Raw genomic sequence first — 70023 nt, 5'->3', positions numbered from 1 at the left:
AGGTTGGACAGAGGCACACTGACTCTCTCCAGCTCGGGGCCTGACAGAAGGAAAAGCCCTGGTATTCCTGCATGCTGCTGCCTCTGTGTCAGATGGTTGATAGCAAACAAATTGTTATTACCTGGCAGTTGGTTGGAAAGAGAAACTCATTCACTCCAGCTTTTTAAGGACATAGCAAAGCTCATTGAAGTGGTGCCATTCCCTGAGAGCCAGGGGCTGTGTCCTGCATGGCTGTGACCTCATTGCTGCTCCTGGCCAGCCTGTTTATCCTTATTTTGGACACTTCTCCCTCGACCTTGTGGCAACCTCCTCTCACTGCTGTGGTGTTGACAAATGCATTTCATGTCTCCAACTTCTGTGCTCCAGTGAGGCCCCTCCCCATCTCTGCTGTGTGAACCAGAGGCGTTTGCAGGGTCACACAGGGTCACAACGGTGACACCAAAGCCAAGAGCTGAGCTGGCTGTCCTGCTGAAGGCAAGGATTCCATGGCTTTATTTTCTTGGGTGTAATTTGTGATGGAAACTGTTTCTGCTGGCTGTGAGGAAGGGGCTGGCTGGCTGTCCACTGGTGTGGGAGGTGGGTGCTCAGCCAGCAGGGCAGGAGCAAACCCAAACATCCTGACAGATCCTGGGAGAACACAACTCCTGTAAACCATGGACAAAAGCACTGCTGCCTCCTGAAAAGATATAAAGTTTGAATGAGAAGAGAGTAGAGATGAGCCCAAAGGTGCAGGGCTTTGTGTTTTGGGGATGTGCACACACCCACCTCCTTGTCAGGGGTTAAAACACATCTCAGTGGTCGACAAGAATCATCCAAGTTGCATAAAAGCATTGCTAATTTCCAAATGAAGGAAGAACTGAAGAATTCCACTGAAACCACCTGGGTTATCCACCAGGATTTCCTCACTTTTCAGCTCCTGCCCCTCTGCTTCACCTGCACGACTTCCATTCCCATGGATTCCTTTTTTCATTGACACCAAGCAGGTCACTGGAAAGTCTTATTGAATAATATAGAAATGTCTACGGGAAAATACGTTGCTAAAGAGTTTTCTGCAAGCAAATAATTTCAAGCCAATCCAATTTATTTCTGAGATGGAGCTACATATGCATAGATCTGTGTTTATCCTCACAGGACTTCAGATGTTGTGCCTGTGCCATTCCTTTAAACCAGTGGAGGAAATACAGGCTAAAAAAAAAATTTACAACAAAGTGGATGTATTAAACTGGGAAGGATGAGAAGAACTCTCATGATCTCAGCTCTGCATCCCTGAAAGCTATCCAGGGAAAACATGGATGTTTTGTCCAGGTGCTCAGGCTGATTGTACTGGAAGAAGCCAGTCCTCACTTGGATAAAGGATAAGATGATTAAACTAAGGATAAAATGATTAAGTGTATTTGAAGTTTCTGTGGTCATGGGCAGCAGGGTCTAAATCACACCAACAATTGCTATTAAGTCCTGCCAACATGAAGAATTTCTTGTTTAATCTGATTCCACTTTTCACATTAATTTAGCTAAATGAATGCAAGTCACAGTGTATTGAGAGAGTGGCTTACTTTAATTAATCTTAAACCAGTTCCAGGTCAAATGCAATAACTAAGAAGAAGTCACTAAAACTGATATAAGTGTGTCTGTATAGGGATTTCTCTGTTTAATTAAATGGGGTTTAAGTCTTGCTTTTATATAAAATGATGCAACTTTCATGTGCAAAGGTTTGGATCAGTTAATCGACCTTAAAAATTTAACTCTAAAAAGTTACAAAATAATAAAATAATCAGGGATGCCAGCAGGAAAAACATATGAAAGAGATCTAGGACATAATTTTCATTATTCTGTTGGTTGAGTCATTGGATTTCCCTGTCCCTGTTGCCCCTGCAAGCTGTGGCGCTGTGCAGCTGCATGAGGTAGGTGTGAAGCAGCTGAAATCTGCTCTTCATCTTCTCCTTTCCTCCACATTCCTGACACATAATGAATTTCCCTTGCTTTTTCAGCAGTGTGAGGAAAGCAGAGGCACTGCAGGCACTTGGGGGAGGAGGCTGAGGTAAGTGTGAAGCACTGATGGATCATTTGCTGATTCAGGGTGGGTGCCTTGTGCCACAAGGGTGCAATTCCCAAATGAGTGGATCCCAGACCTTGTTCCCACACAGCCAATTATACAGCTCTTATCAATTTTATGCTCTGTTGGGTTTTTTTAAACCAGCCCAAAGGAACTGTGTGTGTATGGAAAATAATTGCTAACAGCACCGTTCATAACTCTTCCTCTGCTCCCAGTTTATGCCTCCACACTTGATGTTACCCATTATGCAGAGATCAATGTGTCAAAATGAGGTAGATTTACAGTGAAGATAATTCTGCTTCTGAGTTTGAAAAAAAAGGAGTGTGATATTTTCACTGAGTTAATCAAAGGAATTCAAAGGGGGTTTAAATCTTTCAATTTTCCATGGCTCATGGAGGAGATGAAAAGGGTTTGACCTCTAGTAAGGCAGCTGAATTCGTGTGGTGGCTCTGTAGATAAATAAAATGTCCACCCAGACAGAATATTGATTACTTAGGTGCCATTTGCTGAATCCCAAATAGGACCATCAAACACAACAGCATGGAAGTATCATAAAATACATCAGGGCATCCAAAGTGTTGGGCTTAATGCAAAAAGACAAGTTAAATAAGTGGTATTAAAGTAACAGGGCTGAGAAGTGGCAAGATGCATTGTTCCAGTGCATTATTCATGGCAGGGCAGCTCCCCTGCTCCAGCCCCCTCTCACACTGTCCTGCTTTAGGGGCCAGCTTGGTAAAGGCACTGAGGATGTCATGGCAAATTTGGCCTCCAAATGCTCTCACCTGGCACTGAGACAGGAGGCTTGGCCAGGTGATTTACCACAGAAGGAATTCCCCATCTGGGCCACTTGCAGCTGTGTTTTTAAAAAAGTGTTGGTTGTGGATCAGAGCTCACAGATTGCTGGGGTGAGCAACTCCTGGGGCTTCTGGGGACACTGGAGGTGTCACTGCTTGGGACAGTGGCCACTCTCACACAGTGGTGGCATCAGCTCACAGGGAGGATCCATCACTCTTTGTTAGACATTAGCAATGAAAGAGTTGGGTTTTTTCACCTCCTAAGAGACCATAGCCCTGAATGGCTATATCTGCCTGGTTTAAACAACAACAACAACAACAAAACATCAAAAAAGAAAACAAAACAAATAAACAACAACAACAAAAAATCAAAACCCACAAAAAAAACAAGCAAAAAAAAAAAATCAAAACCCACAAAAAGACCAGGTTAAAAAAAAAAAAATCCAAAACCCAAACCCCAAAAAATAAAAGAAGAGGATGATGGAAAATGTGGCGTGAAAGATGCACTTCTCCTTGCCTTCCTTATGGAAGTGAGCTCTGGTCAGTCCTTCTGGGTGTTACATAGGTTTTACTATCAGAAAAAACTGAAAAAGTAGCAGGGTGCAAAGAGACAAAATTACAGATATTCTCACATGAAATAAATAAATATAAGTAACTTTTGCTCTTTTATATATTTGTGCAAGAAATCACGACAAAACACATATCCTGTTTCTCCTTCTTTTTGCAGAAAATACAAAAACTGCAATTAATTCCAAGTGTAGCAGCACTGCTGGAAGAAGTGCTCATAAGCCAAACCTCAGACTAACAATCTGGTAAGTAATATTTCCAAGTTGAGATAATTTTGGACTTGTCATCTTTGGCCGAAGTTCCAAGCCAGGCATATTTTCTTTTGTATTAAATATTTTATGTGTCATGAGGCAAAAATGAAAATAAACCTGGACTTATCTCACAGAGCTGTCTTCAGACAGAGCTGTAAGGGCTGTTTGGCTGTTCTTGCATGACAGTGGACTTCAGATTGAAAGAATATGTGCTGTGGGAAGCCCAGAGTGATCCTTCCAGCAGATGTGGGCATCTCCAGTAATTCCTGTAGCAGGGTATAAACCTCTGGGTCTGAGCAGAGAAATGAGGTGGATCTGGGTCTGATGGACACTTTCACCCAGCTATGGAAATCCTGAAGGGAATGAATGCAGAGAGAGTCCTATTTACAGCAATTTATGCCTTTCAGGGCTCATCCCAAGCCAGTCTCCCAGGGATCTGCTGCATTACTTCAGGAGGGACCTGGCAGGGTTTGCACACACCCCTTGCTCTGTGCATCCTGCATTTGAGCACATATCTGGGGAGCTTTCCTGCATTTTAACTGGCACAGGTTTGGAATTTGGGGCACTGGAAGAGGCTCCAGTGCCCACTGAGCTGGTGCTGGATTGCCAAAATGCCACCTCTGCCTGGGGCTGACTTTATGTGATTTTGTGCCTGTGAGGTGAGAGATAAAGTGGATTTTCCTGGTGTTATGAGCACAATATCTAATCTCTGTCCCCTGGATTTTGAATGGTGTGATTTCAGGCTAATAATTAACAGCGCAGGTTAATGGAAATAAATGTGTCAGCTGCACTGATTGCTGGGGCCCTTTGTTTTCTTATGGCTGCACACCTTTTGGAAATGGAGGAACTGCAGGCTTTGCTGGTTTGTACAAATGTGGAGCCATTTGGTCCATCTCATCCCCAAATCTCCCCTTGCCCACTTTAATGCCCAGGTGGTGCTGCTCTCCCTTAACTGCTTCTTTCCAGGCAGGAATACCAAACAGGGGGGGTGTAATTTCACAGATAAAAAGGCTGGATAATTAAACAGAGCTTCTATAAGTGCATTAAGGTTTAGCCTGATACCTGGTTGGAGAAACTTGATTTTTAAGATACCAAACCTCCTGTCACACCTCCTCCTGCCATAAAATGACAAAAGTCATATCCATCCCAGAGATGGGAGACACAAAAGCAGGATTCTGGGTCACTTCTCTCTTCTCTGAGCTCAGTGTTCATTGTAACAGGGGGATAATTTTTTATTATTGATGATTACTTATTTTCCTCTTATTTTCTTATGGTCCTGGCTGGGCAGAGATTACCAAGGAAGTAAAATCCTGGTGACATCTAGTGGCTGCTGGGGCTTCTCTGAGGCATTAGAGGTGAGAGTGCCTCTGCTCTGGGCATTTCAGCAGGCTGTGCACAGAGCAGACATGGAAATGAGCCTTTTGAGACCAACACACTCCCACAACCTGAATTTAGAGACCTGCCCATCTTGCTCAAGGACAATATTGCTGGAATTGCTTTGATTTGTGCAGCAGTCTAAGCAGTCCTGTTCCACCTTCCTGGTCACAGCCAGCACCTGTGATGTTTTGGAGACACCAGCAATGGGTGATGTCACCAAAGTGGCCTTTTGTACCATAAATCCTGCTTTCCTTTAGAACAGTCCCTGATGTCCCACTGCCTGGCTGCGTGCTCAAATGTGTCACAGGAAGATTGGTTTGCAGATGCCTGGCGAGAGAAATTTGGGCCAATTACAGAAATATTTTGAAAAGCCAATTTGCAAGGAACATAACATGGTACTACATGTTAATTAGCAAATCCAAAAGGAAATAATGAGTGAAGCTGGGAGATTTTGGGTGGGTGGTAGAACACAGGCTGCTTTCATGCCAAGTAAAGCTGGTGCTTAGACAAGGAACGTTGATGTGATTTGAGTTTGGACACGAAGTTTGGGCAGCCTGCAAGAACAGGCTACTGCCAGTGTGCATCAGCAATTGGAGGTAAGTGTGGCTGAGGAGAGGCTTGAAAAACAACTGCAGAAAGGAAGCAACACCTGTGTGCTGCAGGGCTCCTGGCAGCTGTTTCCCCCAGGGCAGCCTCAGGGAAGGGTTACCCTCATTAAGGCTGAGCACAGATGCCAGCTTGGTCTTTTCCCATTGCTCTGTGCCTGGAATGGGGAAACAGGCTTTGATTTTGTGATGAATGAGTGAAATTGTATTTGGGTTGTGCTCGAACAAATCAGCAGTAATTTCAGAGTGCCTGAGCCAGGGACAAGGCTGGCACGTGGGGCAGCACTGTGTTTCTGCTGTTTCTGTGTGTTTCTGCTCTCTCAGGCAGCCACAGCCTGGCATGAGCTGGGCACTGCCTCACCCAGCCAGGACTCCTCAGATCCAAACACAGAATCAGCACACACACACACACACACACAGACCCAGTTTCAAGGAAATAAAAAATACCAGAGGGGTACAGCCAGGCAGTTCATCCCCTCCCACTCACCATCTGTGACCCTGCAGCCCCACATCTCCCCTGGTCATCCAGCTGGCCTGGCTGGTGCTGTGGGCAGCTGGGCAGAAGCTTGCACATGTCCTGCACTCATGGCTTGCTGGGGAAGTTTGAAAGAGAGAAATTATAAGGGAAACTGAGGCTCATGACGTGCAGTTGACAGGTTTCAGCATGGCCGGTGAACACAGCACGTGTCCAGCCAGGAATGGGGGTGGCCCATCATGTATAATTCATCAGGAAATGAGAGCTGCAATTATCATGTGTTTGCACAGCAATATGCCTGGAATTACTGGATATATTTACACCCATTACAGCTCAGTACAGAGAGAAATGAGCCCCTTCCCCTTTTGTGCTGTAGTGCTTCCAAGCACAGCATGAATCCTCGGAGTAGTCAGGGCTCAGACCACCAGCACCCTTCTGGGAGGAAAAAGCAAGCAGTCTCCTTTTTAACAGGAACCCAGGTTAAAAATGATGATTGGGTGCCAATCAGGCAGCAGGTAAGCTATGTGGGAAGACAAGAACCCTACAAATAAAGAGGCAAAAAGAAAACCCCTGGAGGGAGCAGGCTGCAGAGGTGGGAATGCAGCACATCCCAGGCTCCAGGTGTGGCTGGAGAAGGCTCTTGCCTGCCTTCCCCTGGCTCTGTGCAGCAGGGCAGGAGTGGCACCTCCCATGGGAACCTGTCTTCTTCCTCTGCTGCTCACCAAGTGAGAGCTGAACCCAGTGCAGGTGAGCCTGGGCTGCACAGAACACTTCAGTAAGCCAGATCTGTTAGTGGGGACTCTCTTCACTCAAGGCCACGTGCATAAAGCGCCAGTCAGAGTGAATTGTGGAGGCAAGATCTGACCATGAATAAATGTTTCAAGACTGGGGATTCACTTTTGTTTATAAACACCTAATGCTATTTTTGCATTCAAGTCCAATTTTCAAAATGGAGTTGAGAGCAGGGCTGCCTGGAAGCCCTAACCTCAGGGCTTGTCTGCAGGAGGAACTCTACCTGCATTTCTCCTGTAGTCAAACTGTAAGTGAATTAAAATAAATCCAATTATGGCCACGGTGTCTCTGATGGAGCACATCCACACAGGCTCACCATCTGCTTTAACTAATCTCTGCTATGAATTCATAGCCCTGTGTTGTTCAAGTTAGTCTTCTGGGGAATTTTTGGGTAAACAAAGATTAAATCTGTTCAAAAAAATGATTTACAGCAATGTTTATGTAAGGGTGTTCTACATAACTTCAGTCTTGTTTTGAACTGTTTTCCATGCAATATTAATCTGTTTTCCAACTGATGAAATGAAATGTGTGCTAACTCTTAATATGCAATCCCTCACCTTGGACTGACAGTGGTTTATGCTGGCTTTTGTTGAAAGGGTTCCTGATTGAGTTGAATTATGTTGAAGTAAGTCAATGACCTGGAGTGACATTCTATGTTTAGGGAGTTGCCTGTATTTAAATGGGGCTTAAAGTTGTCACACCTGTAATTGAACTGTTCCAATGCATTTTATGTATGCACAATCAGGTTCCAGGTAATCTATGGTCCTTCAAGGCAGGTAAGAAAATGCATGCAATTCCTTAAGAGGAGCCTGCTGTATACATGAAAGCAGATTAAAGATGTTATTTGCATTACTTACTTCCTTTAGACCTTTGTTTTCTCTCTCCCCCCTTACATTTTTTACCAGTTTTCTCCAGGAAAGACCTTCCAGTGCTGTTCCTGGCAGAGGGATACCATGAGAGCTGGATGATTTCATGTGCCCACCACAGACATGGACCCTGGGGACCCTGAGTGTGACAAGAGTTGTGTGCAAAGCCCAGGTGCTGCATCAACATACCCCAAACCCACTCCTCCTGCCCCAGGTAATCCACCAGTGGCTCTATATCAGCTTTTTCCCAGGGCTAATGAGTCTCCAATTAACAATTTCTTCTGTCTGTTGGGCACTAATCTAACAGAGATGTGGTTGTAATGATATAACGAGGCTCCAAGTCATCTTGATAAGTGAAATCTGTTTATGGGTACTATAATTTCATTCAAGGACTCTTGCATAAAGTGCCAGTCAGAATTAATTAAGCAGCAAGATCCTAATGCTTGCCTAAATTTAGTGGCAAAACTTTAAATAGTCTCTTTACCTTTGAATTTGTCTGTTGCTGTTACTCATCAAAATGTGGTTGTGTGCTGTTGAGTGAAGGAGAGTTTCTAAAGAGGGGACTGGGTCACTTCAACTAATTAACAGAATCCAAAGGAAATTTAGGACTTTTTAGGCTGTGGCTGACACAGAAGACAAAAGGTGTTTGACAAATCTCCTCTGGTGGCTCCAGAGAAAAATAAAATGCCAGTCCAGAAGCATTATTGCATTTAGGCTTTCTTTAATGAGTCCTGAATGGCTCATCAAAACTGAGGTGGTGCTGGTCCCAGGGCTATCAGAGCAGCCAGGATTTGGGGTTACTGGAGATGGGCAGGCCATGTAATTTGGGTGCAAGTAGCAAGCCAGAAGGTGCCTTTATTTGTGGCATTTCCCCCTGCCCAGGCAGCCCACCCCTGGCTGGTAGAAGTGGCAGCACCCAGGAGCCTTTAAAATCCTGTTGTCACCCTGGCAGAAGGTGACAAAGTCAAGGTGGGTGGGTTCAAAGGGCAAGAAGTTGTTCCAGGGATCTAAGCTGGTTTGAACCCAGCACACATCCCCCAGCAGCTCTCACACCATCCTGACTCCCTGTCCCTGCTCCACAGAAAATTCATTTTCCTGGCTCTGAAGCTCTCCTGGAGGTGTCCAGGCCCTGCCACTCTGTCCCTGGGCACTGCAGGGACAAGGCACCCCTTGGTCCTTTCTCCCTGCTCACCAAAAGGTGCCAGCAAAGAGCTTTGGTTCCTCGGGCTCAGCTGCCAGTGCTGCACACCCGGGAGCTGATTTTCCTTGAAAGGTCTGATTTTGGCACATTCCCCAGTGGGACTGGAGAGCAGAGTGAAGCCTTATTCTGCTGATCTGGATAATGTCATCAGATGGAGAAAAATGATTTTTAAGCAGGCATTTTCACTAATTTTAATGGTGGATTTTTTCCAATTAAAGAAAAAAAAAAAAAAAAAGAAGACTTAATCCCATGTGTGCCCATGCAGGAGTGTGGTCTATAATATTTAAATTGCCATATCCCAAGGGCTGAGTACAATGGAGAAATGAACAATTCAGGAGTGTGGATTTGCATTGGCCTTGAAGAAATGTATTCTGTAACATCTTTTAAGATAAGGAAAAGAGGCAAGATGCTTCAATAGAGTTTTCTGAGTCTAAAACCTTTGGTTTTAACTGAAGTTGCAGTAGGAATGGGATGATTGGATGGAAAAAGGAGATGGAAGTGCTTAGATGATGGTGATGGAACCTGGGCTCTGTGTTTGGGAGAGAAGTGAGGTGATTATTAAGGAAAAACAACAAAATTTTAAGGGCATTTGGTCATTAAAGCTACAGGGAAATCTGCAGAAGAGCCTTACAAATGTCCCAGCCCCAGTGACCCGCACACAGCCAGAGCTCTGCAGGGCTGCACACACCTGAGGGATTCAATAACTCTCACAAAATTAACAGGAATTTCAGGTGTGGAGCAGAAAGTGTGAGTGCAGCCACACATGACACATGCACTCACACATGTGTGTGAGTGTTTGGCCCCAAAGTTGTCTGGTTTTGCATAATGCACACACCAGAGCCAATAAAAAACTCAAAAAACTGCCCCAAAACCTCAGGCAAAGCTGGTTCGCCCCTCCCAGCCCAGGAAACTCTCTGTCAGGACAGCAGCTGGGTAATTTTCTGATCACTAAAAAAATTCTCCAGAAGCATTTTAAAGCAAGCTCTCTAGAGCCCAGGGATCACAAAGGTTCAGTAGGGCTGGACTGGAGACAGAATAAAATCACAGTGACATCTAGTGATCACTAACGTTTCACAAAGGGGTTACCAGTGGAAACAATAAACATTCATTAAAAAAAAAAATCAGCATTTTAAGCACTTGGCACAAAAAATCATAAGCAAGAAAGAGGTGGGCTAGAAGTGAGGGTAGGTTATGTGAATTAAAGTGCTGCAGGGCTGACAGAGAGCACAGTGCCACAGCTGTGGAAGGGCTGGGGGATGATTTCTGCAGGGATCTTTCCTGGGTCTGCATTTCTCCCTGTTTCAGCAGAGTTTGCTGATGGTACTAAACTGCAGCACGTTCATATAAAAGAATGTTGACGTTTTGGAGACTGGGAATAGAACTAATAAAATGATGTGCAGCTTTGGAAGTGTGAGCAGGTCCCCAGGGAGGGGAGAGCAAAATGAACCCTGTTCTGTGGTTGGAATATGTGGTGTGGCAGCAGCTCTGCCTCAGTGCCAGACAGACACAGGGAAAAGGCAAATAAAGAGGGAATGCCAGCTGGGCAGCAGAGCTACAATTCAGGTTTGCATCTTGAAGCAGAGAGGGATTTGGGTTTGTGCTTTGGCAGAAGGAACTAACTGGTTTTGTGATGTTGATTGAGTGTTTTCCACTCTGGGTTACTGATTGACTGATGGCAGTTTAAAAAAAAAAAAAAAGGTTTTTTCTTTAGGTTGTATCAGCCAGGCAATCTGGGCACAGCCATGGCCACTTGGCCAGGATGGACTCCAGTTCTGCTGTCCTGCCCAAGCACCCTGCTGGGCTGAACCCTATCAGTGGTGCATTAATGAGCAAAGGATTAAGAGAAACTCTCTCCCAGGAGGATGGGGCAGGACATTGCTCGTTTATCTCTTCATTGTGCAGAGTGATGAAAGCCCAATCAGATAGGTTAGCTGGAGTTACAGTGGGCATGGAGAACTGATGCAGTGGGTGAAATGATTTTGCAGCTTTAACCCAGGAATCTTTGTGGCCATATAAATATGCAGGCAAATTTTCATGTGATGAAACATTCAGGAGCTGCTTTGACGACAGTTGAGAAGGAAGCTCTCAGCCAATTTCCAAGCCCTTCCCTTGAGTCCCCAGCAGCCAGGCAGGTTTAGTCTCTCAATTATTAGCTGAAAGCAGAATATACATTCTCACTGTCTGATTGTGGATGCCGCTGGAGGATAACCCTCAGATAGATGCATAAAGGGAGAGACAGATTCAGGCACATCAGGTGCTGTGGCTGCCTCTGACTGTTGTGAGCAATAGCCACAGAATGGGAGTTTATTAAAAATGGTAGCACAAATTAACTGCTGGGTTTCTATGATTAGGTATGAGATTTTCTAGGAGGAAGAAATGTGTAGTGGGACTTCAGGTGCTGAATTTCAGTAAAGATTTTGATACAATTCTGTCTGGAAAGTCATTAGCTATGGTGACATAGACAGGAATTGGAGGAATAATTGCAAATTGGGTAAGGACCTGGCAAAAAACAGATTTGGTGAGGTTGCTTAGTGCTTTCATGGGAATGAAGGGGAAGGGTTTCACTTGCTGAAGGATTTACAGACCTGCTCACCCCATCTTCCCTGCAGAGCTGGGGAGCACCTGGTGCTACTGATGGAAGCTGGAAAATGAGGAAAAAGGACACTGCAGCTGCTTTGCTGGCCTGGCTGGCTGCTGCATCTTGGAAATTTCCCAAAGGGTTTGCACAGCTCGGATATTTTAGCAGAAAGCTATCCTGACTTGGAGGCACTTTATTCCATCACCACCCTGGGTTCAGGGTCTCAGCCTCCAGCCCCAGAGCCAACAATGGATTTGTCAACATCATGTTTGAGTCTGTTTGTGTGGCCCAGGGGATGGCAGGGGCTGCACCGCAGCACAAGGTGCAGCGCCTGGCGCCGGGCAGGTCCCAGCACAACTGCTGAGAAAGCAATTAAAAATAGCATTGGTGTGAACTGACAAATCTAGTGCTTGGTTTGGTCTCAGGGGGATGTGGCTGAACCACAGGCTTTTCTCCATGACAGCTCTATTTATTTTAAATAGAGGAGCAGAAGAGATGTGCCTCCAGATGCTTAAAAAGCAGGTGGTTACTTTTCAAGGACTATTTGACCAGAATTTCACAGCACAGCTCCCATTAAATAAGGGTTTGGGAGGTGGATGACAATCTTCCCTCATGACAGAATCCTCAGCATCTGCCTCTGAGGAGACACTGCCCTGGGTGTAGCATCAATTTGCAATGGTGTGATGAGGAAAAGGAAATACCGTGACCAGTGCAAGGAAATTGGTTGCCTTTTACCTTATGGAATGAAAATGCCCAGGGATGATGTCAAATTAATCAGGTTCATCATCTCACAGCAAAGGCCATTCTGCAGTTTGTATGATCAAAGATCAAAGTGCTCCTTGCTAAAAAAAAAATAATATTATTATGGGTAATGTGTGGGTCATCACAGCAGGTGGGGAGCTTTTTTTTTGGGAAAGGGATGATTCCTGGCATAGCTGGATTCCTGGATTCTGGATTTCTGACTACATTCAGCAACCTGAATTTATTTTTTTTTACAGGATTCACTCAACTCCCAGGGCAGAAGCGGATGTGATTTTAGATCCCACCAGCTATGAAAATTTACATGGAATTTCTTTCCTTACCCTGCACTCCAGAAGAGGACTCCCCGCAGTGACCTCATCCAAAATCTGCTTCCCATCTCTCAGCCCCTCCCAATCTCCTGGAGGACTCACTCCTCCTCCCACCCCTGCTCAGGTACCTCACTGCAGGGTGACAGTCAGCAAATCCATGGGCAATTCATCCCGAGTGGGGAGTGATGCCTTAAGCTTTAGCTTTCATATTTTTCAGATTCTGTACTGCCTTAGTGTGTAACTCTGAACTTCATATAAAGTGTTAGTAAGTTCTCTTCACAGCTTAGTCAGACAAAACAATCCTTTTCCAGCCTGAGAACCTTTGGGCCCAAAAAGTATAAAAACCAGGGAATAGAGGAGAGCAAACTGGGAGGATGGGACTTCATAACCTGAAGGTGTAAATGGACAATTAACCACGATATGTAAATGGACCATAACTTAAAACAGTGTGAAAACTCGTGACCTGTCATCCCTCTTGGGTCTGTCTTGGGTCCATCTTGGGCAGAGCCATGGCCAGGCTCTTGTGCTGCCCAAGGTGTATCCTTTGAAGGCCTTTTAATAAATCCCTACTTTATTCCCTTAACTCTGTCCAGCCTCTGCTCCAGGTCAGCCTCTTTAAGCATCAGGAGGAATTTGCTCCCCTCCTGCTCCAGGTGTGAAAATGTCACCTCTCTTCTGTCCCATGCATGGTGCACATGGCTTTGTGCTGTTCATATCAGCTGTAAACATACAGGGCAGGCAGAAAAAAACTGTGAAAAAGGCATTTAAATGTGCACCAGTCCCTGCAGTGCCACTTGGGAGTCACACCAGTGTGTCCCCCCGAGCACATTGCAGGGCAGAAAGCCAATAAAATCCCACTAAAGGTAAGTCTGGGAGAGCATTTTCAATCCAGAGCATCTCTCCTTTCTTTTCCCTACTTGTATACCAAATTCAGCAGTGGAGTGATGGGAATACTTTGTCATCACAAACATATATTATTTCTATGATGTGTGTTAGTACATTGTAATGAAAATGTGTTTTCCAAAGGCACAGTTGCTTTTTTCCCCCTTTGCTGTCACTGTAACACTCTTTGCCAAGATAAAAGGTTTCCTTCCCACCCACCTCAAAAAAAAAAAAAAAATACAAAGCTTGAGTAATGGGAATGACAGAACTTGTGTAATTGTTCCTGCTTTGCATCCTTCCAGGCTGATTGTCTGAACTGTGACTGATCCAGATTCCCACTGAAATCCAGGAGGGTTTTTGCACTGAAACAGGAGTTTGGATTTTGAGGAGCAGACCAAAGCCAGGGAGTGGAAGCAGCATTGCCACATGGCTGTGGTGGAATGAGGACAATGTAACCCTGCTGAGCATAATTCTTGGTAGTTTCATGGCTCATAAATGGTGACTGCTGCTGCATTTGGGCATATTTATGCCCAAAAGTAAGATTTTTTTTTTCTTTAGAGGTTAAAAAAAAAAATCCATGTCTATATCTATCTATATATCTATATCTACCTATATATCAATATAATATAATATATCAATCTATATATAATATAATATAATATAATATAATATAATATAATATAATATAATATAATATAATATAATATAATATAATATAATATAATATAATATAATATAATATAATATAATATAATATAATATAATATAATATAATATAAACCTTCATTTCTTATACATTGTGCCAGAGAGCTGAATACAGAAGGGAGCAGACACTTGGCTTTTACCTCAAATAGGGCACCCAATGCTTTTATTTCCCCAAGCAAATATTGCAGCATTGAAGGCTCCATTAAAGCAGGGAGGGAGAGATATTTGATGAGGCCTCTCAGGAGAGTTAGGATGAGAGAAGGATTTCAGTATTAAATTTAATGCTGTCAGCAGTTTAAATTTATATAAAAGTGAGTGCAATTACATTGAGGAACTTCTGGAAAAATCTCAGCCAGCTCCAGCTCCTGCCAAGGCTGGGAAATGGCATTTCAGTGCCCAGGAGGACAGCAGTGTCCTTTCCAAGGACATTCTTGTGTCCTGTTCCCCATCCCAGCTGGCCCAAGCTGGGCTCTGCCCTCTGTGGCTCTTGGGGGCAGGTGATTGCAGTTTATTGCCCCACCTGGAATTTGCCCTGTTGATCTGAGCAAGGCACTGAGCAGACTCCAGCAAGGCTTGGGGCTCAAGATCAGCCTTTCCTTACCTACAGCACTCCCTGACTGAGCTTTGCCCTGTGCTGGCCTTGGACCTACCTGGGGAGGGTGGGAGCTCGTGGTTTCAATGGCTTGGCTGTAAAATGCGCCTGGAGAAAAAGGAGAGGGATTCTGGAGCTGCAGGCTCATCCTCTGGCCAGTGGGAAGGACAACACCCAAATGCACATGGTTGATGTTGAGGATATAAATCCAGAAAGACACGTAGCCACAGCTGGAATTCCATAAGGAAAATAATAGATGTAGTGAGCTGGGATGAGAATTTGAAAGACATGGAAGAAAATGCTCAATAGCAGAGAGGTTTTAGGGAGAGGAGTTGAGAAATGCTGAGTATCAGAGTACAAGGGAAAATGGGTTTGGCTCCTTGACCCCACATTTCCCTGGAACCGACCCTGAGCCAGTTCACATAATGGAATGTGGCAAGGGAATCTGGCCCCCTTTTGGTCCAATAACTCTGGACAAGGAGCATGGATGGGTCTCATCATACCTTATACAGAGATGGGTCCATGGAATTTCAGGATGCTTTCCATCAGGACTGGGATCTGCCTGCTTGACTTTTGGCTTCTCCCTGTCAGAATGAGGGTGTGTGGGAAGAGAAGATCAGCAAGATCCAGATGGGAGTATGAACTTTCTCTTTGTACTGATTTGGATCTGCCCAGATGAGCCAGATGAGGGCAGGTTCTCCTTTCCCTTCAGCATCTTGTGGCTTGAGCATGGGTTCTCTCTTGTGGGGTCACAGACAGGCCACTGATGGGATGATAAAGAGCCAAATTTGGATATGGGAGTGGAGCTGAGTAATGGGTTATCACAGACATCTTAGTTTCATCTGATTTATTAGCTCTGCTAATTATCCCAATAAATCAGTGTTTGAATGGAACTTGGCATTGACACTGCATGTGAAGGACTGGAACTGCTGGTGGGGAGCTAACAGGGAAGATCCAGCTGCAGATGTCAGGCAATGAATGAGACTTGACAAAATGCAATCACAATTGGGAGATACAAAAGCAATATGAAATAGTCTGAGAGGATGGAGCTCCCTGTGTGTCAATACTTCATCTCTGTGCCAAGAGCATCTTCACCATCAACAACATCTGCAGGTGGGCAAAGAGCAAAGGAGACACACACTGCTGGCCCAGTGCTTGCTTACATTCTATGAAATTTGCTGTAATAAAAACTACATGGAGATTACATAGAGCAAAGGAAGCAAAGGCAGCAGGGAAGTTCCTGTGGTGCAGACTGGGGTAAGCAGGTTGCAGGTGCAGGTTACTGTGGTGAAATCTTGCTGTTCTTCGGAAACAGTGCAAAAAACCTTTTTGTACTGAATGCATGCAGGCTTTCCTTCCCCACATTTAGAAAGAAATAGTAATCTAATGGCTGGGAGTAAAAACCGACATCACCTGAGCAGATCCAGCAAGCTACTGAAACAAAAACATTTTGGTGACAGCCTGAGCAGGCCCCAGCAGACAGCATCAAACAAGTGAAAATGAAAAACAAGAGCCTCCTCTCTGACAGCAGCCAGGTTTGCACTGCTGCTGGCTCGGCTGGCTCACTCCAGCTCTCATGCTCCACCCTTCGGGGTTTGCCCTTTTTTTTTTTTTTTCAGCTTTTGCAATCTGACAGAGGCGGGTGAAAGCAAGTTGAGAGAAAGGACATTCCCCTGAAGAGCAGCTGGAGAGCAGTCCTCAAGCCCTGTGTGCCTGTCTGTGCTAAGTAGAGGACAGCCACAAACCTTCTAGGCTTTAGCCTAGAACCAACCCAAGCCCCGGAGCACACTGGCACTTGAACTGAATTTCCAGGTAAGCCTGTTTTTTTAACCCCTGGATCCTGGTAGCTGAGTGCTCTCTAAGCAGGAAGTTAAATCTGTCTGGGGACAAAAAACAGCACAAATGGTGTAAGGGCAGAGCAGGGAGCTCAGCTGCTCGGTGTTGTAGCTACGCTGCTTTATTTACTCAGTGGTGAGCCTCAAGCCACTCGGGCATTTGTGCCATCTGCCTCATTTCAGCAATCCCCATAAAAACAGCCCTGTAAACACCCTCAAGAGATGGACAGACAGACAAACCCACACCAACATTTTCCCTGTGAGTAAAAAGTTACTGCACATGTTCTGCTTGCTGTGGTGGAGGGAAAGGAAGGAAGAAAAGGGGAGAAACTGTTTTAACTGGGATGCTGGTTTAAAATTGACACAAGAAGAACTAAGCTTGTGCCAAGTTTTCAGAAATGAATGGAACTGTAGTTCTGGGAAAATCCTGGGAACAGCCAAAAGCTGAACAAAGAGAACCTCCTGACTCTGATGCTCTTAACCCAATCATGGATCACTCAGGCCTGCCTGGATGTCGAGACAGTGGTGGCCATGGTCAATAGTCAGAGTTCTGTAAATCCTCTGTCCTAAAGGGGATGTGGGGACCTAAACTGTGGCACCCTCTGCTTCTGCCAGGATATTACATCAAATGGGAATTTTTCATTGTCTTTGTTTTATGTACTGAAAGCATCTTTCCAGAATTCCCATACAATATTAAGGTTGCCAATTTTCATGAGATTGGGAATATAATCCTGTTGAACAGTTGGATATTTTTCCTATGATTTTACCTAGGGAGTTTCATACGGGAACTTGAGAGCATTTTTGGACCTCTTGTGTCAATAATGGGAACAAGATTGCTCCATATTTACAGATGTCTGAAATTTAGCAGTGCCTGGGGAGAAATAACATAAATACTTGGCTCCATCAAAATCCCATTACATCCATCAAGGGCTGGGAGGGCTTGAGCTGCTTTCCACCCTAGTGTTTTTGAAACAGCCTTGCACTGAGCCCTCTACCATCCCAAAGTAGGGCAATGCCTGCTCCCTCACCCATGGGCAGCCACCCACCAGTGGGAAGATCATGAACAGAAAGAGGAACTTTATCCCAAAACATGATTTCAGAAAATGTGAGGTTTTTGAACCTTGTGGTTGAGGCCCAAACCTTGGTTTCCTCCTGCTGCTGGAGAAGGGCTGTGATTAGCAGGATTGGGGAGTTACGCTGTGCTGTGGGGAGGCAGCTCCCAGCAGATGAGCAAAAACCCTCCCACAACCTTTTCTGCCCCAAAAAACTCTTCTGCACTCCAGGACATGTCTGTTACTGCTGGCACAAAGAGCAGGAGCAGGTGAGACCAGCTCGTGCCTGGCTGCCGAAATAATGGATGAAACATGATGGCAGGACAGATTTGCTTCAGATTTGGTTGCAGAAGAGGCTCTGGATCCCACTGCAAGAGTGGGTGGGTTTGTTTTCTGCTTCTGCTTTGCTGAAACCATGAGCAAAGCAGTTCAGATCTGGAGAGTCTCAGTTCCTATAATTTCTAGCAGGGAAACATTGCTGTTACTGCTTTTGTTCCTTCCTACAGAGATTTGTAGCTTTGCTGGGCAGGAACTCTGCTGAAATGTGCTTAGCACAGCTGGAGCCTCTCGTCACAGCTGTAAAAGAGGCAAATAAAAATAACATTTGTGCTCATCAGCAGTGTCCCATTGGCTTCTCTCAGCACTATTACTCAGCTGCCTTTGATTCAGATTAGTCAAATCCTGCTCCTCTTCTGAGCACCCCATTATAAGGGATGGGGAAGAGCCTTCCACCACTTCTGACACAGCCTATTATTTTTTCCCACCCTTCTCTCAGAGGCAGCATGGACATCAAGGAATATTTTACCAGAATTTCATACCAGGGCTCCCACAATAAGCCAGACCTGGCTACCATGTCAGATATATTCCAGCACCACATCCAAGCTGTTCCTTTTGAAAACCTCAGCATCCACTGTGGAGAAAGAATTGAGCTGGACCTGGAAGCAACCTACAACAAGATAGTGAGGAAGAAACGTGGGGGCTGGTGCATGGAAAACAACTACCTTCTGTCTTGGGTCCTGAAAACTCTTGGCTACGATGTCACCCTTCTTGGAGCAAAAGTTTACGTCCCAGAGCTTGATGCCTATCCAGAAGAAATTGATCATCTGCTACTACGAGTGGAGCTTGATGGCAAATCCTACATTGTGGATGGGGGATTTGGGATGGCTTACCAGCTGTGGCAGCCAATGGAGCTGATTTCAGGGACAGATCAGCCTCAGACTCCTGGGGTCTTTCGTTTTCAGGAGGAGAATGGGACCTGGTACTTGGATAAAGTGAAAAGGAAGCAGTGGGTGCTGAACCCAAGCACCTCGACTTCCCCAAATGTGGAAAATGAAGTTTGCCGTCGGGTTTATCTCTTTACCCTTCAGCCACGAGACATTGAGGAGTTCAGGGGCTGCAATGCCCACCTGCAGACAGCACCTGACTCTCTCTTTGTCACTAAATCCATCTGCAGCCTGCAGACCGCCCATGGTGTCCGGGCACTGGTGGGGTGGAAACTCACAGAGATAAAGTACAATTATAGGGACAATATGGATCTTGTGGAAATCAGAATGCTTGCAGATGAAGAAATAGAGAAAACACTGAGGGAGAAATTCAATGTAACACTAGAAAAGAAATTTGTACCTGTCAATACGAGCAGGTTATCTCTGTTCTAACTCACTGCCTGGATTACAATTCAATTCAGTGGCATTACAGGCAATTCTTCCCTCTCTTTCTGACAAGCATCCAAAGGTTAATCTTTCTCCTTCCAACTACACCAGTGTAAGGCAGAACATACTATCATGAATCTGGAAAACAAATGGATTTTCACAACTATTCCTGCATTTCTTTTTAGGTTGGGTACCAATAATTTCTGCCAAGCTCAATCAAATCATTACCCTTGTGTTTGCGCTTAGCGGGAAGCAGACTCAGCCCACTCCCTACTCCTTTCATCTCTTAAAAGCTTTTCTAAACACACCTAGGGTAGCTGGGCAGAATGATGGAGCTGTACGTCTTTGTCTTTATTACCTGGTGCTGGCACTGGGGAAAAAGGTCATACTTGCCTCTTAAATGAATACTATATTATTTTGGGAGTGTAAGAGGCAAAAGCACAAAGACATCCTGTGCTGAGTTTCTCCTGTTTAGCCATAAGCCTGTTGTTTTTGCTCTCACATCCACAAGACCCCCTCACATGGCACTCAGGCCATCCCACACCTGTGCAAAGTCACCATGTGAGTACTTGAGTACAGGTTATTTATGACTCAGAACTGATGATAAGAAATGTCATTGGCAATTCTGTGTTGTTTCAGACTTTGCACAGCTCCTGTTCTCAGTGACATAACCAGTGACATAACCTTTCTTTGAACTAAAAGCATCTCCTGAGCATTTTGTTTGCTCACCCTCAGCAGCAGACTGCTGGGAATACATGCTCCTCTCCTCAGACTACTCTGGCTGCTATTACACGTTATTATTATTACAGTGGAACCCAAACACATGCACAGAATTCTTTTTGTGCAACATATCTGTTCTACTGAGGATGTGTTTGCAGTGATAGTAATTATATTGATATAAGGAGAAATGATGAATCTTAATCACATACCTAAGGGCTAAGATTTCTAGTAGGAGAAAAGACTCAAATGTGACCCCTTTGCCCTTTGAGAAGATGCTTGATGTTCCTTTATGTACAAATCTTGGAAGGATTACAACTACACACTTATAATTAAGCAAATTATATTAGTGAATTACAATTAAATAAAAAAATCAAGCACTGTGAACTAGACTTATTCAGAAGTTTTCCCTCCCCCCCCAAATTACAGCATGTATTCCCTTAGTAAAAAATAAATGTCATTAATCACTGAAGTTGTCCTGATTATTTGTACGTGCTAATATTTTCCAGCTAAGGCTTGTAAAAGGACAATAACTCACCGAACCTTTTTCACTTCTTATGCAGCATGTACAGATTTCTAGAGCTAGGAGTTCAGATTTAATAAAAGCTGCTATTCTGCATGTTCAAAATGTATTTCTTAGAGACACAGCAAAGTCCTGATGCCCCTGTCTTCCCAGAGTCATATTCACTTACATGTGCTTGGCTGCAATAGTTCCTTATAGCACACGAGGCCCTCCAATCCTATGAGAAAATGAAATGTAGTTGTAAAAGAAAGAGAGGCTTCTTATGCTGTGGACCAGCATCTTGCAACACAAATGATCAGCAGAAATTATCCCAGGATCTGGCTTGTTTTTGATCTGTGTTTTTCTGTGGCCCCCAGAAGGGGGGAAGAACTAAAGAAGCTAAACTCAGTGGGACAGCAGGGAGAAAGCATTGGGATGAGGTAAAAGTGCAGGCAGGTCTTGCAAAGCTGTGGAGCAGGAGAAGATCCACACAGAGCCAGGAATCTCCATCCTTTGTGGGAACAAACATAGGAAACATCTAGAAAGGGCTGTTCCCACTCCTTTCTCCCTGTGTCAGGGTGTTTCCTGCTCTTTGTGCTGCTCCATAGGCTTGGGGAACGAGTCAAGAGCTATAAAATCACAGACCTTTAACATCAGAGTGTGGAGTTATGTCTGTTGCTCCTGAGATGCAGCGTGTGGAGGGCAGGAACAGGGAAAGGCACTTTTCTTTCTGCTGACTCATCTGGAGCACGGAGCAGCCCGGGTGCTGCCCCTGCAGGGCACAGCTCAGAGCCCCTGCCTCCTGCTCACCGCAGACGCACAGCGCACTGCTCAGCAAAGCAATGGAACTTGCTGTTGGAAGGAAAGAAAAGAAAAAAAAAAAGAAAAGAGGTTTTCATTTCAGATTGTGCCAGTTTGTTTTTTTCCTTATCACTAACTTTGGAGGCAGATACTTAAAGGCACAGCAGCTTGAGGGAGCTCAGAGTTCTCTGGGGGCAGCATCTTCCCTTTCGAAGGACAGGGCTTTTCTTTGAACCCTGGGGAATTTGCACAATTGTGTGACTTGGCCAGTCTGACCTTGTTGCTTGTTGGGGCTGGTGTCAGCCACGAGGAACAGCTCAGTGTGCTGTGATGAGTTCAACAGCTGCCATCCCCACCAATAAATCAGTGACTTCCTGCCCTGGATTACTCTCTGTCTGTCATAAGTCACTTCCCACAAGGATCCAGACCATATCAGTGTCAGCAATGTGAAATCTGCATCATTTTTGCACGAGTGCTTTGCTGTTTTAGCATGGGAGCACCCACCAAGGTGCCCCAGACACTGAAGCCCTTGGGTGACCTGCAGGGTTGAGGGTGGGTTTATAGGTTATAGCCACTTACAGAAGTTGCTCATGGTACGCATACTTTCCACTTCTGCAGGGTTCAGCTGCCATTCAGTCATGTGGAACATTAAAATCTTCTCAATATTGGAAGCAGTTTGGGGACTGGATCATTTCCAGGCTCTCCGTGCAGCACCTAACATAAAAAATTGCATAACAGGGATTTCCACACATATGCCAATACAAATAAAGTAATAAAACCATCAGAATATAAAGTACTATTAAAGCAGAAACTCTCTGCCCTCTTTGGCTGCTCTGCTGGAGGATAAGGCAGTCCCTGACAGGCACTAAAGGCTGCCTGGACCTTTAAGAGCTGCTGTTGCCAGTGCAGCTCTTGCTGGAACCTTTGGAACAGCCCAGGGCAGAAAGCCTGAGCTGACAGCCTGCGAGGAGAGCTCTGCATTCCTGATCTTTAACTTCATCCTGCAGCTTTGGGCCAGCCCCTCTGGGAAAGCTCAGCCCTGTGAGTCTGCACAGCCTGTGCACAGCACTGCAGGTGTATCAGCAAAGCACAAACTGCAGGAACCCCAGGGAAAATGGGTTTGGCTCCTTCTGGGTCAGAAAACACCTGTATTTAAAAAGGGACCCCACATTTCCCTGGAACCGACCCTGAGCCAGTTCACATAATGGAATGTGGCAAGGGAATCTGGCCCCCTTTTGGTCCAATAACTCTGGACAAGGAGCATGGATGGGTCTCATCATACCTTATACAGAGATGGGTCCATGGAATTTCAGGATGCTTTCCATCAGGACTGGGATCTGCCTGCTTGACTTCTGGCTTCTCCCTGTCAAAATGAGGGTGTGTGGGAAGAGAAGATCAGCAAGATCCAGATGGGAGTATGAACTTTCTCTTTGTACTGATTTGGATCTGTCCAGATGAGCCAGATGAGGGCAGGTTCTCCTTTCCCTTCAGCATCTTGTGGCTTGGGCATGGGTTCTCTCTTGTGGGGTCACAGACAGGCCACTGATGGGATGATAAAGAGCCAAATTTGGATATGGGAGTGGAGCTGAGTAATGGGTTATCACAGACATCTTAGTTTCATCTGATTTATTAGCTCTGCTAATTATCCCAATAAATCAGTGTTTGAATAGAACTTGGCATTGACACTGCATGTGAAGGACTAGAACTGCTGGTGGGGAGCTAACAGGGAAGATCCAGCTGCAGATGTCAGGCAATGAATGAGACTTGACAAAATGCAATCACAATTGGGAGACACAAAAGCAATATGAAATACTCTGAGAGGATGGAGCTCCCTGTGTGTCAATACTTCATCTCTGTGCCAAGAGCATCTTCACCATCAACAACATCTGCAGGTGGGCAAGAGCAAAGGAGACACACACTGCTGGCCCAGTGCTTGCTTACATTCTATGAAATTTGCTGTAATAAAAACTACATGGAGATTACATAGAGCAAAGGAAGCAAAGGCAGCAGGGAAGTTCCAGTGGTGCAGACTGGGGTAAGCAGGTTGCAGGTGCAGGTTACTATGGTGAAATCTTGCTGTTCCTCAGAAACAGTGCAAAATCTGAATGCATGCAAGCTTTCCTTCCACACATTTCAAAAGAAATCGTAATCTAATGTTAAAAATGACACCACCTGAGAAAGAAAAACAACTGAGAAAAAAACAACATCATCAGATCCAGCAAGCTACTGAAACAAAAATATTTTGGTGAAAGCCACAGCAGGCCCCTGCAGACAGCATCAAACAAGTGAAAATGTGAAGCAGCCTCTGCTCTAACAACAGCCAGGTTTGCACTTGTGAAAAAAAGGGTTTACTCTCCTGTAAAAATTTAAACGTTTAATAAAGGACAGTGTGAGACAAGGACCACAGAGCAAAGGTTATTACGGTCGGGTGCATCTTGGCACTCGGGCAAGAGTTTGCAAACACCCTTTATATACCTTTTCTATTGGATTGGCCTGTTACACATTCATAAACAATTTTGCATAGTAAACCTTTCCCCAAATTAGTTTACCTTTTCCAAGAAGTGTTTAGCATGGCTCCTCCTCGGTTCCACCTTTTTGGAGCTTGCACATTCCTTGGCCGTGGTTTTAGTCCGTTCTTATCACCTCCAGGTTTTGGGCCCTGGTCCACACTGTGTTCAGACAGTGAGTGCTGATAGTTGGCATATCTGTAGCAGGGTCCACATCCTGTGTGCATTGGATATTATCCTATCCAAGCAAGCAGTCTAACACAGGCATGCTTATATCAGCTATTTCACTACTATGTCTAAGCTTAATTAACAACCAAAACAAAAACTGTATCTTTATAGCAAAGCTACTTTAACACAGCACATACAAAATGCATTTATTACTTGCAAAAAGACAACGTTATAATATGTATCAATAACACACTGCTGCTGGCTCGGCTGCCTCACTCCAGCTCTCAGGCACCACCCTTCCGGGTTTTCTTTTCTGTTTGGTTTTTTTTTTTTCAGCCTCTGCTATCCGACAGAGGCGGGTGAAAGCAAGTTGAGGGAAAGGACATTACCCGGAAGAGCAGCTGGAGAGCAGTCCTCAAGCCCTGTGTGCCTGTCTGTGCTAAGTAGAGGACAGCCAGCTATGCCACTTTAGCCTAGAACCACCCCAAGCCCCGGAGCACACTGGCACTTGAACTGAATTTCCAGGTAAGCCTGTTTTTTTAACCCCTGGATCCTGGTAGCTGAGTGCTCTCTAAGCAGGAAGTTAAATCTGTCTGGGGACAAAAAACAGCACAAATGGTGTAAGGGCAGAGCAGGGAGCTCAGCTGCTCGGTGTTGTAGCTACGCTGCTTTATTTACTCAGTGGTGAGCCTCAAGCCACTCGGGCATTTGTGCCATCTGCCTCATTTCAGCAACCCCCATAGAAACAGCCCTGTAAACACCCTCAGGAGATGGACAGACAGACAAACCCACACTGACATTTTCCCTGTGAGTAAAAAGCTACTGCACATATTCTGCTTGCTGTGGTGGAGAGAAAGGAAGGAAGAAAAGGGGAGAAACTGTTTTAACTGGGATGCTGGTTTAAAATTGACACAAGAAGAACTAAGCTTGTGCCAAGTTTTCAGAAATGAATGGAACTGTAGTTCTGGGAAAATCCTGGGAACAGCCAAAAGCTGAACAAAGAGAACCTCCTGACTCTGATGCTCTTAACCCAATCGTGGATCACTCAGGCCTGCCTGGATGTCAAGACAGTGGTGGCCATGATCAATAGTCAGAGTTCTGTAAATCCTCTATCCTAAAGGGGATGTGGGGACCTAAACTGTGGCACCCTCTGCTTCTGCCAGGATATTACATCAAATGGGAATTTTTCATTGTCTTTGTTTTGTTTATGTACTGAAAGTACCTTTTCAAAATCCCCATACAATTGTGGGTTTACCATTTTTCATGAGATTGGGAATACAATCCTGTTAAACAGCTGGATATTTTTCCTTTGATTTCACTTTGGGAGTTGCATAGAGGAACGTCAGAGCATTTTTGGACCCATTGGATCAATAATGGGAACAAGATAGCTCTATATTTACAGATGTCTGAAATTTAGCAGTACCTGGTTCTGGATCCCACTGCAAGAATGGGTGGGTTTGTTTTCTGCTTCTGCTTTGCTGAAACCATGAGCAAAGCAGCTCAGATCTGGAGAGTCTCAGCTCCTATAATTTCTAGCAGGGAAACATTGCTGTTACTGCTTTTGTTCCTTCCTACAGAGATTTGTAGCTTTGCTGGGCAGGAACTCTGCTGAAATGTGCTTAGCACAGCTGGAGCCTCTCGTCACAGCTGTAAAAGAGGCAAATAAAAATAACATTTGTGCTCATCAGCAGTGTCCCATTGGCTTCTCTCAGCACTATTCCTCAGCTGCCTTTGATTCAGATTAGTCAAATCCTGCTCCTCTTCTGAGCACCCCATTATAAGGGATGGGGAAGAGCCTTCCACCACTTCTGACACATCCTATTATTTTTTCCCACCCTTCTCTCAGAGGCAGCATGGACATCAAGGAATATTTTACCAGAATTTCTTACCAGGGCTCCCACAATAAGCCAGACCTGGCTACCATGTCAGATATATTCCAGCACCACATCAGAGCTATCCCTTATGAAAACCTCAGCATCCACTGTGGAGAAAGAATTGAGCTGGACCTGGAACCAATCTACAACAAGATAGTGAGGAAGAAACGTGGGGGCTGGTGTATGGAAAACAACTACCTTCTGTCTTGGGTCCTGAAAACTCTTGGCTACGATGTCACCCTTCTGGGAGCAAAAGTTTATGTCCCAGAACGCGATGCCTATCCAGAAGAAATCAATCATCTGCTGCTACGAGTGGAGCTTGATGGCAAATCCTACATTATGGATGCAGGATTTGGGATGGCCTACCAGATGTGGCAGCCAATGGAGCTGATTTCAGGGACAGATCAGCCTCAGACTCCTGGGGTCTTTCGTTTTCAGGAGGAGAATGGGACCTGGTACTATGAGAAGGTGAGAAGGAAGCAGTGGGTGCTGAACCCAAGCACCTCGACTTCCCCAAATATGGAAAATGAAGTTTGCCGTCGGGTTTATCTCTTTACCCTTCAGCCACGAGACATTGAGGAGTTCAGGGGCTGCAATGCCCACCTGCAGACAGCACCTAACTCAAAGTTTGTGTTGAAGTCCATGTGCAGTTTGCAGACTGCTGATGGCATCCGGGAACTGGTGGGGTGGAAACTCACAGAGATAAAGTACAATTATAGGGACAATATGGATCTTGTGGAAATCAGAATGCTTGCAGAGGAAGAATTAGAGAAAACACTGAGGGAGAAATTCACTCTAACACTTGACAAGAAATTTGTTCCTGTTGATAACAAGTTGTTCTAACTCACTGCCTGGATTACAATTCAATTCAGTGGCATTACAGGCAATTCTTCCCTCTCTTTCTGACAAGCATCCAAAGGTTAATCTTTCTCCTTCCAACTACACCAGTGTAAGGCAGAACATACTATCATGAATCTGGAAAACAAATGGATTTTCACAACTATTCCTGCATTTCTTTTTAGGTTGGGTACCAATAATTTCTGCCAAGCTCAATCAAATCATTACTCTTGTGTTTGTGCTTAGCGGGAAGCAGACTCAGCCCACTCCCTACTCCTTTCATCTCTTAAAAGCTCTTCTAAACACACCCATGATGGACCTGTATGTCTTTGTCTTTATTACCTGGTGCTGCCACTGGGGAAAAAGGTCATACTTGCCTCTTAAATGAATACTATATTATTTTGGGAGTGTAAGAGGCAAAAGCACAAAGACATCCTGTGCTGAGTTTCTCCAGTCAAGCCATAAGCCTGTTGTTTTTGCTCTCACATCCACAACACCCTCTCACATGGCACTCAGGCCATCCCACACCTGTGCAAAGTCACCATGTGAGTACTTGAGTACAGGTTATTTATGACTCAGAACTGATGATAAGAAATGTCATTGGCAATTCTGTGTTGTTTCAGACTTTGCACAGCTCCTGTTCTCAGTGACATAACCAGTGACATAACCTTTCTTTGAACTAAAAGCATCTCCTGAGCATTTTGTTTGCTCACCCTCAGCAGCAGACTGCTGGGAATACATGTTCCTCTCCTCAGACTACTCTGGCTGCTATTGCACGTTAAGTATTACAGTGGAACCCAAACACATGCACAGAATTCTTTTTGTGCAACTTATCTGTTCTACTGAGGATGTGTTTGCAGTGACAGTAATTATATTGATATAAGGAGAAATGATGAATCTTAATCACATACCTAAGGGCTGAGATTTCTAGTAGGAGAAAAGACTCAAATGTGACCCCTTTGCCCTTTGAGAAGATGCTTGATGTTCCTTTATGTACAAATCTTGGAAGGATTACAACTACACACTTATAATTAAGCAAATTATATTAGTGAATTACAATTAAATAAAAAAATCAAGCACTGTGAACTAGACTTATTCAGAAGTTTTCCCTCCCCCCCCTCAAATTACAGCATGTATTCCCTTCGTAAAAAATAAATATCATTAATCACTGAAGTTGTCCTGATTATTTTTACGTGCTAATATTTTCCAGCTCAGGCTTGTAAAAGGACAATAACTCACTGAACCTTTTTCACTTCTTATGCAGCAAGTACAGATTTCTAGAGCTAGGAGTTCAGATTTAATAAAAGCTGCTATTCTGCATGTTCAAAATGTATTTCTTAGAGACACAGCAAAGTCCTTATGCCCCTGTCGTCCCAGAGTCATATTCACTTACATGTGCTTGGCTGCAATAGTTCCTTATAGCACATGAGGCCCTCCCATCCTATGAGAAAATGAAATGTAGTTGTAAAAGAAAGAGAGGTTTCTTACGGTTTGGACCAGCATCTTGCAACACAAATGATCAGCAGAAATTGTCCCAGGATCTGGCTTGTTTTTGATCTGTGTTTTTCTGTGGCCCCCAAATAAGAGGCGGATCTAAAGGAACTCAGTTTAGACTCAGTGGGACAGCAGGGAGAAAGCATTGGGATGAGGTAAAAGTGCAGGCAGGTCTTGCAAAGCTGTGGAGCAGAAGTTCCACACAGAGCCAGGAATCACAGCTCAGAGCCCCTGCCTCCTGCTCACTGCAGAGGCACAGTGCACTGATCAGCAAAGAAATGGAACTTACTGTTGGAGGAAAAAAAAGAAAAGTGGTTTTCATTTCAGATTGTGCCAGTTTGTTTTTTTCCTTATCACTAACTTTGGAGGCAGATACTTAAAGGCACAGCAGCTTGAGGGAGCTCAGAGTTCTCTGGGGCAGCGTCTTCCCTTTCGAAGGACAGGGCTTCTCTTTGAACCCTGGGGAATTTGTGCAACTGTGTGACTTGGCCAATCTGACCTTGTTGCTTGTTGGGGCTGGTGTCAGCCACGAGGAACAGCTCAGTGTGCTGTGATGAGTTCAACAGCTGCCATCCCCACCAATAAATCAGTGACTTCCTGCCCTGGATTACTCTCTGTCTGTCATAAGTCACTTCCCACAAGGATCCAGACCATATCAGTGTCAGCAATGTAAAATCTGCATCATTTTTGCACGAGTGCTTTGCTGTTTTAGCATGGGAGCACCCACCAAGGTGCCCCAGACTGAAGCCCTTGGGTGACCTGCAGGGTTGAGGATGGGTTTATAGGTTATAGCCACTTACAGAAGTTGCTCATGGTACCCATGCTTTCCACTCCTGCAGGGTTCAGCTGCCATTCAGTCATGTGGAATGTTAAATCTCCTCAATATTGGAAGCAGTTTGGGGATTGGATCATTTCCAGGCTCTCCGTGCAGCACCTAACATAAAAAATTGCATAACAGGGATTTCCACATACATGCCAATACAAATAAAGTAATAAAACCATCAGAATATAAAGTACTATTAAAGCAGAAACTCTCTGCCCTCTTTGGCTGCTCTGCTGGAGGATAAGGCAGTCCCTGACAGGCACTAAAGGCTGCCTGGACCTTTAAGAGCTGCTGTTGCCAGTGCAGCTCTTGCTGGAACCTTTGGAACAGCCCAGGGCAGAAAGCCTGAGCTGACAGCCTGCGAGGTGAGCTCTGCATTCCTGATCTTTAACTTCATCCTGTAGCTTTGGGCCAGCCCCTCTGGGAAAGCTCAGCCCTGTGAGTCTGCACAGCCTGTGCACAGCACTGTAGGTATACTAGGAAAGCACAAACTGCAGGAACCCCAGGGCTGATGGTGAGTGAACATTGCAAGAGTGTTTTCCAAGTGCAACATCGAGTGCTTGAGAGTGAAACTAACCCTTCATTTTGAGCCAGAGTGTATGAAAAATGTAGCTATTGACTCACAGTGTAACTGGGAATCAAAGAAATAGTGTAGGCATGTGCATGAGGGTCCAGCCTTGGAACTCCCTCGTGATTCTCAGCAGAGAAGAACTGATCCTAATATTCAGCCTAATTACAAAAGGACTCAGTGATCCCGAGGGACGTGTGCAGACAGGCAGAACAAACATCTGAATCTCAGTCCCCACAAAGCTGCAGGAACACTGAGCAAAGCTCAGCTGCTGCAGGGGCACAAGAAAACAAGGCTGAGATCTGGACTGAGGCTTGGGATATTTGGCAACTCAGTTTTGGAATGCAGATTGTCCCCTGGGAGGGGGCTTGCTCACTGCTGCAGCCTCCTGGCTCACACAGCAGCAATGGCTGTGCCAAGGAAAAATCTGCCTCCAGGAAAGCCAGGGAGTAAACGCTGATTTATGTGGATGTTCCCTAATGTCAATGATGTTGTAGTGCAGCTTTATTATACTTAAAGCTCTTTAAGTATTCATTGAGATCAGAGCACATGTTGTCAGCCACAGCAAGGCTGTCTCTGAAGCAGAATTTAAATTGATGAGGCCAGAGAATGGGCAGCTGGGGAAACTGAGGCATGGGCAGGGAATTTCCCAAATGGCTTTCCAAATATATTTTCCCTAAACCTCACTGGCAGCGCCCCATGGGGGCTCTCCATGGCTGGATGAAGGGAGCTGGTTTGATCCTGTACTTTCCCCATGTAGTGGGGACACCCAGACCCAAGAGATGGGTTACTGGGGGGGCATCAGGGCTTCTGCTGCTGACCCAGGGCAGGGACTGATCTGGTTTTGCTTGAAGGTAAATTCCAAGCGTGTCAGACTCACCAAGCTGATGCACTTCTCTGGACTCCTGCTGGTCACAAAGATTCAGCTCCACAGCCTCATGGGCTAAAGATGTTTCTATCTTCCTATGTAAAATAGCTGAAAGTGGGAGTAGAAACAAAAATGAGGCTGAGGACCATAGGATGAACCTGCCAGTGAACACGTGTGCTGTGTGTTGGGAGGCTTTCTACAAGTGTTTCCAAGGAGATCCTGCCAGAGATGAGGCCCTTGTCCTAAAAAAGGGATGGAAAAAATCATAAAATGCAGTATCAAAGACACATTATTGTTTTTTCATGTAGACTCTTTGGTTCCTTTTGAAGTGATAATGTTTATTTCTTATTCCCTTACTGGGATGATCTTCTATTCTATCAAATTTTCCTGTGGGTTTGCATTGTCCAGTCTGAATGTTGGTACTAGTGCAGATCAGGAACAATACAAGCAAGTCATGTGAGTTGTGCTGCTGGCATCAAGATTGGGGTTAAAGTCTAGAGATCAGGCCACTGGATGTGCTCATCTGCTCGGGTGGGGGCATTTCCACCCATGGATTGAGGTGGGATTTTCACAGGCTTCTGGCATGGACATGGGGTCAAACTGCTGGGGGGAAACAGTTGGACCAAAGCTGAGAATATTCAGTGGAAGGGAGTTTGTCCCATCTCATCCATATCAAGGGATTTTTGGAAAATCCTCCCAGGGAACATTCAACCAGTTGAAGGAAGCAAGTAATCCTCAGACTTTCTGGAACTTAACACAGCCCTTAACAGATTGTGAATTGTTCTGAACAACAAATATCCTTGCATGGAAAAAAGCCAAATTAAATCTAAACTAAGGGCAGAAGAAATCCTTGCAGAGAGAAGATGAGTCACTGAATTAGAAGTCTTACAGGGAACCTTTTGTATCTTGGCCACACAACCAGTGCCAATGACAGTGTCTTTCTGCTAATGAAAGGGAATCAGAGATATAGACAGAAAACCCAAAATATTTCCAATAATTTGATCTGAAACAAAAGCCTTTAGTTTGTAAAAGATGGTCAAAGAAACAAAAAGATTATGACTTGCCTTGTATGTACTTTTAGATCAATTCCTTTGATCCTTAGGTTAGAAAAATTGAAGTCCCTTTCTTTCACAGTCAAAGCCCTGTCTAAACTCCTCAGGGAAATTTAAGAGATTAAGAAAACAATGATCTACTTCACATGGAAACCTGTCTGAAATGGTGGCACACTGAGATGTTAATCCCAGTTAACTGAATCCATGAATGCAAAACCTTCCAGTTAAATTACCTGTGGGATAAAGAAAGACTTGCTTACCTGGTACAGTAAAAGAAACAGTAAGATCTTGCTGTGACTTTTATGCTGGTATGGCGTGGCAGCTTTTCTGAAAACCTGTTGTTTCTTGATTCTTGAAAAATTTTGTTATGTGGGATCCTCCTCTGTGGCCAGAGATTCTGTTATGGCATGTGCTGTGTCTTCCCATGGGAAAAACATGGGTTTGAAGGCAGCCCCTGAGAGAGGGAAAGCATTATTGCCACCTGCTCCCATCCCTGTCTCTTTTTAAAGAAATACTTAAAATTCTTTTAAATCCTCAGCAAAACAGCCCAGAGTACATTTGCAGGCTGGTTAACCTGTGCTACAGAAACAGGAGTGAACCCCTTGTCAGCTGCACAGCAGTAACTGGCTATTTTTCTGCTCACACAGGCAAAATGAACATTCAGGAGTATTTCGGAAGAATATCTTACAACAAGCCCCATAAGGATGCAGACTTGCCAACCCTGATAGCCATCTTCCAGCATCACATCCAGAGCATTCCTTTTGAGAACCTCAGCATGCACTGCGGGGAGCCCATCGAACTGGACTTGCAGGCTACTTACAATAAGATTGTGAGAAAGAAACGTGGTGGATGGTGCCTGGAAACCAACCACCTCCTCTTCTGGGCCTTGCAAGAGTTAGGGTATGACGTTTGTATTCTTGGTGCAAGCAGCTATGAACCAGCAGAGAAGGGATACACTGATGAGATAAACCATGTCCTGCTGAAGGTGGTGATCGAGGGGGAGCCCTACATAGTAGATGCTGGGTTTGGTGGTGCCTACCAGATGTGGCAGCCTCTGATGCTGATTTCTGGGAAGGACCAGCCCCAGGTTCCTGGCATTTTCCGCTTCATGGAAGACAACGGCACCTGGTACTTGGAGAAAGTCAAAAGGAAGCATTACATTCCTGAGCACAGCAAGAATGACTTCCCTCCTACTCCAGAACTGGGGAATATCCGAAAAATACATAAATTTACTCTCGAGCCACGGCATATAGATGACTTCCAGGAGCTAAATGCATACCTCCAAGTGTCTCCAGATAACATCCTTCGGAAGAAGTCAATCTGCAGTGTCCAAACCACCAGTGGGGTCCTTGCCTTAGTTGGATGGACCCTCACTGAGATGAAGTACAACTACACAGAGGACATGGACCTGGTGAACATCACAACCCTTACAGATGAAGAGGTGGAGAAGACACTGAAAGATAAATTCAGTATAGAACTGGAGAACAAACTCGTACCAGTAAATGTTCGTGGCTTGCCACCTAATTTAGTGGATAAGATCTAACTGTAACACTGTGCTAGATGGATCTTTAAATAGCCAAGAGGAAAATTCTAAAATTAACATTAATTACAATAATCTACTTTTTAACTCAGGCTAGTCACAAAGTTTGGTAAATTCCACTACACTGCTAATTAACTGCATATATCGATTGCGTCTTTTTTATTAAACCTCTCCTTCTTTAGAAACCAAGACATCTTAGTAGCTCTGTTTTGCTCATATGGAAGTTGGTTTTTGACTTCTCAACTTTTTGTTCACCTTCTCAAGAACTCATTTTATTGCAGATATATTTTGTGGCAAATGAGACCAAAATTATGCAGAAGGAGAGGTTGTGTTACCATTTTACACAAAAGACCTCTAACCTTTTTTGGCATTATTTCCAATCTTCTCAGTCACTTTTACAAATTATGCACTTCTCTTAACAGTCTTAAAGTTGAACTGAATTTGGCTTTTAAATACTGCAGACAAAAAGAGGTTAAGACTTTCTCAAAACAAGCCACCATTAGGTGCTGATTAACTTATGAAAAGTTGAAAGACTTAAGTTCTGTTCCCTTTTCAGAAATTGACTTAAAATAAGATATTTATCCAAGGGTACCTAGCCCCCTCCCCCATAATCTCTCTAATTTTGAGTACCCACTTTTTCTGAGTCTAATTTATTTGTGTCTCTGAATTCAAAATAAACTCTATAGAAGATGAGATCATTCAACATTCTTAAAAATCAGATTTTTGGTATCAAAACTGGAATAAAAGATCAATCTCTTCAAACTATAATCTAAATTTTTGGGACCATGCCTTCATGTGATGTCAAGACGAGGTGATGGTATCATAGATAAAATCTTCATATCTATTACAAACAGTATTCTGCACAGTTAAAAAGTGTGGATGCAAAAGAAAGCTCTGGGAAGTGAGAACGTGCCACCAGTGCGGTTTTCACAACAAGATATCCCTAACACAGAAGCCTTTTCCCTGATGATGCCTGTGGTACTCTACAGGATGTGCTACAAAAGAGGGTGACAGAAGAACATCAGCCAAGAAAAAGACTTTGATTCTTATTTTAGTCAACCACACACACCAAAGGGGCACCTGATGTGCCTAAAACTCAGGTGCTTCCCCAGGTGCACTCTAATGTGCTCTTTGCCTTTCCCAGAGGCCTCCTCTGATATTGCACCTCTATCCAATGAAGGGTAGACAGGCTTGGGCAGGGAAAATTGAACAAACAGCAATTAAATGAACAGCACTTCAATGCTGTGGGGATGCAGGAGGCCAGGGTTTAGAGCAGAAATGCATTACTTCATGCAAATAATTATTTGCCATGGCATTTGTTGGGTGTGGCAGCTCAACAATAACTCCCTGCTACAGCTGAAGAGTTGAACAGCTTGAAACAGTTCCTGTGTGGGCAAAAAAGGATCATTTGTGCACCCCTGGAGCTCAGTCTGCAACACCTTGCCACCTCAGTGTGCCCACCAGGGCACAGATGAACATCCTCCTCTGCAAAGTGCTGGTTTGCAAAACAACAATTTTTAATTAAAAAAAGTTATAACGCCATCTGCAACTGCCTACTGTAATTATTTTACACAGAAAACGAGTTCATTCTGGTCTTAACTAGGGGAAGGCATAAACATCTACTAATAGGAAGAAACAAAGTTTAATTTGCTCACGGATCAGCAAAGTCCAAAAATGTGAATTCTTTCTGGGTGGACTCTGCCCTTTCTTGGAATTTAAGATTCAGGAGCGAGGACCAGCAGAGCTTAGAAAGACAACCCTCACAATCTGTGTCCACTCCTGGCTTCACTGACTGCTGCCCCTGTAATAACCCCCCCAGAAACTGAATACCTCAATAAAAAAAAAGGGATCTCATAAGAGGTAAGTTTATTTTCTTAAAAAAACCCTCCAAAGAAAGATACAGAACCCTGGTTTCTTTATGATGGTAAAGGTCATGGACAATAACATAAGCAACATTCTCTAGGAAAAATGTTCTAAAAATGTGTGATATAGAGCTAAAATATCACCTGCTAAACAGGGGCTTTCCAAGAGGGCAAAACAGTGAGGTGCAATTTCAATTCTTCTACCTTTCACTCTTCAGGAGAAGCTTCACTTCACTATAAAATAGATTCTTTTGTTTAGGTACAATAGTAGATATAAATTTAGAACTGCAACTTCTTGTTGGAAGTTGTGCTTTTAGATACTTGAATTTATTTAAAAGTATTGCAAGTGCAAAGGAAGCAAAAGTTCAGTCTAATAATCAACAGATTCTGCTTTAAGAGAATAAAATTACAGCTTTTTAAAAACAACTTAAAAAAATTACAGACTCCGGGTTGTGCAACCCAGGAAGTCCATGTGCTGATGTATTAGGATAAAGAAGATAACATATTTTCAACAATGGAATTGCTGATACTGTGTATAATCCTGGTAAGGAATAGTTTTGCATGAACACCTTCATTTGCACCTTTCATATTCTTTTGCTGATGTTTTTTGTACATAAATCCTAACCACATTTGTGGGACGGCCTTTTCAATACCTGCCTTTTCATCTGGTCTGCTCACATTTCAAAAGAACAGCGGCTTTCATCTCCTGCAGTCCAGATCTAGTGCTGATCAAGCATATTATGGAGCTGCAGAAAGAAATTACAAATAATACAAACTTGAGAACCAGCTTCATACTGGTTCTATTTAGCATTCACAGTCAGAGTGGTAGGATCAGATATACTCAGATTCTGCAAATCAAAAGTGCCACGACTTTTATGTTACACTTAACAAATATTATTACATTGAACATATCCTCCAACAATACACTTAGATATCACTGCAAGCTAAATTCCTCTCTGTAGCAGGTAATGTGTAGTTTTTGCTGGTGCTCTCTGTTCACTTGGGACAGCTGCCTCCACACCATGAATCTGCACAGCATTAATCTGCCACTGAGAATCATTGTGAAAAATTCTACTTTGCAGTAAACATTCAACAGTTCACTGCTGAGTCAAAGGACTGGTGAGTTTTGAGAAAGCTTGGGACCAGAGAGAGTAAAGCAGCCCCTGTTCATTTTCAGGGTGGCCTGTGAGACACAGGCACAGGAGGGAATGGAGATGTGCTCCTTGTCTTTCAGGCCACTCACTTCCCTCCATTCAGATCCATTATTCCAACTCCAAAACGAGTTACTACAAGACTCTCAGCAGACATAAGACTCAGTCTGTGACTTTCAAAAGTCAGAGTTTTTTCAGTTATAATTATCTGAATAAAGCTTGTCACTTTACTTTTCATGTTAACTTTTTGTAAGTGCAACGAGCGATTCATTTAGTGTCACGTCCATCAGTGGCAGACTCATGAAAAGAACATGTGAATCCTGGCTCAGAATGTCCTCCCTCCCACTGGCAGATGACACTGCCTTCCCCAGTGACAGTTCTGTCACTGAGCAGTGGCTTTAGACCATTTCTCATGAACCCTTGTACACCCTCCCCAGCAAGACCTTACATTTCTTCTTTACCCCTCTGTTGCAATGCAAATACCGCAAATCCTCATCTCGCAGTCGCCTCGTATGAAACTGAAATGGCATCAGCTGTTTGCCAGAGGGATGACTCTAAGACAAAAGCAAACCCTCATGTGCACTGCTCTTTGCTCAGGGAACCATTTGATAGGAATGCTTGTTTCCTTTAAAAGCTGTTCTGATGAGGTTCAGTAGATTAAGGAATCTTTGCTGGCAGAGCCAGGGCAGCTTTTCACAGCATCATAAATCACTGATGTAAAGAAACCAAAACACAATTCCTTCCTTTACAGGTGAGATGAACCTTGAAGAGTATTTTGCAAGAACTGGCTATAAAGGCTCCACTGAAAAACAAGATTTGGAAACCTTAACCGATATATTCCAGCATCACATCCGTGCTGTTCCCTTTGAAAACCTCAGCATCCACTGCGGGGAGAAAATTACTTTGGAGTTGGAGCACGTTTACAACAAGATTGTGCGGAGGAAGAGGGGTGGCTGGTGCATGGAAAACAACCAGCTGCTGGGCTGGGTGCTGAAGGGCCTGGGCTATGACACCAGCTTCCTGGGAGCCTACGTGTTCAACCCCCAGCAGAACGCCTATGCCACCCTCATGACCCACCTCGTGGTAAAGGTGGTCGTCGATGGCAAAGCCTACATCGTTGATGGAGGCTTCGGGGTGTCCTACCAGATGTGGCAGCCCATGGAGCTTGTGTCAGGGAAAGACCAGCCCCAGGCTCCCGGAGTGTTCCGCTTCACGGAGAAAAACGGCGTCTGGTACCTGGAGAAAATGAGACGGAAACAATACATCCCCAACCAGAGCTTCTCCAACTCTGATCTGCTGGAGAAAAAGGAGTGTCGCAAGGTCTATATGTTCAGCCTGGAGCCACGGACAGTGGAAGATTTCCGTTTCCAGTGCACATACCTCCAGACCTCTCCAGATTCCCTCTTCACAAAGAAGTCCATCTGCGCCCTCCAGACCACCGACGGATTCCGGGCGCTAATTGGGTGGACGCTCACTGAGACCACGTACAACTACAAGGAAAACATGGATCTGGTGGAATTTGTAACTCTTGAAGATGAAGAGGTGGAAAAAGCCCTCAAAGAGAAATTTAATATCACCCTAGAGAGAAAACTTGTCCCTATTAATGTTAAAGGATCTTACACAATCTAGACAGCCAGGAAAACCTACAGTAATGCTATGTGGGTACAGCAGCTTCCACTGTCTGTGCAATCCCTACGGCAAGGTTATGGGATTCTTTTGCAGGTGACTGAAGGATATATACATTAGTATGAGATTAATGTGAATTTCACTTTGGGAAAAATAAGGAATTTAAGACTTGAGTCAGTTAGGTGAAATTATTTGCTGAGAGATGACTGCCGTTCAATTTTTGGCACAAATGTAGGATTTGATTTGAATCTGGTTATAAGCTTGGGTAAGAAATATGTCTGGGGAATTTTGGACTGCCTGTAGCACATGAGTATGGATTATTAATTGTGATATGCTGCCAACACATTTTCTAAGGTTATTATAGGGAGAAAAGTAATCTGTGAGCATTTAGACAAGAAAGCACACATTTAAAACTTCATTTTTCACAAGATCCAACCACTCACAGCTCATCTGATTCTTCTACCTTTAATATGAGTAAAACATTGTCATCTTGGAAAGGAGAATTAGGAGGCATAATTCTTTCACCATCATCCTTAGACAAACCATAGTACAAAATGAAAATCGTCATCATGTGCATCCCTCTGGCCATTACTGCAGTAAACTGCCCCAAATAATTTTTGGTATGTAGCTATTCTTCTGGTGATGAAAATTCTGTATATTGCACTGTTATTGTGGCTGATGGGCTCTAAGGAGATAACTATTAAGCTTTGCTTCTGAGATATAATCATCCTGTAAACTGTGACTGGTACTTAAATGTCACAGCTGGCTTAGATTTACTTTTGTCCCAAAAGGGGTGGAAATTCTGTACTTTCAGGACTGCAGTATATTTGTATATGAAGCTAAGTCCACTATACCCTTAATTTTGTCCTGCAAACATGAGTGTCCATATAGCTGTCCTGAATGGGTACCACTTTGCACAGGAGCTTTAATGTCATTAGTGTTTGTTCATCTGTATCAAAGTGAAAAAACAACCCAAGAAGCCAGCCAAATCTAAAGGAAACATTTTCTGTTTTCACAATCATGTTTCCCCATTTTCTAGAAAATGTTGTTCCTCCTACCATGCTTCTCTGCAAAATGCCCAACCAAGGAAACCACTAAGAAAGGGGAAACATTCTTAAATGCATAAAAAAAAAACCCTGAAAAACTCTTTCTCCCCAGTCTGTAAAAATCCTGAGTATCAGTCAAATGTTGATTCTTCCCACTGAACAGTGTTTTTGCTCAGACATAATCTGATCATTAATCTCACAAATTCTGTAAGTGTATACCTGAAAATAAATAAAAGGAAAATAAAGACATTATGAGTTGTGGTAGGAACAGCTGTCCCCAGCTGCGCTGACTCCTGCACACCCCATCTGCCAAAGGAGGGCTGTTCACTCATGCTTCTGATCTGCTGGCCAGCCATTCCCACCTCAGACTTAGGGTCACAGGATCACTGAGGTTGGAAAAGCCCTTTAAGATTATAGAGTTCAACAATCAACCCAACATCACAACCACGTTCACCATTAAACTCTGTCCTTCGTTTGCCACTTCCAGGGATGGTGACTCCACCACTGCCCTTGACAATCTTCCAGTCCTTTCCAACCCTGTGAAAAAATATTCTGAGTATCTAATCAAAACCTTCCCTGACATAACTGGAGGCCATTTCCTGACATCCAGTCCCTTGTTACCTGTTCCTTAGAACCTCTTACCTGACACTTGAACTAAACAGGCCAATATTGAACAAATGCAGCAGTGGTGTTGGAGATGGTGAGTTCTTACAGGTACCTGGAGGAAGAGGTCATAGGCTGAGGAAGACAATCACTCAACAGGAGGCCCAGGAGTCATCTCTGCTGGGCTTGCTGTGCGCCAGCTCTTTGTGTGACCACCCATGGTGGCAGCTCATGGCCTGGGTATATAGATAGTTGCACGGGGATAAGGAACTGAGAGCCAAGAAGAGGTGACAGGGGACACTGAAAGATCTTACTGAGGCCAGAACACAGCTTTTCTGTTAATAATAGAATTATGGAATTTGTTCAGTAATTTGTGTTCAGGCTATTCACTCATATTAATATCCCATTAAGGGTTTTTACCCCTTTCTAATTGATCATGACAAATATTTAATGATATGAGAAATAATTGATCATGACAAGGTGCTCCCTGAGACCTCAGGGAACATTACAAGCTTCAAAACACTGACCACCTCTATTCTATCTGATGGGATTCTCATTTACTCAGCTCACCAAACATTTCTTTGTGCCATCAACCACAGCTGTTTTCTTGTCTTGAGGATAGCCATTAACAGGGTGGATATTTTGCCTCCCAACTTCCCTAGAGGTTTTCCTGCTGTTGCTCCCAGGTAATTGCTTGGATTTTTGTATGCAAGGGTTTCTTGGGGATCAGTGGGCTCCTATCAGCATTTAACTGGGCCTGCAGCGATGGGACTCACCCAGCTACCCCTTCTATTGTTTGGTTCTTGCCAAAAATCTACAGAGCTGCTGGTGATTGAAGCTCCAACCATCTCCCTGACTCCCATCTGTTAATTTTTCATCTTGATCTGACAATTATAAGCAGGTCCTCACTGAGAAACATGAAATCACACAAAGAAATGTCAACACATGCAGCTAAGGAACAGTTTCACAGTTTAACTAAAGCTCCCCAAAAGCTGATGAAAGCAGGTTATTGAGGTGTGAATGCTAGGCCTGAAATCCCTCAGAGGTTTGAGATGAGTGGTGTAAAACCAAACAAAACCAAACAAACCCTGAGGCCTCATGCTGGGGTTCCATTAGCAAGGCAGTATTGTGGAAGCTTGTGTTCTCCCAGCCTGAAAAGAAAACAAACCACCACGTCCTTAAAGCATCAGCTCTCACAGAAACTTGAATTCACATGTGGTAGGGAACTGTGGGATGGCTGCCATCCTTCCCTACCACAATGCTTTATTAGCATTCTCAGAGAAGGGTTTAATGAGAGCCAAAGTGATTTTGCAGTTTTAGTTGTGGACTCTTGTTCAAATGAAGCAAAACAAATGCTGAGAAACCGCCCCCCCTACACCCCCAGACTCATCTAATTCCAAATACAATTTAAAAGTATGGTATTCCAATCAAGAGAAAGACAAACAATTTCTTTTAAAGTCTGAATGCTGGATGAAGTCCCAGAATCCCAGCCCAGCTGCCCATTACACACACAGGCAGTGCCCAATGGCAACGACAGCCACCCATGGTTGGAGCCCTGCATAATGGAGAGTCTCATTAGAGAACAAGACACAGAGCACAAGAAACACAGTTCATATTCCACAGCACCACTGCACATCCTGCCCCTCCCCAAGAAGCAAAGTTTAATCAGCTCAAGCATTACTAAATTCACACTGGATGGCTCACTTCCCTTGGACTCTGGTCCTGGACTTTTTAAGATCCAATACTAAGCAAAATAGAAGCAAAAGAGAAACATCAGCAAGAAAGACAAAGTTTTTCAATACTTCCATATTTTCAAGCCCAGCAGTTATTACAAAATAAGCACCACCAGCCTGCCAAAGGGAGGGACCAAACTTCACATGACAAGGAACAGACATACATGAGCTGTCAGTGACCACCACCTACAACCACACTTCAGGGTCACAGGCACGAAACCTTCTGGTGTCTGGTAACACTTTGCCAGTTTGCAGGTAGCCATTTTCTGTAACAAAACCACTACTTACCCAGCTTGCTTCAGTCGTCAAAGAAGAAACACTTTTCATTTAGAAACATGAGCACCTGGGAAAGTGCTACAGCTTAGGAGCTTGCACATAAAATGTACTGGAGCCTGAGTCAGAGCCAAGAAAGCCTGAATCAATGCAGGTTTGCTTTATGAATATTTCACTGCTATGCTTACACCTCTGTCAAGAGTAGTTCAAGCATAGATTTTTATACAGCAGAATGTTTCTACCTCAGGTAGGAAGCTCAAGTCGGACTTAAATCCATCCATAAATGTATTTATACCATTGGAAATGCAGACGGGTATTTCAGAACATCCCACCATGTCTGCTTGTAACTCTGCACTTTAAGTACATTTAAAAAGTCACACAGGGCTGAGTTTTGGTTTTGTCTTGCTCACAATAACACACTATGGATGGTGCTTTCAAAAGGCAAATTTTGCAAATACTCCATGAATAAAAGATTGTGCTAAAAATAAGTAGCTGGTCTTACTGTAGCACTGAGCCACCAGCCGAATGTGAACAGCAAAGCTCCCAGATTTAAAGACAATAAACTAAAATCTACCTTTTCCTTCACAGCTTGTTCAACTCAGCTCTGTTGAAACAGAACCAACCTTCCTCTGTCCCAATTCCAAAATCGTGGATTTTCTAGGAATCTGTTTAGCTTCTCATGTGCTCATCCATGGACTGTGCCACTCTCATGTCCAGCTATCCCTGAGGGAATGACATGAAATTAAGGAGGCAGAATGCCCTTTGATGAGAATTACTTCCCACCGGACTGAACAGAACCCTGCAATGCAGGAGAGATCTCTGCAGAACACTGAAAAAGGAAGACTCCACATAGAATTCATTTCAGCCGCTGCTGTTACCAAAATAACCCAGAAGCTTCTTTCCATGGCACCACTCTGGACACTTCCCCAGCCCACAGTCTCTCAGGACATGCAACTGTAGTGACATCTCCTGGTTGCTGGTGGTTCACCAGAACACACCTCACCCCTCAATTATTCAGCACAGCTATGCAGAAATTCGCTCTCCATTCAAGAAATCCATTCAGAGGAATCATTTTCCTACTAATAAGCAAGAATAATGGGATGTATTCCAAGTTTTTCTTGTGATGACCAACAATAAATCATTTCATAGCTCAGGTCACATCTTCCATGGGAAGAAAAATGTCTTGCCATCATTAACTCCTTTTCAGCAAGCAGTAATATATGATCAGGTTTTAAGTAATTGAACCAGTAGCATTTAATTAGCTCTGAAAAACTATCTCAGATCATGAATCACAGCCTTTCCACCTGTACAAAGTCCCCTTACCAGGTTAAAAGTATATTTCTCTTTCCATGTGTGATCCATCTTGAATATCTAATTAGGTGCTCCTGATATATGGATCATAGTTCATGTATCACAAGCAAAATACAGCAGACACAGTGCGTCCTTCCTTAAATAATTGAGTTTCACATCTTGCTTCACTGAGCTGTTAAAAAAAGACCAAAAAAAGCCTCGTGCCCATGGCAAAATGGCCACTCCTCACTTCAATTTACAAATTCCTTTCTGCAGAGAGCCAGCATTAAGGATGAGCAGCTTGGACATCCTGAGGAAATGTAGCAATAGCAATATTTCTTGTTGAAAGGCTGTACACAAAGAATTGCAATGATTTTAGACAAGAACACACTGCGGTTTTTCAACAGACCCAGAGAACCAACTGACCAAAGAGAATGGTGTTTCTACCCTAATACTACTTTAGATGGCTTCATCACATGCTAAATAAATCAGTGCACTCAGCTAAATGTTGGGGACATCTGTGGCCAGCACAAAAAAGGATCTCTCCTTGTATCAGACTGTATTAAGCATAATTTTTTTACACTAAATAAACTAATCCACAATCATTAACACAAAACACCACAGCTTTTATTCTGCTTTCAAGTATGTTTCTGAAACTGTTATTATGCTTTTATGACAAGACTTACATAATTATAAGATTGGATTTTTTTGCTGAAAAAGAGGCAAAATTAGCAAATTTCTTTTGGAAGGCAGAAACTAAGATTCACAATCTGCTCAAACTGTAAACGTCACCCAATATTTGGCTTGATGTATAAAAAAAAGTTTCACTACAAAATCCTCTATTTTTAAATAAACCTTATAAAAAATAAAATTCAATAAAGTGGATTTTATCTCTCTGTTCTTCTCCCATCTTATTCTTAGCACAGTAAAAAAGATCACAAACCAAGCATGTTTCTGCTGACTTTTTTCAATTTGAAGAGAGCGCAGGTTTCATTTTCATAATAAAGCAAGCAGTGAAAGCTGAACTGCCTTACTGAATTGGACACAGCTCATCTTTACTCCAAATACTTCTTTCAGATGTTATCCTAAATTGTAAATAACGTTGCTTTTGATTGCATGCAACACTCAATTTAACTATGCAGAACATTTAAGAGACCGATGGGATGAGTGCCCCACTCATGAAAAGCTGCTGAGAGAGGAAAGGATGTACAACATCCATTATATAAACACCCACTTTGGAAAGTGTCTGTCCTGTGGATGGTAGAAATTTCAATGAGAATAGAACAGATTTACAAATCCACCCTTTACATTAAATAGCAAAAGCTCCAAATAATCTCCAGTTCTTGGTACTCTGGTAGGCATTAGGTAACAAGCTCCACTTGTGCAGCTGACATTAATCCTGAGGTTTTAGGAACATTTTCTTAGCTCTTTTACTAGGTCTTGTGTTACTATTCCCCTCTTCAACTTCATCATCTTCATCTTCATCGTCATCCTTGAGTACACGTTGGTCCCTTTTTCTCAAAAATTTCTTCCCTATTGTTCCCACTAATGTTTCATATCTGTAGAGAGAATAAAAAAAATTACACCTTCAACTAAAATCAGAGGAAAAATCGTGGTGCATATCCTAAACATAATCAACAATTCAAGTGGTGTAAAAAGTCTGGCCATTAAAAGCTTGGAGAAGCACAAGTACTGCATGACTTATTACATTATTATTAATTCTGATAGTTTCAATTTGTTAGCTGCTGGTAACAAGGAGGAAATTAGCATGGAATACCTGGATAACAAAGGGCAGAAAACACCTATAAGTGATGGAGAATTTACCCCCAAATGCAATGGATATTCAAGTGAATATATACCAGCATTCCTGGAAAATCAATTTGGTACAGTTCCACATCTATTGTGGGCTTTTTAAATTTTGTTTGTTTCCTTTTTGGGTTTTATTTCCCCACACATAATACAGTAACACATCATATTACTAGCTAGTACTGATTATGTCATAAAACATAACTTACCTTCTGGCCATTTCTTCATCTGACACATCAGCCTCCATTTTATCATCCTCTTCAATTTTTTCCTCCTTGCACTTAGAGTTCATTTGGATCATTAACTTCTGAAAATGAAGTGAGAAACAGCTTAAGCATGTAACCATGACACAATGGCAACAGTGCTGAAATTCACTGGTAGAAGATCATAAAAGGTAAGAATCAAATTTAGTCATTATTTTCTGTTCCTGGTTATGCTAGAGCCCATCATTATGAAAACTAATGAAGAAAAGGCAACAGAGACAGTGTTTTCAGTGTATTGTGCTACTCAAACATCCTAAAGGGCCCTCCAAACATCTCCAGGAGACCAGATCATAATTAATTTTTCATTGTGATGTTAGCACACAGACCTTGAAATGGTTTTATTAAAAAGAAAGAATATCTTCACGGATTTACAGTAAAAGCCATGAAGCAATCATATGCTCAGTCACAGGGACAGCAAGTACAAAGTAACTAAAAGAATTCTCTAGTAAATTACCTTACCTGGCCTTCTGCAAATCTCTTAGTCTTTACACCTTCATCCTCCTGCTTCAGGTTCAGTGCTAACCTTTTCATTACTGTCCCTGTGTACTTCTATCAGCACGAATCAAGCCAGAAAGAAATTAAAGACTCTTGCCGGGCATTTTTACTTTGGAACTCTAAGCCCTTATTGATACAAGTAAGTGTTGAATAAATAGGGTTGAATGTTTGTAGATTGGACTCTGCATTCTATGTCAGGAGGAAAAGTGAGCTTTTGTTTTGGTGAGCAGCATGTGGGATGGCTTCCTCACTTCAGGGAGGGAAAAATCTGCAGGAGTCATGCAATTACTGACCAACAACACAGAGAGCTAAAAAGATTCTATTTACCAGATGCTGCATTGATCAACATTTAGGGTTGAATGATGGAGTTCCTGGACATGGGAGGATTTATAGAAGGCGCTGCAAAGGCCAATAAAGCTGCAGTCTAAAAACTCAAATCCCCATCCCCAAGGGCTTCAATCCTAATGTGAGACAACCTCAAAGCAGGACACTGAAATGGTACCTCAATTTCAGGATTGAATCCTTTGAAGGACATTCTGCCATAAACGAGATCCTCACATCGCAGAAAGCTTCTCTCTTCTATTATACAGCTCCTGAAACCCCAAACCCAGCATTTTGTCAAAGCATGCACTTTAAAATAATCAAATTAAACAAATGCAAAAAGGATGTGCTGTCTTCTCCCCACAGAAATAAACAAAACCACAGTGTATTTTAAACCATCAACTACTTTCTGCTCAATTGCCCTGATAAATCTTTCAGTACAAGGAACTTGGAGTGCAAAGGAATCCTTTTTGCCAGTAAAACTGTGCCAGTTCCACAAGCAAAATTAACTCTTCTGACAAAAAGCACTCTTTTCTGGTATGGTTCTGCCTACATTAATACTTTTGCCAGAATAAAAATACCACATAAATATCACTCCCCAGGTGGCACTACTATACCAGCAAAAGCCTCTAATTAATTTTTCATTGTGCTGTTAGACCTGGCATTAGTTGAATGCGTCAGGGTATAAAACACTGTGTCACTCTCTGTTCAGCAGACATATTTCCCCCTTCTTCCTCCTTTTTTTCCTCTTTTAATGAGCATGGAGTGAGAAAAGAAACATGACCCTGAGGCATTCATAATACATGTGTCAGATAAAAGTACTTTGGTGGATTGTTCCATCCTTTTCCTCACACATATGTACCTGTTCCCTCATCCTCTTCATCTCCCATGTAAATCAAACTCTCATGATCACAGAACTTAGGCTGAAGAGATTGAGCTCATTGTCCTGCCTCAAGGCAGTATCAGTCACACATGTGCCATGAACAGCAGAGGTCCAGCTAACCTGTCCCCAAAAGACTTCCCATGATGAAGAATCCAGTGTCTCCTCAGGCAATCTACTCCAGAGCTTCAACAGCCCTATTGTTACAAAAGTTCTCCCAAAGTCCAGCTTGAACAATCCCTGCTGCAACTGAAGCTCAAATACCTTTCTGTCATACCCACCAAGAGTAATGGAAAAGAGTTTATCAATGGCCTTATTCTGCTACAGTTAATTCCTTGGGTCCCAGCTTTTTCAAAACTATGTATGTTCTCCCTCAGTGGATTTTTTTTTCACTTTAGAAAGGATGAAACCCAAGCAATTTCAAAAGTAGTTCTCCTGCTATTTAAGGCACCTTTCTAAAGAGCAGGACACTTTTTTCCTTATTAGCTCAGGCTTCCTTTATTTTTGCCATTATCTCTCCTATTTCAAAACCAGGATTTGAAGTGAGCGGGACACAAGAGGACAGAACTGTCCTGAATCAACTTAACCACGTGTCTGGAGCTGAATTTACTAACACAAGGTGTCAAACTTTGTTTCTAATGAAGGGGAAAAGCAGCAATGAATGAAGTGGACCCTGACTGAAAGAAACTAATTACATGCATCTAGAAGAATGTTTGAGTGAAAGAAAACAACACACACACGAATTGAAAGTAGGTCAAACTACACTAGGCAACACCAAGAATAGCCCTCAAAATAAGTAATAAAAGAAGTTTTAATGCCAGTCTGTCACTATTTTTGCTTCTGTTAACTGGTTATTTATAATACTTATCTTACAGGAAAAAATATGAATATGCTATTTCCATTTCAAAACAATCCAATGACGATAAGAAGTACAAAAGATTACAAGCTTACTCTTTTTCCTTTAGATCTGGTACATCAAGATACCAGTGTTCTTCACTAATTATCTTCTTTTCTTCTTCCTCTAGTTGTTTTTTAGTTTGTGAATCCAAACCCCTTTGCATGAACTACAAAGACACAAATACATAGCTTCAGTTTTCTGCATCATGAGTATCTTCTGAACGTGCAGTAATTACATGATAGCAATTATCCATTACATAATGTTTAGCAGTTGATATAAAGTAAATGTTTTTTGTGATTTTTTTTTCTCTGAGCTTGGTCAAAGTTTGTGCAAGCAGACAATGGAAGTTAACAGTCAGTCCCACCTGTACTTACATAAAAAGAAACAGACCTGTCCTGGCTAGTTTTGATGGACTGGAGTTGTCCCAGTTCCCTAATTTTACGAAGGTTTTTCTAATGTTTCAGTAAAAGCCAGAAAGAAGATAATGGTGTTGAAATTATTGCTGCACATCAGGAACCAACACCACCCATACAAACAGCACTGGAGCTTAGAGCTGGAGGTGGGTCATACCAGGCTGGCCATTTTTTGAAACATCTGTATTTTCAACCATCCTCTTCTCAGATTTAATGAACTGGATTGTGTTTGTAGCTCTGAAGGCACAAACCTACCTTTGGAAGTGGAAAAATGTAAGACTTTGAAACCAGACTATGAAGAAAACTCGCCTGTATCCAGCTGTGCTAAAGGAAGATGTTCCCAGCTCTTCAGTTCTCACTGACCCACCAAAGTACTGGTCCAGCACTGTATTTAAGGACCTGCTAACCCACTGCAGGAACAGTCTGCCAAAAGAGCTGAGACCAAGAATGAAGTTTAGGGCAAGCCTGCTATTTTTTCCTAATACAAGGACACTCCTATCACTTGCTTCCTTGGTGATAACCTCTGTCAGAGGATGGGAACAGGCAGGTAGGAACAGTAACCCCTCAACAGCTGGGAGTAGAAGAAGACATCTGTCACAGCCTATAAAAAACTGCTGAGAGCACAGAACTACAGACCTGAGGCCTGTGAAACAGCATTTTAATTTCCATTTGTCTTCAGTCAGGTGCCTGAACTGAGTGACAATTAAGTCTAAACAATGTCAATGAAACACGCTGGGAAAAAAACAGAACTCTTCAAAATTTTATGGTGCTAATCCATACAGTCCCCCCTCCCCTAAAAGGTGGGACCTTCCTGAGGATCTACAGAAAGTGTTTGGATAACTGTACCTGTCTACACTTATACCAAGCTAATTCCCAGAGAGAGGCAAGTCTAACAATACACTTCACACACAGTCCTGTAAAAATATATAGGTGATACAGGTGTGCAATGTATGTATTATAAACAACCCACACATCTCTTCAGTCTTTGCAAAATGCCCAACCAAATCAAACTCAGAAGTACAAGCCAACAGAGCTAGTGTTTAATTTTCTATTTCTATTTGCATTCACTGTACAAGATCTTTAATGAAAGAAAAATTGACTTCTGTTTTCTGAGTCGATTCAGAATATGTCAAAGCTTTCCAATTAAAATTACAGTATCTTCTTGAGGAAAATAAGTGAATCTATCATGTGGAAAAACATATTGCTCAAGGAAATTGGTTAGCCAGTCGAAAATCTCAACACAAGAAATTCTGCTACAAGAACCCAATTAAATAATCATTTCACACTCCATTTTAAAGATTATGTTCCTGAAGATTACTACAGGAAAAACCTAGATAGAAATTATGTGATCAGGTTTCTCTCGAATGTAAACACACACTGATGAATTAAAAATATACCAGTTGTTGTAGGCACAGAATGTCTAAGTCAGTAACTGAGGAGCTGTTTGAGTGAGTTTCCCCAGGCTGAGACCTGGATCAAATGTTGCAAGATCTAAAAGTGTGTCTCCATGTGGCCCAGTATTTATTGCAAGTGGTCCTTCCAACACCACCAACCACACCTCTGGGTCACATCTGGGTGCCACTGCACCCACCTGCTGAATTCTGCTAACACATTGGATCACTACCTGCAGAGGCAGCTGCTAAAGGCTTAATTAAAACATTTGTAAACAGGAAGATCTGCAGAAACAAAGTGCTAAATGCAAGATCTGTGTATGACCTTTTCAAAACCTACTGATCTCGTCAAAGCTGGTTATTACTGCCTGGACTATGAACCTGCAAATGTCATGGCAGCATATTCACATGTCTGGTTTTCCATGGCCTTACAGACAAAAAACAATCCAAAAACCTGCTTTTGAAATATGGCAAACAACAGAAAGAAAATTTTCATTTAAAAAGTGTATTATATAAAAATAAGAAAAAATAATGATGTTGCCATCCAGGTTATGGGAGTCTGACTGTATCACACATTGCTGGCTGACTCAGTTGTACACCTACTCCCTTTAGAGAGTGAGGCAAGATGTATTTTGTTCCTTCTGTGTACAAGTTTTAGATTTAGAAGCATCTGTTAATTAGGGTAAATATTTCATCATCCAACTGTAGCAGAGTGCACTTTATGTGAAAAATTGAACTGAAGTCAGCTAAGTCTTTTCAGCCAGAATGTGAAATATAGGCCCATATACGTGGGGAAAAAATGGCTAAATAAAACACCACAAGCAAGAAGCCACAAAGGCCCCATCATGTTCAGTTAAAAAATTGAATATTAACATAAAAAAAAAGGTACTCAACTTTTCCTGGTTGTTTTCCAGCAATAAAGGACCATCAATCAGAGAACGTACTCTACTGAATTAGGAGTTGTAGTACATGGTGTGAAGCAGAATCCATTAGCCAGTGAGCAGAGACTAATTTCACTGCTGACACGAGATTCACAATTCCAAGGGTAATAAGCACATCGGGATGTTCCTAAGATCCCTGGCTTTTATGAGTTGGGAAAGCTGGTGAATTCCGGATGCTAATCCCCATTCAGGCTGGGATTTCCTTAGCCAGCAACGTAAAAAGGGGTAAAAATGGACACAACAAAACTTTCTTCTCAATACTAAAAGCCCCACCCCCAAGCAAACCAAACAGCATCGATATTTTCATCTCAATGTGCCCTTGCAATATTTTTATTTAAATTCACAACAAACAGCCCAGCAGCAGAGGAGGGAGGTGGAACGAAAGCACTCCCAGAAGGTGGGCAGGAGCTGGCCCTTGAGGCCAGGCTTTTGCCGGAGCCATGAGGCTGCTCTCCCGCACCGAACCCTGCACTTTGCAACCGCCGCGTTCGAGCAGCTCGGTGCCGGCATCAGTGATTTCTTACTGGGGCAGCAGCCCGGCAAGGGGGCCGGGGAGAGGCCCATGGATAAACCGGAGCGTGGGTGGCCGGCGATGGGCACGGCAATGCCCCACACCAGGGCTCCGGGACGGCCGCGTGTGGCCGGGGACACGCAGCCCGGCCGCGCCTCACAGCGCCGGGGCCCGCTCGCCATCGGTGCACGGCCCTGCTGCCCCCGCTTCCAGCCCCCCCCGCAGGCCTCAGGCTCGTCCTCCCCTCCTTCCCCCGTCACCTTCATGCGCAGCAGGTTCTTGGACAGCTTGGTTTTCACCTCCCCGGCCATGGCGGCCGGCAGGCCGCGGCGGATCCCCGCGCTCGCGTAGCGCCGAGGCCGCGCACGCCGCGGGAGGAGCGGGGCGAGGCGGCGGCGCGGCTCCACCCTCCGGCCGGGGGCGGCCGCGGGCACGGCACCCGGCTCACGGCGCCCGGCCCACGGCCCCGGGAGCCGCCGGGGCCAGGGGGTGCGCTGGTGATGTAAAACCAGCGATAGAAATAAAGTTTATGGCTGTGCCGGGTGATCGGGGGTGTGAGCAGGACCTAAATCCGCCTCGCTATGAAATGGTAAATCAGTATGTGAACCTGACCTGCCTTACCCGTGCTTGTGTGTTTTGTAGTACTGTCGGCTTGCAGCTTCATCTATAATTTTCTGGTATGTTAAAAAGAGTATAAAATACTTCTCACACTGGCTTTGGAGACTGCTTGACTTTATAAGCATTTGGTGTTTTTTTTTTTTTTTTTTTTTTTTTTTTTTTACAATCAGCACTGACTTTTATTTAAAAAAAAAAAAAATTCACAAAATGGTCAGATGTGATTAAAACTGGAAAGCACACAAATTCAAAGATATTACAAAAAGCCTCAAAGCTTTGTTAGTCCTGAATTGTGATTTGTGAATTCGATGTTTGCAGCGCTGGTGTTGGAGTGCCCTGCTGGGCAGTGGGAGCTGAGGAGGAAATCCTGATGGGGAATTGCCAGCTGACTCTCAGTCAGAAGCATGTACCACAATTTCTCTATATATCCTCATAAATCAGATTTCTGATGCCTGTTTTGACATTTGGCACATAAACTGGGTGATAAAGCAATAAGAGTGAGGGTTCAGTGTTCAAAACTTTAATGAACTGGTGTGCTCCAAAAGACAATTTAGGGAGAAAAGTTCCCGTATATGCAAGATGTAGGTCAAAGCTTGAAGAACTCTGTGAAGATTTATGTTCTAATAGACTCTACAGAAAGGTATAATGAAGGACAAAACCTGATTGCAGTGGGAAAGGAGGGAGAATTATCCACATCCAGGCATCCTTATTACACATTTAAGCTCAGTGGACTAAAATGACCACAAATGCCAATGAAACATGGAGCCACAAATGCTTCAAGGCAAAGTCATAACACTGCGTGAAAATATTTAATTTTCATGTAGGGAAGGCACCTTCATTCCCAGGCTCTGTAAATGAGTTGAAGCTGCTCTGAAGTTCAAGGCCCCAGTGAGAAAGTCACATTGTGAGTGTGGCAGCTAAGCTGTTTTACTCCTTCTCTGTTCCCTTTCTCATCAACAGCTATCATCCCTTCCCAACAAAAGAAGGCTGGGAAGAAATTTGCCATTTTCTGAATACAAATGTTCATCAAAGAATGAATATGTTTGAATTTTAGTGAGCAAGCCAATAGGGGAAAGCTGTTAATTAATGTAATGGCAGAGTACAGCCAGAATCTGTCCATTTTTGGTGTTTTGTTCTATTTGCTGCGCATTTTAATAATTCATTTACTTTTTGTTGATCATTGCAAATCAGAGCCCTGTGTTTAATTGCATGACCTTCAACGTCAGGGCTTTTCTGAGCAGTTTCGGTTCATTTACTGTCCAGGAATGTACTTTGAATGATTTCTTCTAAACAGTGTGCTCTCCTCAGCACTTCTGCATCCACTGAGCTGTGCTAGTGCCTGGCTTTGCTTGGTGGCCTTTTCAAGAGCTGTTTCGGTCCCTCCATCCTGTAGAACATCCCAGCTCAACAATTCCTCGGCAGACTCTGCTCACAGGCTGTTTGGGGTTTGGGCACTGCACACAACAGCTCCTCTCTACATTTGTTGAGGAGCACAGCATCCTGCCCCCAAAATCTCTGGGAGCTGCATTCTAATAATTGACATCACCATGCGCTGTCTAACTGGGATGGGGAGAGTGCAAGGGGTTTTCACCTTACCTAACCATGAAGATTATTCCTGGTGCTCCCTGCTCCCCACTGCACCCCGTGTCTTCAGGCTGCACCCCAGCCTTGCCCAGTATCTGTCACTGTCTGTGGGCACATCAGCTAAAAACCTACCTCGATACAGGCAGGGAGAAGCATTTTGCAGTAAAAGCAGTATAGGTTCTGTGATGTTTATTTAGAAAAGTGGAGATTGTAAAAAGGCTGCCAGAGAATGTGATCTATTTTGGCAGTAAAAAAGCCCAAAGGAAATTTTTGGGTTGCATCTCCCATCACTTGAATTGGATGGGGAGGTTATAGATAACAATCAGCTGCCTTGTGGACCAGATTATACTGTCTGGTAAATGTGAAGACACTCCATTGATTGCAGGAGAAATTTTTATGATTTACTAGTGGTGGTGGAGGTAACTCAGAGAAGAATCCAGCCCTGTAAATACGCCTGCTTGGGAAGTGGAGTGAGGGTGAGGAGAGTTAGGAGAGAAAAAGAATCTCTTTATATTTAGAGAAGAATCGAGGGTCATTGTAAATGACAATTAGACTCTCTCCCACAGCTGAGTGCTTCACAGCAGCTCCATTTTCAACCTGGAAATCAATTTCTTTTTCAAAACAAAAAATACTCGGGAAATAACTTGGGGGAAAGGAGTTCCATCTCATCAAAGATTGTACATTAAACAAGCAGATAAAAGATTTTTCTTCCTAGGAAATGTGGTCCCTTCTCCCTCTAGTAATTACTGAAGTCAAATCAAAGTTGTCATTAACATTATTTAAGGAGTAATCTCTCTTGGAGCAACACATGTGGCAGCTGTGAAGTAATTTCACGCCAATGGGATCTAATTTGAGGGAACTCGTGGCTTACTTTTCCCATAACCTTTTATTTATTCACATTATCATAGTACTGTGATTTTAGTTCAAAATGGGTATCTCAAACCTTACAGCAACCTATCAGTTGATTTGATTTCTTACCAGCTGTCTTTGAATGCCGAGGCAGCTTTTTACAGCTCTCGGAATACCTGAAGCCTTTTTCCCCTCCTTGCAAATATCAAAATTCTTATAGTATGACAGACGAGTCATTAATTTGTGTCAAACTCCTCCACTGTGTTTTAAGTAAGGACATTATGTGTTTTTCTCTATGAACCACGAAAAGAAAATGAGAAGTGGATCTGCCGGAGGTCTGTTTGCAAACCTGAAAGGAAGGTGTGAAATGCTGCGTGCACTGGGACTGAGTGTGATCAGGAAAGCAGTTTTATCCCCTGTGCTCCCCACGGAGGGAGTGTGAAATCCTCCACGTGGCAGGGGTGCAGTTGTCATCTGGAGGACTCGTTTTTCATCTCTCCTGCTCCCACCTCACTCTGAGCCGCTAATGCATGCGGTGCATTGACAGCTGCTGAGGTGCTGGGTGCGGGGGATTTGTTACAATATTCATCACCTTTGATGTGCTCCTGTACAACCCGCGCTGCTCATCCTCACCTCATCCACGGAGGATACAGAGTAGCTCCAGCTCTCCTTCACACCGCACTGGTTCATCCTCTTTTGGTTTTCTGCTTTCCTGGCATTTACACCGGTTTAGGTGGAATTTTGTAGCAATGTATCTGAACAACTTAAGCCCCATTGTGCACCAGCCATACCGCTTGTAGTTATCCTTATCAGACATCAAGGTTACTAAGACATAAACTGTGCTAAATTAAGAAAGAAGAGGCTGAGAAACAGAATACCAAGACCACAAGAACTAGGTGACAGAGGGCTGTGAACCACCAGGACTGTAACCAGGCACATACTCTGAGAAGTGCATGCAGAACACATGGACAAGATAGAGGCACCAATGAAGAAGAGCATGATCAGAGTGTGCAGTACAGCTAGAATGTATAAATAATGTAATATAAACAATAAACATCTTCTGCCTAATCATATTGGTTAGTCATACAGGAGTCCTGTTTCCTGCAGCAGCTGACACACAGAGGGTGTTTTAAACAGAGGGTGGTTTAAATCCCTGCCCCACATTCCTCAGCTGACCGTGGGTTTTCCTGTGGATGGGAATGATGTGGAAAGAATGCAGCAGGAGCCAGACTCCTGTAATTTGGGTAACAGATCTGTGAGTGCAGTTCACGTTGCTGACTCTTTCCTTTTAATAGCCTTCAGTAGATCACAATTTGTGCAGCATGGAAAGGTGTGTTTGAAAAATGTGCTTGTGGCAAAACAGTTACAAAATCTCCAGAACAATTAAGATGTGTCTTTGGAAAAAATGCCTGGGGTCAGTTTGGGAGAGGACAGTTTGTTCTGAGTGCTTTTGGCTGGTCCAGTGGCAGGGTGACCTTTGTATGAATAAACAGAGTAATTCCTTTTTGATTACAGAAAGAACCAGCCTTATAATGGCAGCTCCCTATATTCTGCCATCAGCTGAAGTGGTGGAGAGAACTCATGCTGGTCTGTCATTCTGCTGGCATGTGGAGAAGCCTAAATATTTGAAATTATTTGATACAATGTTAGGAGCCAGAGCAAAGAGAATGACTACAGAACGGTGTGGAGCATCCTTCTCTTTGCTTTCCTTTAAAAATCAGGAAGCTTTTAACTTTTTGGATTTGAAAGGATCACAATTAAAAGAGAAAAAGAAAATATCACCCTCTGTTTGTTAACCATAAAAATGCAATCCAGCAGTGCTGCTGGTGCTTTGCTGTTTCCCAGGTCAATAAATGGCTCCCCTGACTTTAATAAACATTGATGCTGCAGGCTTGTTCTACCGTGATTGAACATTTTTATAGTTTCAACCACTCGCATAGCATGAAAGCTTTAAGATTTTTTTTCCTTTTTTTTCCACCCCTCTTTTCAGGAGGGTTGGTTCTGATTGATTAAATTGTCATTTTCAGAGTTAGTTGCTGAATTATAACTTGGCATTTTTAACCATGCGATTTGTTTAAAGAGACAGCGTTTTGATATAGCAAAGCAGCTGAGAATTTTTAAGCAGTAAAAGGAAATTTTGTTCACTTTGTTCTCAGCCTTTCATCACTGCCTGACAAAAATGCTCCTGAAAACAACATGAAGGCTATGATATGAAGAGAAGGTGCTTAGATCCACGCTCACTTCTTTATTCCACCATGGAGCTGATCTGTGCAGAGCTATATTGCTTTCGATTAGTAGTCGGATACCTCATTGTTGTTCACGTGTTTATCTTTCTGAGGAGGAAGGAAGGAAGGGAGGGAGGAGGAATTAGAAACATAAAATGAGTGCCACCCAATGTGATATTAAGAGTCAATGGCAGCCCTGTACTTTGGACCAGCCCCTTAATACGCACGATGGATTTCTTTGCACCAAAATGATGGGTTCTGAGTCAAAAACCTGCAGGGGTTTCACCTAAATCCAGACTGAGCCTGATTCAAAGGGACAAAGACCTTGTAATTCTTTATAAACTGAGACAATCACATCCATGTGGTGATGCATTCATTTTTTTATTTAACCAGCTGCCACCTTCCTTCTCTGTGGATAGCTGCTGGGTTTCAAGGTCTGCTTTTTTTTACTTTCCTTCACTCCCCCCAATTTAAATCTGTATTCAAGACAGTAAAGCTGAAGTAAATGAGAGTCACATAAAAAACATGTGTGTTCAGATTGTGTTTGAAAAGAAAGGCCAACAAAACTGTCTTCTAGAACATAACAGGATATCTTTTGCTTTTGATTTACAGTGCCTGCAGGGAAAATGGGATAATCTAGTGGCCTGAATATGGGAGATCTTACACTGCAGTGTTACCCTGGTCAGACTCTGAAACAGTGCTTAGCAGTGGAAATCTCAGGGTATCAATATGAAATACTGAAGTCCAATTATACTTCTGCTTGTACACTTTCCCCTTTCTGGCCATTTCAGCTTCTACTCTGAAATAATAACTTACGATGGCGCAAAGCTGAATTTCAGCAGTGAATTATATCCCTGGCCTCTAAATTTAATTGCATGGTACTGCAACTAACCCACTATCCATCTTGGTCCCTGAAATTCTTTCTGCCTCTTTTCTTCTGCTTCTATACCATTCATTTGAGACCTTTAGAAAGCACAAAATAGCTGCCCAGAAGGAAGGTGAATTGTGAAGGGAATATTTTAACTTCTTACCTGCCACCAATTCTTGATAGTTTTTAACTAAAAAGGGAGGTAGGGTTCAGCAGCAGTGGGGTCAGGATGAGGTGCTGCAGGCTCTGGGTGTTTTCCTTCAGTGCTGGGTACCTGGAATCAGGAGGACAATTTGCAAGCACCAGTTTGGATTCCATCCAGCCAGCTGGGTGCTGTACAGGATGTCCTTTTCTCACCATGTAGTGCCTGGAAATGGAGGCAGGGCAGGTGTCAGACCAGGGTTCTGATTCAGCACAGCAAACCTGGTGTTCCTGACACCACTGTTCTGATCAGCTGAAAGTTTCACAGCAAGATGTTGCTGCCTGAGCAAACCATTTATAGCAAAAGCAAAAAAGATACTCTGCAGTTATCATAAATACAATATGATTACATTTTTAGTACAGTTACTCATGTTTGTTTCAAAGTCATATTAAGGCTATTTTATAGGTTGGGGAAATAAGCTGTAACATGGAAAAGAGTAAAATATTCATTAATGCCGTAATGATTTATATCAAAACATTATGGGGTAGCACACTTTGCCTCGGACCAGTTCTTCAATGAATGTTTTTCTAATTTCCATAAGTAATTGACCTCTCATTAATGACTCATTAGAAAAATTGAGGTGATGTGACAAAAGCCAACCCACTGCACAGAAACTCTGGATATGCATAAATCATTGAAAACTCTAATGGACTCAAAATGAAGGACCACAAGAGTTTTGCTTTCTCTGACTGAAAAACGATTTTGTTTATGTCTGTGAAGTGAAACACTTTTCTCTGAATATATCTATATCTATCTATCTATCTATCTATCTATCTACCTATCTATCCTTAAATCCATACTTTGGCTCATGGCTGATTTTTGAACACTGAACATTCACTTCTTCTCCTTGTATGTAGCTCATAGGAAAAAGGAATTAGCCAAATAATTCAGATATGTGTAAGTCTATATTAGGTCCTGGTACAACTGCAGACACTGAGGTTGGTTGAGTAAAAATTTTGGAATGTGGACTAAATACTAAACTTAATTTTGGAAGCAAATAAACATCAACTGATGTTTCTCACTGACTCCATGCTAGAATCAGATGTCTTCCAGAGAAGGCATTGTGCTGAATCCTTGCCTGTGAGCAGTTGTTTCAGAGGGAAGGGGTCTGCCTTGTCCTTTTTCTATCCACTGTTAACCAACACAGGAATGTTAGCAAGCCCGAGTAATAGATTTTTTCGCATATTGATGTATTAACTTAATAACCTTATATATCTGCCTTTTTAGAGATCAATAAATCAATTTTGAGCTAGTTCTTCATCACTGCAATATTGTGAAAAGTGAAGCTGATATTTAATGTAGTTTTATGAGTCCTGGATACTGCTGGACAAACCTAGAAAAAAATCTATTTCTTTTTAAAACGTCCTTTAAAGTCCTGATGCCCATCTGAAACTTATTTGAAAGTAACTGGATTTATGGGTTCCAAGTTAGTGTTTCATTACGAAGTTACCTGAGTATGAGAGTGAAAAAAAAATCAGTCTGAAAGTTTGATACAGCAGAAAAGAGCTGAACTGATGAACCTCCCCTGACTTTATGGAATACTGGCTAAGAAACTGCAGGGTCTAAAAGGTGAATAAAAGCAGTGAAGTAATGTTGGAAAAGAATGGGAAAAGCTACTGGCTTAGGCCTGTCCTGGGTCTCATTTGGGGAATGTATCTATTGTCTGGCTACCCTTCTTACAGTTTTTTTTTTCTTCCTGAATTCTCTTGCAATGGACCATTGCACAGCACTGCTTTAATATGGGTGAATATCACTTTTGTTTTGCCAAAGGAAGCGCAGGAGTGATCATGAGAAATTTCCTATTAAGGAAGAAAAATGCATTTTAGAAGGCTCACTTAGAAAAATCAGACTGCTTAGCTTTCCATGACATTTAAAAGGAAAATATTGAAAAGAGATGGTAGACAAACAGTGAAGTTTTGTGGTGTATTGATTGTTTAATGCAAAGTGACTAGTTTTGTGATGATGCTCCTGTATCTTTTTTTTCTGTGTTGCTGCAGGAACTGTGGTTGCATAGTTTAGTCCTGATGATTTCAGCCCAAATTTACAGTGAAATCTGATTTCCAATGCTTTTAGCACCAGAGAGCACGTCTTCCTATAGCCATGACTGAACTGATAGGAAACCAAACGTGGTGCAACAGCAGAAAGCTGAGACTCAAATACCCAAAGATCTGAATTATGTCCAACATCTGCTCTGGGATTTCCAGAGCTGCTACAGAGATGGAGCTTTTAAACTCCTGGACAGCCTTTCTGCTGGAGTAAAGCATCCTCATCAAGTTATCCCTGCATCTCTCTGCACAGCACTGGCTGCTCCTTGGAGCCCACCCTTTCCCCCACGGTTACACGCTCCTACAGTGCCAGGATGTCAGATGGGCAGAATTTCTTTGGGATTTAGGAACACATTTGGATTTCAGCCAGGTGTGGAAGATATACATACTTCCTCTTATACCCACGCACACTCTCAATATATTCCTTTACATATGGAATCTGAATCAGTAATACTAAAAGCCTGAAGTTGAAGGAAGGACAAATGCATTTATAGCCATGTTTCTTGATAAGGGTTTTATTTTTTTAAAAACTCATTTATTCAATCATTTTATGGAAGTGACATACTTGATCCATTGCAAGGTGGAAATACCACGCACCGAGGTAATTCTCCTTCTATAGATTGGCTTTAAAGAAGTCCTAGTGCTAGGCTTAAAATTTATAATTTAACTGAACTAGTTAAAAACACTTCCTTTCCTTCCCTTGAAATGTAAGGAAAAAGCTCACCTGTGGCAAATCTTATTTGCAATATTTTGGGTGTGCCCCTGCACTGCCTGTAGTGGTTACCTAGGACTGGCTGTATTTTGCTGCTTTATGCTGAAAGCTGCTAATGGGAAAATGAGAGTGTTTTGATTGGGGGCCCAAACAGAATTTCCAAACCTGCAATATCATATCAGTATTCCCTGAGGCAAGGAAAGCTGTAAATATTCAGGAACCCACCAGATTAGCTAGGAAGGGCATTCTTAATGACACCAGCTGAAGAAAATAGCAAGTTTTTTTTTTGTTGCAGCAGGTTTTTGGTTGTTGTATGCAAAGTGGTTTAATATCACCTTAATATCAGTTTGCCATGTGAAAAATGACCCTGTCAACTTGACACAGAAGTAGAATATTGAGAAGTGAAACATTTTTTCTAATGGGGAAGAGCTGACAAAGACAGACTGAATAATATTTAAATGGATAAAACTGACTTGATTTTGAATTCGAAATGAAATTAAAAAATATTACACTAAGATTTATAGGGTTTGTTTTCTGTCTTCTCTTTTCTGTCTGTGTTTGCTGGGCTCTGCTCATGTCGCCAATATTTCAGTTTAGCAGCACCATTCCATTCTTTATTGATAAAAGCCAAAGGCTAAATATTGCAAGACATTTGGCAATGCCAGTATAAATGGGAATTCTCAGTTGTGTACAGCCCAGTTATTGATGTTTTTATTAGCAATCTTTGCAAGGGCACATTCTGCTTTCCTCCTCAGAGCTGCAATATGGAAATGAGGAAAATGCCTGTTGGAATTAGCTAAGCACGAGCCAGTTTTGGTTGAACACATCTCTGTCCTGTGCCCAGCCGCAGGGCCAGGGTGTCTCAGCAATGCCTTTTGCCCCTTTGCCCGTCCATGACCCTTCTGCTGTCCAGGATACGGGAACAAAGCAGACAAATCTTCATCTGATGCAGGAACCACCATCCCTTATTGCTCCACTGCTTTAAAGAGCTCTCCACAACCCACTGATTTCCTGCAAAATGCATTATCATATCTATTCAGGGCCAGGCTTTGGTCTGAGGACACTATAGGGAAATTCTTTGAGAAAATGAATTTCTGAGAATTTTCACTAGCCACTATAAAAAGTTTTATCTGTGTTATTTTTTTTCTCCCGCTCTGCTGTATAAACAAACATGACACTTTATTCTACAAAGTGATTTCTTTCTGAATTATAGAACCATGGAAAAAGCATATAAAACCCACAAACCTTATTATTTTTGTATTCTTGAAACTCAAAATTGATTTAAACCAAGTTCAGCCAGCAATATTTCCTCCCCATCTGAGAAACCATATCCTGAGCTTCAGACTAAAGTAAATTTTTATAGGCATGTCGTAATTATAAACCCTCGAGAAACAGATTTTGTAACAGGGACATGGGCACAAAGCTCCCCTGTAGTTCCTCTGCTGAGCACTGGTGTGAGGAGGCTGAACATCCATCCTCCCAAGAAGGAGCTTATTAAAAGACTGCAGTGGTTTTAATGACATTTCTTGTGACATCAAAATTATTTCACTCAGAATCACAGAGCATCTCTGTTTCTACATTTTTGAAAGTCCAGGGGGGAAAATACTGCTGCAGCCTCATAGTGACTGAGGGAAGCAGTCCAGAGGGATAAATCTGCTCTAGTGCTCATATCCTCTCACAATGGGAGATGTGAATTAAGCTGTTTAATTAGAACAGCATATAATAGTCATCACCAGGAAGGCAGGAGAAGTGTTTGGAGAATACTCTGGGTTCAGCTTTTCCCCTTAAATTGATGAATAATGGCTGAAAGGTCAGAGATAACTAAACTCAAAATGAGGGGGTTTGGCTCACATCAGGTGTGTGTGGTAACTTGTGTTCTTACTAAAGTCTATAGAGATCCTGGATTGATTTTGTAGCAATGTTTCAAGCCAAGTGGGTATTTTCAAGCAATATACATTTCTGATTGGTCTGATCATTTTATTATTTATATCATGTTGTTTGTGCACAGGAATTCAAATCAAATGATGGCAGGGTGCTTGGCCCAGATATATCACACCATAAGAGATTAAATCCTTCTCACTTGATCAACCTTAAATTACACTTCTCAGCTATACAGGTATGCAGATGCTTTGCAAAGATGGGTAAATAGCTTTATTGCCATTTTTGAGGTATTTGAAAGACAAGAATTGTCCCCAAAACATGCACTAGCTCAGGGGCAGAGGTCTGAACTGCATCATCTCTCATCCTACATCTACTGAAGCCTAACAGCAACATTTTCACCTAGAATATCCAGCCTCTGGCAGTAAGTTTGCTGGGCTTTCTTCTGATCTCCCAGAATTTACTCACAGGAGGAAGGGGCAGAAGTCTGACATGTTCTCAAAGGAGATGTATAAGACATCATTCAGGGAAGGAAGAAGGTTTGGTCAAGCTGTTGGACTGCTGCAGGCTGGTGAATGTGAAATGGCACAGGCTGTGTTCCAGCCCTTGAATTTTAGGGATTTTTGGAGTTGCCTCTTTGATCAGTCAGACAGTGAAGTGGGAAATGGAAAACCACAGAGAACTCAACTTCATCCACAGCGCATGGGAGTAGCCAAAAATAGCTGATTGAATTGAATAGCAGGGCTGGGGAAGTTTTCCAAAGTTTTTCAGGATCTCCAAGGAATTTTTGGCCCATATTCTGAGAGAAAAATCATGTCAGACTTCCTTTCCCTGAGCCAGTTCTCTCATCCATGCACAACTAGCCCAGACATGTGGGACTGAACCCAGCTCCTTATGAAGCCAGGGGAAAGCTCCTACAGGCTTTGGTGGAGGCAGGATTCATCCCTTTGTGAGACAATCATATTTATATTCAATACCCTGCAACTTAAACTGAGGATTAGCAGAATTAAACTCTCCTAATTTGTATATCTCAGACTGCCAAGCCGCAATTAACTTTTGTATGTTTGAATTAATACGGAAAATTATTAACCACCCTTTCCTCATGCAATTATCATTATACACTTATGGAAAAAATTTCTTCCAAATATGAAAAGTAGCCTGCACCCCTGTGACCTTATCCCTTTTAATATACTTTAGTCAGTAGAGTAGAAAACAATTTTTCACCCCACTGCTTCCATGTGCAGGCGATGCTTTCCCAGTGCCGCTGCCAGGCTGGGCACTCCGTGGATCCAGTGGCTTTTTGTGGGGCACTCCTCACAGGGGGACAGGACTCAGAGCTTTAAACTGACCCAAGGGCAACACCTGTGTGTGCAGCCCTTGGCAAGGTTTACATCCAGCTGCTTTTTTAATGTTATTTTTAATTGTACAATGTGCAGGATCAACATTGTCCCTTTTGTCCCATGCAAGTCCAAGCAGGACATTCTTTTTTCCCCTGGGCACAGTGCTACAGGTTGGCAGGGCAGGGTGAAGGCAGCCTGGGGCAGGCAGAGATTTCTGCCTTATTTTCTGCTCTTCCCTTGCATGGACCCCTGGGCTCTGCCCTTACACAGTACTGGGAGGGCCCAGGTGGTTCCCAAAGCTGGCAGAGCATCTGTTTTCCTTGTGCTGCACTGCCTTCTTTCAGGTGCTCATTTTCTTAAATTTAGTTTATTTAGAAAAGTTCAGTTTTAAGCTATTTTTTTATTAAAGGTAGGGGGAGATTTGCAAGGCCAGGTATATTTTAATTGATGTATTCCCCTTTTATAATAAATATGTTTGTAACAACATAATGAAATTGTTGAGCAAAAGTTCTTTTCCAGAAGAATAATCTTTAACTGGTGCAAAATGTCTCGCTGGGATTTTCTCAGGTTTTAATTTCAGTTTGAATAAATAGTGTGAGACACCAGGCTGCAGAAGATAAAGGTGAATTTCATCTGCTTCCAGCTTGTCATAATGGAAATAATAACCACTTTAGCTAAAAACAAGTTTCCAATTAGTTTCTCTAAAATAATATTATCCCCTTTTTTAATAGATACCGCAGCTCATTTTGGAACCTAATTTTGATAATATATAAACAGTTCTAAAATAGCTGTTTCCACCAAAAAATTGACAAGCACAGATTTTGGCAGCACATGTTGGGAGCCTGTCTATACTGAAAAGCAGTATTTGCTTTTTTTTTTTTGTATTGAATCTCAATGAAAAATAGAAAAATCAATTTAAAATATTCTTTAGGAGGAAGACCTCTTTCCTGAAAGGCTTTATTTTAAATGTCTGGATAATGGTCATTAAACAAGACATTCTGAAATGATAAAAAACATTTGTTTGAGAAAATACATAGGCTGTTTATTTTATTATTGTTGTTATTTTAAGAATAATTAATGTGCTTTATGGGGGGTTTCAAGACACAGGAAAAGGGAAATAGCACTGGTGCTTAAATGCAGCTGAAATTGGCTGATTTATATATAACCCTAAATTCAGAAAGCAGCAATAACATGGCTCAGAAAAATGTGATATCAGGTTAATGTGAGGATTCTTTGCAGGGATTTGACAGGACTATATTCTGTCCAGTCCCACCCTGGGATCTCTGGGGCAATTGTCATCTTAAATGCCAGTGAGGTGTAAATAAATGGACTTTTACTATTTAGGAGGGTGCTTTTTAGCACAAGAAGAAAACAAAACCTGAGCTCTGGCATCCAATGCAATGTCCAGCACTTACAGAGGACATGTGACTGTCAAAGAAGCCAAGACATGTGGCCCTGTTGATTTATCCATCCCTGCCTAAGCAAAGAAAATAAATTTCACAAAAAAAAAAAATCCCAGAATGACACAGAATTTCAAAGACTTTGTATGACAAGACAGCATGAAGTATGCTATGTTAAAACCCCCACATCTAATTTAAAAACTGAATTTCATATTGCATAAACCTCTCATCACCACATGTACATATGTGTGCAAAACTGTGGGGGAACAGATCCAGGAGACACTGATAGTTCCAGGGATGTTTTCCTAAATGTTGACATTTTGCAGTGTTTTTCAGCTGTGGTTATGGAGCTGCATGGAGAGACAACTGGAGAATTATCTCCTGATGAAAGAATGAAAGACCAGACAAATAACCAGGATCAATTTTTGATGAATGTGGCTGTCAAACTGGCTTGGATGAGGGTCCTTCTAACCCACCGTGCTGTCTCTGCCAGCAGCTGACAGGAAATGCTGTGCATGAAAGAGTAAAGATCACGCAGGAAACAATTGTGAAATAATTCACCCTTCACGCTATCTTTCAGTCTTTCTGGTTTTGTAAATTCTTGCAACTCATGTTTAATATCACTAAATGATTTCAGCAAGTAAACCTCAGGCTTCTGGTATGACATGGTGCTAACAGGAGACTCTTTCAACTTTTGTGATGATACAAGAAAAGTCTGTCATAAACTGCCTTCAAAGAGCTGCCTGGTAACACCCGGGCTGGTGCCTGCCCGGAAAATCATTTAAACAATTGTGAAACAAAACATTTGCAAACATCATGTGCTGCTTGCAGATGCAGATCTCTGACAATACCTCACTACCACACAAGTTGTAATAATTAGGTCAGAACAGGTAATTTTCTGTGAAAACGGGTTAAGAAAACAGTAGAAAAGCAGGGCAGAAGTTGGAGGTAGCAACATGCAAAATATACCAGTTCACCTGGAGAAGAAAATCTCATTTGCATTTCTGCTCTGTTGTAAAAGGAAAAGACATTATCTCTGTGATTTACAGAAGATTTACTGAAGTATGGTTTACATAAATGAAAATATGGCATTGATTTGGCCAAGCTGAGCATGGCAATTTTTGCAGTGAAATGCAGAAGATTTTTGCAGTGAAATGCAGAAACCTCTGAGATGCCCAGTCATTTTGTGAAACCTCTGAGATGCCAACTCATAGCTCAGAGCCAGACTGTGAGTGACTTTTTGTAGCTGGTTTGATTTTGACTACCTGGGTAAATGGACATTAGAGGGGAATTCTATAATGCAGGTAGCAGAAACAGATATAAAATGGTGTTGCAAGGGACATTCACGACTCTATGGAGGCTTTTGACACCTAATCAGCTCCTTAATCACAGATCTGAACTTCTTCCTTGAAAATACAGTGGGACCAAACTCAGCCAGAGCAGCACCCTTCCCAGAGGGGATTAGCTCCTAGGTGTGGTGTGCTGAAATCTCACCTTGCCCAGCAGAAAAAGAAGGTATTGTTTCAGAGACCTGTGTGTTAGTCAGTGCAAGGGAAAAGGAATCAGTTACTGGAGAGCTGGAATATGAAGTTTATATTCCATGAAAATGGTCTCATGAAACTGTGCTTTAAATAGGTTCTTAGAAAAGTGCAGCCCAGTAAATAAACCCAGTAATTCTACCTGTACAATATGGAAATGAGTCAGTAAAGGTGTGGAAAAAATGAAGGAATGACAGGGAAGCTTCATCACGGTTACGCTGAGGGTGTTCCCAATTTGGGCAGGGAAGGGAAATGTCATTTTTTTCAAGCTTGCAAGCAGAAATCATTGGCTGGAGAGACAGGAAAACTTATGCTTGATGAAATGGAAACTTAATACCAGCATAAACAGACCCACTCAAAAATAATGAAATGAAGTTTTAAAAGGCTTTATGGCATTCCAGGTTCAGCCCCAGCAGCTGGATTTACATAACTGCAGAGAAGAAGCTGCAGAGGTGGAAGCTAAACAAGTTCTGTTAGAGATGGGAGTGCAGAGACAAAGGCTCCCAGGAGAGTGATAGCAAATTCAGAGTTGCTGACTGTTTCAGGATAAACCTTGAAGATTTTGAGTTTATCTCAGTCCCTTCCATGCAGAATGAAAAGAGTTAATAAATATTGTCAGTGCCTGGGGAATTGTTCACAAGGGATCTTTTGGAAGAGTAATCTTCATATTTAGAAATATTTTCTCATTATGGGTAATAGGATGATGAACTGAGAAATGATCCCAGCCACTTATGATTCTAAAAGCCCCTAGCCTGAATAATCTATGCTGATTTAGAGATAATGGCATCAAAGGCAGAACTCATTTAGCACAATGTCCATTTACTTACTCTGAAGACTTTTACAATCCTACACCTATTTTATGGACACTTATAAAAGTTGATAATGATGTGAAAAGAAAAATGTAATCAAAACAAAAATGTCAGTGTGCAGTGAGAACTACTCTGTCCCACCCTGTTCTACAGACCTACCAAAACTCCTCCTCATGAAGAGCAGTACCAATGCTAAGAGAGAGAAAAACCAGGGAACATTCCCACTCTGGCAGGTCACAGCCTCCTTTGGGCATCCAGCTGCTCTGATGTGGGGTTCTCCAGGCTCTGCAGGTGGATCTCTGCTCCTGCAGGGGCTGCAGGGGCACAACTGCCTCACCATGGGCTGCACACCAGCTGCAGGGGATCCCTGCTCTGATGGCTGGAGCAATGTTTCCTCCTCCTCCTTCACTGATCTCAGTGTCTGCAGAGCTGTTTCTCTAACAAATTCTCATTCTTTTCTTCCACTGCTGTTATACAACTTTTTCCCCTGCTTAAATGTGTTATCCCAGGGTTGCTGCCAACCATCCCTCAGCCTTGGCCACTGTTGGTTCTGTGGGACACGGGGAGCTGCTGGCAGCTTCTCCCAGAAGTGACCCCTGCAGCACCCTCTGCTACCAGAACCTCACCATGAAAACCCAGTGCTGCACTCATTAAACAGATGGAGATGCACTCAACAAACTGATGGAGAGGATGGTTTTGTGTGCTGGATGTGCAGCAGCGCTTGGAGGATGAGGAAGTCTTGATTCCACTGCTGCACCAGCTTGGACTTTTGGAGGCAGAAGTCCTCTTTGATCCCCTCTCTGTGCAGATTCAGAACTGCCTCTCTGCAGCAGGCTCTGCATTCTCCTACAGCACACATTAGCCCACCAGCACAGGCAGCTGTCCCTAATTGCTCCGGATCACAGCCAACACTTTCCCCATTTTGGTTCCAAGTCCTCATGACTGTAACATCTTATTTTCAGCCAGAGTGTTTTCCCACGCATGGGACAACAAATGTTCAGGCCGACCTGAGGAGCTCTTTTTTCCTACATTTTTTGGGTTCTCTCTTCTTCAAAAGGTGATGATGAGCTCTTTCAAATGCCGATTAGATCATCATAATTAAGATTTCGCTTTGTTTTTCTCACATCACAGAGATTGTGCTTGCACATGTCACCGGTTTTAGGCAGTTTTGTACTTCCTGAGGTGATCCCTGCAGGGGTTTCCTGGAGACTGCGTCATCCTGGGTGATCTGGGCTCAGGCATTGGGACAATGGAGACAACATTTCTAGCACTGCAGCAACGAAGGACGAGTGTTGGAAAAGTGTTTGGCTCAAGACAGGAGGATTTTGAGAAAGGAGACTGCAATTTATGCCTCTGCATTTTTTAGGGCAGAGCTGATGATACAGCTGAGCTAGGACAACGCTGGTTGTCTCTCAAGTAGGGCACTCCTCATCCCTTCTCCTACACCCCCAAATGCACTACTCCCAGTGGAAATAATAATTTTTGACATCACACTTGAAAAATGCTATTTTCCCTTCTAACTGGTTCTTTCAGTGGGGATTTTTGGTGTATTTCTTTTCTCTAACCAACTCTTGTCCAAACCCTTGTAGATCAGAGGTGGAGCAAGCTGGTGGTGTGGTGTGTGTGAGGGCAGCTGTCCACCTCTCCCTCACCTCATACCCTGAAAGTTCGTTCCATTTCATCTTTCCCTCTGCTGCTTCCTCTTGTGCTGAGACCTTCTGCAGCTGGATTCCTGTTTGATTGTGTAATAAACCCATGAATTATTAACAGTATATAAAATATTGACAAACTGTTCTCTGAGATAGAACAGCTTTAAAGTATTGATTATGAATCCAGAGAATTATAATTAGTTTCTGCATAAGAGATAATTAAGTTATTATTGTTTCTCTTTTCTCTAATATAGTGATGGATAGAAGGCATTTATACCAAACTGTATGTAATCTTATTAAAATTAGGACAATAGGTTTGTGAGCACTCAAGATAATGGGAAAATAAAGCATGATGGGGAAGCGTTTACAATTCCAAAGAGCTCAGTTGGCAACATCCTCTTGTTGTGGAAAGAAATAATTTCAGGTTTGTTCTGAGGAAACTCTTGGGCACAGAGATGTGATTGACTTCAGCAGAGTCAAAATCTCATTTCCATTTGGTTTTAGCAGAAATCAAATCCACACTGCAGTGCTTTGTGTGCTTGTGAGCATTTTGAACCCAGGGGCTGACGTAGGTCAAATTTGGCTGAGGGGGACACTCTTAGATATATTTTGTTTCTGCAGTTTTTATACCAGCTCGCTGGCAAAGCCTTTGAAGTGTTAGTTTAGCTCTCATTAGGCATCAGAAAACTCATGCCAGAGCTCAATTTCCAGACAACATGACACTGGTAACGAGTTTTTATGGATTCTGCTGCTCCAAAGTGATTTGTGCATCCTTTAAGTGAGATGCTTTTGCCACGAGGCTATGCCTTATGGAAACCTGATTTTATTCCACGGATTACAGTACAGGCAAAGTGTTCCCAGGCAGAACTGGGCAGCAGGGACCCATCCTGCCTGCCTTAGTGTGCCTTCCATGCTGTGCTGTGCAGCCCTTGGCTCTATTCCCTCCACAGCAAACAGGGAGAAGGGTTTTCTTCCAAGGTATAATTCATCTGCGCAAGTTTGGGAAGAGAAAAATCACTGTAGGCATTTAAAGTAAGGCAGGGTGAATCCCATGCTCAGTGTGGCGTTGCAGTGGAGCCAATATAAATGTCAGGAATGAGAAGCTGTGGGCTCTGCCAGAGCAGTGTGGCCTTCAGTGGATCCCTGCCTGCTCCTGCTTCCTCTGCCTCTTCCTCTGCTGCTCACAAGGAAAGGAAATGCTCCAGTGGTGTGCAGTATGCCAAATCCAAGAACTGGGAGAGAGCAGAATTAACAGTCCCTGGGACACGTTCTCTTTGAATGCTGAGGATCTCCTGGTGCTCTTTCAATACATATTACTTATTCCTGGAAGTCCCTTCTTAGGCTGGTGTGTGGTTGGCCACTGAGAGAAAATAAGGTAGAAAGAGAATTTAGGAAGATGATCCTCCACCCCTGTGCACCCCAGGATCAGCTATGCCAGAAACCTTCCTTACCATACCATTTGCTCCTGACCCTCTCAGAGGTGGTGGTTCCCCACCTCTCCTCAATCATGAATTTAATGAATTATCCTTATGATTACATTTCCTAATGTATAACCTTTTACAGCCAGGAACCTCAAATAAAGAGAAATTTCAGACAAGTTAAATGCACAGGCTGAATTAGTGCTACAATTTATCTTATGAGAAAGCACAAAAACCTAATATAACATACCAGGATACCTGCAGCATCACTTTGGACAAACACTTGCAAACCC

General features: G+C 42.9%; 5 protein-coding genes and 2 long non-coding RNA genes across 12 annotated transcripts; 4 read left to right on the top strand and 3 right to left on the bottom strand.

Moving 5' to 3' along the window:
* Positions 1–11971: 11971 nt before the first annotated feature.
* LOC311159413 lies at positions 11972–15392 on the bottom strand. The gene is made up of 3 exons (XR_014616513.1): positions 15312–15392; positions 14867–15038; positions 11972–12401 (listed from the first exon to the last, which is right to left on the bottom strand). It is a non-coding gene; the product is annotated as an uncharacterized lncRNA (long non-coding RNA).
* Positions 15393–16383: 991 nt separating this feature from the next.
* Positions 16384–20532, top strand: LOC311159408 (arylamine N-acetyltransferase, pineal gland isozyme NAT-3-like; the record flags this gene model as incomplete). Of its 2 annotated transcripts, none has more annotated exons than XM_084215486.1 (2): positions 16384–16620; positions 18202–19350. In XM_084215486.1, exon 2 carries the CDS (start codon positions 18409–18411, stop codon positions 19348–19350), a length of 942 nt encoding a protein of 313 aa, XP_084071612.1. In that variant the 5' UTR covers positions 16384–16620; positions 18202–18408. The 2 variants fall into 2 exon arrangements, with proteins under 2 accessions (XP_084071612.1, XP_084071613.1); XM_084215487.1 differs by having other exon boundaries at positions 16385–16620; positions 18471–20532.
* A 159-nt stretch (positions 20533–20691) lies between these two features.
* LOC311159412 lies at positions 20692–24307 on the bottom strand. The gene is made up of 5 exons (XR_014616512.1): positions 23914–24307; positions 22647–22727; positions 21944–22078; positions 21209–21415; positions 20692–20801 (listed from the first exon to the last, which is right to left on the bottom strand). It is a non-coding gene; the product is annotated as an uncharacterized lncRNA (long non-coding RNA).
* A 97-nt stretch (positions 24308–24404) lies between these two features.
* LOC311159411 (arylamine N-acetyltransferase, pineal gland isozyme NAT-3-like) lies at positions 24405–27911 on the top strand. 2 transcript variants are annotated; one of them, XM_084215492.1, is made up of 2 exons: positions 24405–24564; positions 25886–27911. In XM_084215492.1, the coding sequence occupies exon 2, from the start codon at positions 25893–25895 to the stop codon at positions 26754–26756; it is 864 nt and encodes a 287-aa protein (XP_084071618.1). In that variant the 5' UTR covers positions 24405–24564; positions 25886–25892; the 3' UTR covers positions 26757–27911. The 2 variants fall into 2 exon arrangements, with proteins under 2 accessions (XP_084071618.1, XP_084071619.1); XM_084215493.1 differs by lacking the exon at positions 24405–24564 and adding an exon at positions 24602–24846.
* A 1476-nt stretch (positions 27912–29387) lies between these two features.
* LOC311159409 (arylamine N-acetyltransferase, liver isozyme-like) lies at positions 29388–34933 on the top strand. 2 transcript variants are annotated; one of them, XM_084215488.1, is made up of 2 exons: positions 29388–29432; positions 32203–34933. In XM_084215488.1, the coding sequence occupies exon 2, from the start codon at positions 32208–32210 to the stop codon at positions 33096–33098; it is 891 nt and encodes a 296-aa protein (XP_084071614.1). In that variant the 5' UTR covers positions 29388–29432; positions 32203–32207; the 3' UTR covers positions 33099–34933. The 2 variants fall into 2 exon arrangements, with proteins under 2 accessions (XP_084071614.1, XP_084071615.1); XM_084215489.1 differs by lacking the exon at positions 29388–29432 and adding an exon at positions 29465–29581.
* Positions 29510–39113, top strand: LOC311159410 (arylamine N-acetyltransferase, pineal gland isozyme NAT-10). Of its 2 annotated transcripts, none has more exons than XM_084215491.1 (2): positions 29510–29581; positions 36860–39113. In XM_084215491.1, the coding sequence occupies exon 2, from the start codon at positions 36865–36867 to the stop codon at positions 37735–37737; it is 873 nt and encodes a 290-aa protein (XP_084071617.1). In that variant the 5' UTR covers positions 29510–29581; positions 36860–36864; the 3' UTR covers positions 37738–39113. The 2 variants fall into 2 exon arrangements, with proteins under 2 accessions (XP_084071617.1, XP_084071616.1); XM_084215490.1 differs by lacking the exon at positions 29510–29581 and adding an exon at positions 34832–34955.
* A 3246-nt stretch (positions 39114–42359) lies between these two features.
* On the bottom strand, positions 42360–51003 carry MPHOSPH6 (M-phase phosphoprotein 6). Of its 2 annotated transcripts, none has more exons than XM_084215186.1 (5): positions 50859–51003; positions 47396–47508; positions 45746–45836; positions 44695–44792; positions 42360–44238 (listed from the first exon to the last, which is right to left on the bottom strand). In XM_084215186.1, exons 1-5 carry the CDS (start codon positions 50907–50909, stop codon positions 44073–44075), a joined length of 519 nt encoding a protein of 172 aa, XP_084071312.1. In that variant the 5' UTR covers positions 50910–51003; the 3' UTR covers positions 42360–44072. The 2 variants fall into 2 exon arrangements, with proteins under 2 accessions (XP_084071312.1, XP_084071313.1); XM_084215187.1 differs by having other exon boundaries at positions 44695–44789.
* Between the last annotated feature and the right edge of the window lie 19020 nt (positions 51004–70023).

This window comes from Fringilla coelebs, assembly GCF_963513975.1.
Source record: "Fringilla coelebs genome assembly, chromosome: 14".
Classification (NCBI taxonomy): domain Eukaryota; kingdom Metazoa; phylum Chordata; class Aves; order Passeriformes; family Fringillidae; genus Fringilla; species Fringilla coelebs.
This window is presented reverse-complemented; position numbering and strand designations above follow the sequence as displayed.

Bases quoted from the DNA above. Each gene is read 5' to 3' on its own strand.
- LOC311159411 (XM_084215492.1), top strand. From the start codon at position 25,893: ATGGACATCAAGGAATATTTTACCAGAATTTCTTACCAGGGCTCCCAC.
- LOC311159409 (XM_084215488.1), top strand. From the start codon at position 32,208: ATGAACATTCAGGAGTATTTCGGAAGAATATCTTACAACAAGCCCCAT.
- LOC311159410 (XM_084215491.1), top strand. From the start codon at position 36,865: ATGAACCTTGAAGAGTATTTTGCAAGAACTGGCTATAAAGGCTCCACT.
- MPHOSPH6 (XM_084215186.1), bottom strand. From the start codon at position 50,909: ATGGCCGGGGAGGTGAAAACCAAGCTGTCCAAGAACCTGCTGCGCATG. The intron at 45,837-47,395 runs GTAAGCTTGTAA...TTGGGGTTTCAG, and splicing joins CCAGATCTAAAGGAAAAAGA to GAGCTGTATAATAGAAGAGA. The intron at 44,239-44,694 runs GTAAGTTATGTT...TTCTCTCTACAG, and splicing joins GATGAAGAAATGGCCAGAAG to ATATGAAACATTAGTGGGAA.